Source organism: Malus domestica, chromosome 07 (assembly GCF_042453785.1).
Source record: "Malus domestica chromosome 07, GDT2T_hap1".
Taxonomy (NCBI): domain Eukaryota; kingdom Viridiplantae; phylum Streptophyta; class Magnoliopsida; order Rosales; family Rosaceae; genus Malus; species Malus domestica.
The window spans coordinates 25086624-25147571 of NC_091667.1; the positions used below are offsets into that span (position 1 = coordinate 25086624).

The window sequence follows — 60948 nt, forward strand, 5'->3', positions numbered from 1 at the left end:
TCTGTTCCAGGAATTGCTTGATCTCGCTGAAGAAGTTTTTCAGCTTGCAACCAACACGAAACTCTGGATTCCTTGCAACGAATACATTTTCATCAGCGTTCTTCGTTGCATCAGTTATGAACTAGATCTAGGGTTTCATTATCTTTGATGACGTTGCCTTTTTCTTCAGAAGTTTTGTTATATGCTTGGAGCATTTAGATAAGATATGTTAGTAAGTGTGCAGCTAAATTTCTGTTGTACTTGTACATTGTGTTATTTTCAATTTTAAAGCTCATAAGTCAAAAGCTAATTTATGATGAAAATTGTGTCATTTTACGGGCTCCGCAAGCGTCCACTACTATATTTCAAACTATTTTGACTATTATTGAACTTTTCTGGTATGGGAATTACGCTTGCCCAAGCAAATCAGGCTAACTAGTTCATACAATATTCTCAAAAAAGTTAAGCTTTCTTCTGACTACAATGCTAGTTATATTGAGGAAATGAAAAGACTTTTTCATTAACCTGAAGAATAACATTACAGAGTATATATATACAACCAACTGTTGTAAAACTAAAGTTACCAAAAGTAAAAGAGATTATTACAACAGTAACTTTTAACTAACTGTTAACATCTTTTACATTTTTATATACTCCATTATTCTCTTCACACCCCCTCAAGCTAAACGGAGAGGATTGGAGGGAAAGCTTGGATCACAGATCAAGAAATCGTTGACGAGGAAGAGATTTAGTGTGGATGTCAGCAAGCTGATCTTGGCTGCAAACAAACTGAATAGTGAGAAGCTTAGCAAGAACAAGCTCCCAAATATAATGGTAGTCAATTTCAACATGCTTTGTGCGAGCATGGAAGACCGGATTTGAAGCCAAAGAAATCGCTGAAATGTTATCACACCAAATCTGAGGTAAAACAGGTAATTGAAAACCAATATCAGCAAACAATTTGCAAATCCAAGTAATTTCAGCTGCAGTATGGGCTAAGGATTTGTATTCAGCTTCGGTGGAGGACCGAGCAACTGTATGTTGCTTCTTAGCACTCAAGCTAATGAGGGAAGGGCCAAGAAATATACAAAAACCTCCAATAGACCGCCTGTCCCAAGAGCAGCCAGCCCAATCTGCATCCGAGTAAGCTTTAAGGGTGAAAGAAGATGAGACCTTGGGAAACCACAAGCCAAGACCAAAAGATCATTTGAGATAGCGTAAAATACGTTTGACAGCTTGGAGATGAGGGACCCGTGGAGAATGCATAAACTGACAAACAAGGTTCACAGCAAAGGAAATATCAGGTCTAGTCCATGTAAGATACTAAAGAGCCCCAACAATATTCCTATATTCAGTAGGATCTTCAAGTAAAGAGCCAGTGTGATCAAGTTTGGCAGAGCCAAAAGGAGTAAGACAAGGTTTTGCACCATCCATGTGAGTTCTTATGAGCAAGTCCAAAATATATTTGGGTTGATGAATGAATACACCCGCAGGAGAGGGCTGGACTTCTAAGCCAAGAAAATAATGAAGATCACCGAGATCTTTGATAGGAAACTGAGCAGTTAACTAAGAGATAACAGTGTTGTAGGCAATAGAAGAGGGGCCAGTCACAATAATATCATCCACATAGACGAGAACAAGAACTAAAACTGGTTGTTGAAGGACAAACAAATTGTGATCCGATTGAGAAGCATGGAAGCCAATAGAGAACAAGGCAGATTGAAGTTTTTCAAACCAAGCCTGTGGAGCCTGTCTCAAACCATACAGAGACTTCTTGAAGTGACACACATGATTAGGATGAGCTGGATCAATAAAACCTGATGGTTGAGCCATGAATACATTCTCTTTCAGATTTCCATGTAAGAACGCATTACTAACATCCAATTGATGTAAAAACCAGTTAGATTGAGTTGCCAGAGTAAGTAATATCCGGATGGTGACTGGTTTGGCCACTGGACAGAAAGTCTCACGAAAATCAATGCCTTCTTGCTGGTTATACCCCTTTGCCACTAATCTGGCCTTATAACGATCCACAGAGCCATCAGGTTTACGTTTAATTCGGAAAACCCACTTACATCCCACTAAGTTTTGAGAAGTAAAAGGAGGAACAAGTTGCCAGGTTCCTGTATGTTGCAGTGCATTAAATTCATCTTGCATTGCTGCCCTCCAATAGGGATACTTAGATGCTTGAAGATAGGTTGAAGGGACATATGCACTGTCTAAGGGAGTTGGTAAGGGATGTTTAGTAGCTGTGTATGCTTTAGGTTTAAAGATGCCGGATTTAGATCTAGTTTGCATAGGGTAAACAGAGATAACATGGGAAGGTAGAAAGGTAGGTGAAGATATGGGAGAAGTAGGGGCAAGGGAAGGTGGGGCAGATATAGGTTAGGTAGATGGTGTGGCAGGTTGAGGAGCATGACATGGTGAAGAATTAGGAGGATATAGATGAGGAAAAACAAGGGAAAAATGAGAGGAAGTAGTAGGAGAAGGACTAGGGGAAGAGGATGTAAGTGTGTGGAAAGGAAAAGATGTCTCATCAAAATATACATGTCGAGATATGTAGACTCGATTGGTGATGGGATCTAAACAGCGATACCCTTTATGAATCAAACTGTATCCAAGAAACACACAAGGTTTACTTTTAGCATCCAATTTGGAAGTGATATAGGGTTTTAACCAAGGATAGCAACTGCAACCAAAGACTCTGAGCTGATTGTAATCAGGAGGCTTTCGAAAGAACTGTTCCCATGGAGATGGTTTAGAAGGAGGAGGCAACCGATTAATAAGGTAGGTGGCAATAAGAAAAGCTTCCACCCAAAATTGATGAGGCACTTTAGAAGTGATCAATAAAGTTCGAGCTGTTTCAACAACATGTCGGTGCTTCATTTCAGCACAACCTTTTTGTTGGGGAGTATGCAGACAACTAAAATGATGTTGAATACAATAAGAAGCAAGATGCTTATAAAAAGTAGAACTAAGAAACTCACCCCCTGAGTCTGTGCGTAAAGTACCAATCTTGAAGCCAGAAACATTTTCAACCAAAGCTTGAAATTGGACAAAAGTAACAAAGACATCCGATTTATGTTTAAGAGTATACAACCAAGTATACTTGGTGAAGTCATCAACAAAAAGAACATAGAACTTGTATCCACTAACAGAAAGTAATGGTGCAGGTCCCCACACATCAGCATGAACAAGTTCCAGTAGTCTAGATGTGATACTAACGGAAGCATGAAATGGCAACCGAGCACACTTGCCTAAGACACAATTGGAACAGAAGAGCTGATCAACAGAAGTAGTAATAGGCAATGAAGACTGAGAAATAACAGATCTAAATGTCTTGAGCGTTGGATGTCCCAAGCGTTGATGCCAAAGATGAGGTGATGTCCTTATTGCAATAGTAGCAAGATATCTGCTGGAATGATGAGGAAATGCAGAGAAGGGATAGAGACCATGGCGAACAGGGCCTCTAAAAAGCATCTTCCCCGTAGTAAGATCCTTGACATTGAAGTCAAAAGGATTCAGAGTCATAGAACACCAATTATCCACAGAAAACATATTGGCAGAAAGTAGATCATGTTTTAATTGAGGAACATGTAAAACATTCTTTAATTGAAACGTAGCAGAAGGAGTGTGAATTAAAAAAGAGCCAGAGTGATGGATTTGCAAATCTTGGCCATCACCAATATAAACTTTGTCAGAGCTATAATATGGTTGTGGATTCTGCAAATTCTGAATGTTATTGGTCATGTGGGAACTTGCTCCAGAATCGATGAGCCATGGAGGAGAGGAATGAACAGGAGGATTAGCATACATAGCAAGCTTCGCATGAGGAACACAACCTTGAAAATTAGGATTCATACGATGACTCCAATCAATGGCTTGGTGGCCTGGGTCTTCACAGATCTGGCAAGGAGAAGGCTTAAATTGTTGAAAAAACGAGGGCCGCCACGAGAACCACCACAATTCTGAAAATTAGAAGTGGAGCGATTAAATCGATTACGATTGTTGTTGGTGTTGTAATTACGCTGCGTACGATTATTGTTGGTGTAATTGCGCTGATCACGATTCTGAGGATGAGCAGCGTAGGCTTGAGGTTTATGGGGAATAGATGGTGTAGGGAGCAAAGGAGGAGCAGTGGGAGATGATGCTTGAAAGGCCTGAAAAGGTTCAGTAGATGAGCCTTTTGCATGCTGCTTCAGTGCAAGCGTCATTTCTTTGCTAAGCAAGAAACCATGGAGATCATCAACAGTCGTATCAGCAAGACGAAATTGGACCAAATCAACAAACGAATCATAGTCATCAGGAAGTCCATTAAGAATTATCATCAGCAGATCATGATCATCAACGGGTGCGCCAGCAGCCGCAAGAGCATCGGTGACTTCCTTGAGACGCTGAAAGTACTCAGAGATGGAAGATGCGCCTTTAGTTATCGATTGAAGAGTTGACCGCAGTTGATGAATGTGAGATCTCGAGACACCATCAAATCTTCGTTCAAGATTCTGCCATAATTCCCGAGCAGATTGAACACCGACGGTGAAAGGAAGCAAATCCTCAGAGAGTGTAGAGTTAATCCAGATGATGATATTCTGATCAGTCTCATACCATAACTCGAAGGCAAGATTAGGAATCAAATTTCCTGAAGAATCACAGAGTAATTGAGGCGGTGCAGGTTCAGATCCATCAACAAATCCAGCAAGCTCGTACCGGCGAAAGATCGGATCAAAGAGAGATTTCCAGACGAGATAATTGTGGCGTTTCAGCTTCGTCTGGACCATGCTTCCAATGTTCTGGATTGTGATGTGATTAATCAAGACCTGAGTAGAAGAAAGAAGGGGAATAGCATCCGGAGAAGAAGGAGATTGCACAGGCACCAAAGAAGAAGAAGTAGCCGCCATGGATACAGAGGATCAGAGAAGAAAATAGTTGAAGAGATCTGTTTGGTTGGGAAGAAAATAGCGGAAGGGATCTATTTGGGTACTGAGAAAATGATTAAAGGATTGAAGTCGGTAGACTTCTGGCGGAGGATACCATATTGAGGAAATGAAAAGACTTTTTCATTAACCTGAAGAATAACATTACAGAGTATATATATACAACCAACTGTGGTAAAACTAAAGTTACCAAAAGTAAAAGAGATTATTACAATAGTAACTTTTAACTAACTGTTAACATCTTTTACATTTTTATATACTCCATTATTCTCTTCAAGTTAAACCCGGCTCCAGGTCAACAATTGTAAGTTCCACTCTGTAATGGATCCCGTAGGGATTCATATAATCAGGTATGGGATCGGTGCCATCGTTGCCACCGAAGCATGTGAAAATGGTGTTAATATACCAAACACTACTGGCTGAAGTCAAGGAGAAGATCCATCTCTCACCAGATCCACCGCACAGGTGGTCGGAAGCTTGTAGGCCTTCGAATTGGAGTCGGTGTCATTGATTTTAGTTGGAGAAAGCAATTGTTTGGGCTAAAATAGAGGAGGATGGAGGAGCAAAGGGAGACGAAGGAAGAGGAGGAGATGGAGGGACGCCGGTGTCGATAAGAAGATGGGGGAAGAGATAATATAACTGCTCTAAATTTTTTTTTTTTAACACAAAATAATAAAATTTAACAGTGTTAAGTTTTTGTTAAGTTAGAGGACACATGTTAAAAAAACATAAAAGAGACATGTTATTGGAGACAACAGATTCATGACCGTTAAACCCACCTTGTTGGTAAATCTCAATTTTTTGGGGAAAACTTCCTTAACCGTGACATACAACATCTTTCGTTTCTTTCTCATCACCTGACGAAATAAGCAGATGTTCCATGTCACAGTTGCAGGTAAGTCCCTTTCGAGTTTTCCAAGTCATACAGTGTGCTGCCGACTATGATTTGATCGGCATGATGGAGATGCAACTTCATGGGGAAATAGGAATAGCACTCTTTCTCAAATTGCAAGTCCCACTCCACCATAGCTAGCCTAATCTACTCTGCGTAATGCTATAGTTAGTGTTATAAATCTTCACTAAAAGCCATGTTAATCATAACCGTCTCCTAGATGCTGTTGTAGGATCCCTTTTACATATATTCGTGATGGTGAAGCAAATTAATTAGGCTAATATTCCAACTGAAAATATACTCTAGCATGATTCAATTTCTTGTTTTAAATGGGCAGAGAGGCTCTTATAGGAGCTAGATAGCGATTCCCATGCCAATTATACGACACAAATCCTGCTTGAAGTTAAGGGAATTGTTATTAGAATTCCAAAATTCTCATTCTACATTTCTAACTTTCTATATTTGAAAGGAAAAATACAATTGTGAGGAATGTGGAATGAGATTTTTGAAGTGCCAACAGCACTTCCCTATATATAATTCTATCACTTTTTTCTTTTTTTTTTGACAATGCAATGTTCTAAATTGCTCTGATACATATGAAGGAGAATTCAAACTCAAAACAACAAAAGAACGGATACATTGCTTTATACGGTTGATTACCATACTAAGTCTACATGTACTTTTCAATTTTTCAGCATCAAGCAACGGTTTAAGTAATGCACTAACGCGTGACACTTATCTTTTCAATGTTACAAGATGAATCAAGTTTGAATAAGAAAAAAGTGATGTAACCACGTTAAGATACTAACTTTACACTCCTATATTTTCTATCATATTCCCCTAAAAGAAAATTTCTGAGGGCATCAACCAAGTTTCAAGAGAATGCAATTCAATCGAATTCGACCATGAAATAAAGAGGACCACAAAATAGACTGAAAAATATTGTTCAACCTTTTTTATATTAATATGGAAAATGTCTTGTAATAAACCTGCAATCGATGTCATCTTTATGTGACAAGGATCACACAAAAGATAAACGTACATAGAACGAATAAACTCCTATACCAGATAAACGGGTTCAGGAGATAAAAGCTCTGCCGGCTGCCACAGTTACAGAAGCAAGAAATCCAACTCTTACCACGAAATGAATAGAAAGCACATGGAGCTCAACCGCCGAAAAATGACCCTAAGGGAAATTGGGCTTTTCTGGGTACGTGCAGCCTGACCTTTGAATGACAACATTTGCTGCATAACAACCAGCTTTAACGCAGTCTTCAATCGGCTTCTCTTGAACCAGCTGTGACAAAAATCCCCCAACAAATGCATCTCCTGCCACGAGAAACATCATGATATTTTTTTAGTTACAACTTAGAACTAACAACATTTCTTCTATTCTTCACTCGTAATCCTGATTTCCCACTCAAGCATTTGACCAGTAATATAACATGGATAATTGTTTATAGCCTAGATCGATAGTTTATATGCTCAAGACTTTAGACTCCTGACTAAATGGCATTGGCAAGTATTATATCGTTGCATGCTTTATATTTCCTTTTAAATAAACAACTCAAGTCTCCCCCAGAACGGCAGGAAGAAAGAGGTAAAAGGATCCAATGACATTGACGGGTGAGATATCACATACCAGCTCCATTGGTATCAACCAGCTTCTCCTTCGGTAATAATATGACAGGAAATAGTTTCACCTTCCCATCCTCAGCAACTACAACAGGATCTGCACCTTGTGTGATAACAGTAATCCTCTTGTGCGTACCCGATGCTTTGGGCAACTGGGAAATCTTTATGGCGATCTCCTCGACATTTTCAGTCTGATTGATGAAGGCATTATAGTTAGTGACTTGTAGAGGGTTAGAAGTTCTTCAGTCAAATTTGAAAGAAGAAAGACTAAGCAATGTTACCTTCCAGCCATGAACCCTTGAAAAAGTTCTTGCTTCGGTCTCATTCCCAAAAACATAGTCCATGTACCTATACAAAAAGGCCACTCGGTACTCCACATTTATCATGAAATACAAAGAGATTTTAGTTTCATTTCTTTTCCTTTTTCTGGGAGGAGGGACTTACGGAAGTGCTTTCTCCTGTACATCCTTGAAGAACTCACAAATGAAAGGAGCGGAAAGATTCATCGTGAATACCTGTAGATACAAAAGAAGGCAGCTGAAGCTACTGAATTGGATAATAAAGAGAGAATCCAACTACATTGTCGATGCTAAGAAACACTATATGGTTGATACCTTATTGTTTGCAGCAGCATGTTCAGCAACCAGTTGAATGGACTCAGGAGACACAGTAAGGAAAAACCCAGCAATGTAGTAATATTTTGCCTTTTCAACTGTTCAAGCATAAGTTTGCGCAAGGTGAGTCGGAGAGGACATGTGAACAAAGCCAAGGAAAGGATAAAATTTGAATTAACAAGAGAGCAAGGGAAGTAATACCCAGAGCCCAATTTTCAGGTTGCTTCAAATGCTCAGTTTTGTAACAATTTGCAGCTGATAAGTTAGCAACAAGAGACCTGTACAATTATTTGTTACAAGAAATTAATCCCCGCAAAGTTTTAATAAACTATAAGACTAATTCAGAAGAAAATGAAATATACAACTTTATGCAGGGGTCCTTTTGTTCCAACAATTTATGACAGATACAAGGATCTCTATGGGAGCAATGAATGAAATCAAAATGAATTATACAGGGTATTGACAGAAGTAAAAGAAGAAATGCCTAGGAAATTTGCTTTATAAAACTATAAATCGGCAGACGACAATTTCAAATTCATCTTCTAGAGGAGATGTAAAACTGACCTCTCACCACCAACTACACAAACAGCACATGTTCCTGTTGGAGCTTTGTCATCTTCATAATATTGCACCTGAACCCAAATGTAAATGAATATTTTTTTATCCAAAAAAAAATCAGAATAGCTGAGGGAGAATAAGCAGGGTAGGTAAAGATGTAAAGAAACTCACATTAACACCAGCATGTTTACAATTTTTCTTCATCTCCTCACCGTACTTGTCTTTGCCAATGGATCCAATGTAACTAGTTGCGCCAGGAGCTTGGAGCATCCACTATTGTCAAACAACACAGAGATTGAGAAATTTTTTTCAGCATAATACAATTGAATCAGATCTTCATAAGATAAATATTAAATAATGATAAAAAGTTCTCTTAAAAACATAAACAAACCTGCGCAACTTTGATTGAATTTTGAGTAGCACCTGAAAATAACACAATGAACATATATTTATCATTAGTCACTGGTTTGCAAAGGACAGAAAAATTAGGCATCGTTATCAGTAAAGTTTCTAGACGAGATCATAAAGCATGGGATCACCAAATAACAAAGTGAACTATTTATCAAATTACCTCCAGCAATATACTCTACATTGTACTTGGAAGACATTTCATCGTACCTGTGAAAAACCATCCAAAAAAGATTGAATCAGAAAATGCAATATTTCAGGTAGTTGCAAACGCCAGAAACTAATCATGACCTTATATTTGAACTATATTCTCACAAAAATTTACAAACAAGTAACTACGACATCGGAAAACTCAAAACCCTCTTAAACTCTTAAAAGTTACACCTTTTCTAATCCAGGTGAAGTAATTACTAATTGAAAATCAAGGAAGCAAGGATAAGAACAAAAATGGATTACATGGGCAGGTGCTTGTCCTCGGCAAGAATGGCATTGTTCGGCTTGATGTCATATCTGTCAAAAAACCACTCAATTTAGTTCTCCATACGATATAATGCATAGATCGAAAAAGAGAAGGAAAAAAAAGCTACCAAAATGCAGAACACTTAAAATACAATATTAAAATCACACAATGAAACCAAACATGAACAGGAAATGAATCTTACAACACGAAAAGAAAAGTAAATAAATTTTCAAATGCCTAATCATAGGAAATGAAATTAGATAATTCAATAAATTAAGCAAGTAACCATATTTTCCTTTTCTAAATCAAAGCAGATCCAACTAAAATAGTCACATATGATTTCACCAACAAAAACTCAACCAATGCTCATCTGGGTTTCTAATATAATCCGACTAATGAACCATGGGATTGGATTAATCCCAGAAAACAAACCGGAAACCAATAAAACCTGCAGATCTATTGACTTTATCACTTTCCTCTGTTTCTTAAATAAATCACAAAGTTTAAGTCTTTCAGATCTATCGCAAAAACCCATTAAATTTAAGCAGAAAGGAAATCGAAATATAAAAACAACAGATCGTATTCATCAGTTTTCCTGGAATTTCTGAGCATCCAAACAGTGAGAGAAGATGGGAAAATGTAATGAAAGAAGCTGATATGGGGGCTTACTTTGTCAAGAATTCTTCGTCGACGACGGCAGAGATGTCGAGAAGAGGATTGCCCATCCCCAGGAGGATCTGCTCGTGCGCCATTGATGAAATTTCCTAGGAGTTCTGAGAGTTGTTTTCAGAGGGAGGGAGGGAGGGAGGGAGGGAGGTCGGCTAAGTACAAAGTGAGTGAGATTGCGGACGAAAGTATTTATAGCAGAGGAGTTCGCTTAATACCAGACGTGGGGATTATGGAGGTAAGATGTCACTTAGGTACCGTTTGTTACGTGGCACGGGACGGGACGGAATTGAGTGGGACGAGGCGTTACGTCTTACGTTTGGTGTGTCTAAAACGGATGGAACGCGTTGTTCCAAGAAACGTATTTTGAGTGAATTTTCGTTCCGTCTTACTACCCCGGAACGACTCGTTCCACATCTGTGGAACACAAAATTATAATATCTTCGTTTCCTTCTTCTTCTTCCTTGTTTCCATTCGAGGGCATCTTTGCTCCTTCTCCGTTCCATCACGTCTTGTTCCATCCCATCCCGTCCCGTCCCGTCCCGTTTCGTTCCGTCTCATCCCGTTTGCATACCAAATTATACCTTATGTCACCAACCCCCACGCCTTTTCCAATTTTCTCTTTTTTATTATTATTATTATATTATTTCATTTTAATAATTTTTTACTACTCACCAACCCACTCACAAATTGATTATTTATTTTTATTTGTAGGTTCTACATTGGGATTTCATAATTTAGTACTTCAAAAAATCATAACTACATTAGTACATTTGAGGACCAATTCTGAAATTTTAGAGGTTATATGCCAAAACATAATTTAATCGCCTCAAAATGTCAACTGGTTGTAGGTGTTTGTATTTTTTTAATTTTTGGTTTTTACATATAAGTATATAAATGTTTACAAGCAAGTACAAAATAATTGAGAGTCTTATGTAGTGGCACCACTCCCAGCAGCCACATAACTAACCCTGCTTCATTAAAAAAAAAAATATTTAAAGCACTATTTAAAAAAAACATAAAAACTCAATTAATATTGTGAGGGAGCAATAGGAAGGATGTTCATAACTTTCTTATAGGCATCCATTCTAGAAATATGATCTAATATCTGTTTACATACTTATAACAATGAAGATTGGAAGATTCAAACTTGAAACCTCTCCTCTCCTCGTAGTTATTGTTGTGATCAGATAATATGTCAACAAAAAATTACTGAAGGTCCTATTATCCCCTTTTATACATCACTGAAATAAAATATTAGAAAAAAATATATAGGCATTGAAGTAATTTTGGATAAACAAGTTTTTGTTTTTTTTTTCCTTCCCTCACCCACATGTAATCATATTTTTACTCCTGCACTTTTATCTAGTTTCAAGTAACAAAGCATTATCACATCCGTTGAGAACCGAGTATTTAAAATTTAAATTCTTGATGATATACTACTCTTTTAAATGATTGATGATTGATTTATTTTAGAATTAGATGAATACCACACACTATATGTATGTGTAAATATAAAATATTTAAAAGCAAAAAATATATGGAAGAAGGGACAAGTTGGAGAAAAATGTGAAAGAGAGGGATAGAGAGAGAAAACATGTGAGTAGGAGGTTTTTATCTATTATTTTGAGAGACATGCTTTGATGAGATATAGGAAAGGGAAGAAAGAAAGAAAAAGTTTTATGCGAAATTGTTTTAATGTTCATGATTTTTCTTTTATGATAATTTCTTTCAATTATGCATGAAGAGTATAATAGTATTTTTGTTAACTTTTGTTGTTAAGAAAAGGTGTTCTATTAATAAATAACTAGCAAAGGCCACACATTTATGTGTGAGAAATATAATATTATTTTTCACAAATATTGTTTTCAATAGAGAGGGAGAAAGAGTAGTGATATGATGTCACATCCCGGCCCGTTTTCACCACATCCCGGGCCCGTTCCACCACTGTAGTACGATATTGTTCGCTTTGGGCTTACCATTACCTCACAGTTTTGTTTTTTGGAACTCACGAGCAACTTCCCAGTGAATCATCCATCCTGCGAGTGCTCTGGCCTACTTTTTGCTTAACTTCGGAGTTCCTACGGAATCCGAAGCCAGTGATTGTGTGAAATTATTTTGACGCTCACATTTTTTCAGTTTCTAATAATTTTTTTTCCAATTATGTATTAAAGGTTATAATAGTATTTTCATTGGTTTTTGGTTGACAAGTTGAGTTTTATTAATATGTTTTTTTTTTATCAAACGATAGATTTTGTTAGATTAAATATTAGATTAGTTAATAACAAGGTTCGAATTCATGTCATCATGCGAAGGCTCATCACATTTCCACTACTATGTTAAATGACCATTTGCTATTAATATGTAGTTTAGGTATAAAGCTTTTGGTTGACATCGAAGGGTATAATAGTATTTTACTGCCTCTCACCACAAACAAAAATAAAAAATAAAAAAAAATAAAAACCCTTTACATTTCTCCTGCATGTTACAAGCAAAACATGATATGAACATATACCAAAAAGAAACAAATTGTCTGTCAAATGTCACCTACTTTTACAACATTTCATCCAATATCCTAATGGATAAGATGTTGGACTTCAATCCATGCGTCTCGAATTCGAACTCCTTCATTTTTAAATTATTATAATAATTTCGTAAAAATTCAAAAAAAAACTATTGATAATACATAGCCATCCTTGATTAGACAGTTTGCTTAACCATTGCCTTCTCCTACTTCACCTACCATGACCGAATAGTTTTGAAGATTTACCACATGATTTTAAACGCTATTGTCATTTCCAAACAAACTTCAATTTCCAACTTTATTTAATTTGACTTTATTTGAACAAGGTTCCAATTGTCACCTATTTTTCTTTTCAAAAATGTTAATCTGACTATCATAGAAAATTTTCAATAAGCGAAAATTTAGAATGGACCGGTCACAAAATATCAGTCCGGGCTTTAGACCCGTCATACCGGACAAACTCTCCAATCGGACTTGAACAGTAAAAAAGTGCGTAGGTGTAGAATTATTCCAGACTCATAAATTTCAAAGCTTTATTTCTTCAGCATGCATGGATTTTAATACTTTATAACAGAAAATTGTAGCACTGTTTCTTAAACTTTGGTCTACTTAGAGTTTTATTTTCTCAAAAGATGGATGCAATTAAACATGTTTTTGTATTGATAATTCTGCATATATGTTTGGATATGTAAATTTCTGAATACCTATATTTGTCCATAAAGAGGTCGCACTTGGTGCGATGGCAAATGTCTTCGCCCATGAGCGGTAGGTCTCGGGTTCGAGACTTGGGAGCAGCCTCTCCATAAAATGGGGGTAAGGCTAGCCGACATTCACCTCTCTCAGACCCTGCGTAAAGCGGGAGCTTTGTGCACTGGGTACGATCTTTTTTACAACCTATATTTGTCCATAATTTAAAGAAGCTAATTAGAACTTCTTGTTGCTATTGCAAACGTGTTTGATTTCCTTGTTTTACATATATATATATATATATATATATATATATATAGCAGACCGGGCATGTGCCTGGTTGCAAAGTTTTGTAACTTCAGATGATCCCAGTAACGCAACACACTTCATTGGCAACTTCGAAGCCTGTAGGAATTCGTCAATACAAAGTTAAAAACAACATAAAAATAAATTTGCTATTATGTAACCTGCTGAGTCCGTTCGAACGAACAAAAGCATCTAAATATTTATATTCGGACTCAATTCATCCCACGGAAAGAGCTCTCACAATCATCGCTTATGAGATTATCCAAAACTGCGCGCATGAACAGTTTCTTTTGATGCTACTCTTTGTATCATTGCTCTTCCCAATTCGACTCTCCGATAGACTAATTTGTATAGATAAACATATCAGTCTATCTTAACTTTTTTTGCAGATAATTTTTCTGTAGTTTCTTCCATAGTAAGTAACAATAGGTTAATTGTGCTTAATTTCAAGCCTACATTTGTATAATTTCGCATTGATCATCTTTTCGCCTACAATGTCTTCCTGTGTGAGTGTGACTCTGAGATCGTTTGGTTTGGTTGCTTATACGTGCACATCTGTTAGTACGCATGCAATGTAGGTGAGTTTTCTGATAAAATCAGTGTTTTAAAAGACTCGCCTTGGGGCGCGCCTAGGCAGCCTTGGAGGTGGGACTTCACCATTTTCGCCTCTATTTTAAGGGAGTCGGCGAAATACACACCTAGGCTTCTTGGGGTGCGCCTAGGCACCTAAGATGTGCCTGAGGCGTCAATTGGGCGTCCCCTTTTCTTTTTTAAGTTTCAAAAATCTGGAAATTTTTTAGAGTTGCAGAGCTATTTGGAGTTGCACGCCATGAACACCCGTGAAGGAGATGAAGAAGATGAAGAAGACCCCTAGGTTTTTAAGGCTGAGTTGGTATTTTTAATTTTTTTTTTCTTTTGTTAATGCTTAAACTGACCCTACTTTGCCATATTTATTACCCCATTATCTTCACTTTTTTTAAAAAAACTAATCCCACTTTAAAGACATTTATTACCCCACTATCTTTTTTCTCTTCACTTTTTATTTCTAATATTTATTTACTCATATACTAGATATATATATTAGATAAGCATTGTTTTGTTTTTGTTTTTACTATTTTCTTGAATATTCTCATGGCCGTAGAAAAGAAAACATCTTTTTATTTGGATTATTATTTTCTTAATGTTATATTATTCTTTTTTTAAAATTCGTTATATTTTTTTCCTTATTTATTTATTTATTTATTAAGAATACCTATCCCACATAAATAATATTCAAAACTCTCATATAAATAGGCACTTACTTAAGTAGATGTTTTAAATTGATTAATTAGATTGTTTGATTAAACTTGGTTATGTGAGTTAAACTTGTTTGTGACTATTATATTTTTATATGTATAAAATATGTATTAAAAAAAGTAGGTCTCGTGAGGCTTGCGGCTTAAGGCTTTCGCCTAGGCGAGGCCATCCATCAAACGCTTCACCCACGCCTTCGCCTTTTAAAACATTGATAAAATATACCGATTTGATTTTAGCAAAAAACGACTATGTATCCAAGGCATCTAAAAAGCACCTACCAAGTCACCTAATTTCATTTTTCCGTTATAGTTTGTTGGTTCTTATGAATATCAGAAGATATATAACACAACTATAATTCACATCAACAGTCAGCCTTAAAGAACAAAACTCATATGCAGAAGTACGGTTCGTAGATGGATATGCTTTCTACAACTTTTCAAAAAAAAAAAAATTGTACTACTACTTCATACAGCAGCAGCAGCAGAGGAGCTTCACACAGGAATTTCATTGGCTGCTGAAAATAACAATGATTTTGAATTTGAATTTCAAAGGAGTTATTGCTTTTGGAATTCATCCCCAAAACACTTGAGTCATCCCCACAGCGCCTGCTGCAGGCTGCAGAGTTTTGTTACTGTACCATGACACCCTTTATTCGCAACTTCAAAGCCCTGCGGGAATTCATCAATACAAAGTTGCAAACAACATTTTCATTGTATAATGAAGCTAGCTAGCTACGCAGATTAAATCAATGTTGTACCGTATTGAGCGGCGTTTAACGACATCAGGTAGTGAATTGTAGATGTCAATTTTCTTTGAATCCGGCTAGTTTGCTCAAAGAAAATTAATGTTTGGATTCTCAAATTTCAACTTAGCTGGTTTAAGAATAAAGTTGAAATCAAGCTCTTTTTACAATATCAAATGATGTCAGCAGAAGAAAGATTCGAACATGAACCCTCGAAGAATTGGTTCTTAACCACTGTAACTACAATCTATCACTACTTTTTGCAAGATTTGCAAGATTTGTGTGTGTGTGTGTGAGAGAGAATGAGTAAGAGAGAGAGAGAGAGCTTGTTGAACAAATAAAGACACCTTTTGTGACTTGTTTATGATACATTTTGTTCATCTGCAGAAGATCCAGTACAATGCAGATAACATACAGGTAATAAAATGTAAAAGTGAAAACAATTATTTAAAGAAAAACATAGAATTTTCAGTATCAAGGTCCTATAGCCTTGTAAAAGAGAACATAAACTTTTAACAAGTAAAAAAAATCCCCCAAAAGCACTCTTAAGAAATAGGAAGAGGAGCACCATTCCACTCCTTCAAGCAATCTAGCAGAGGATCAATCAACTTCCCAGCACACATAGCACTGAAAACCTTGTCACATTCTTCCCCTGGTGATCTCACTTTATCACCAGTCAACAGATCAGTCCCCAACTCCTCCCTCACAAACTTGTACAATGGGTAAGACCTGCATTCCTTGATCCTATTTGGGATTGCTGTTTTCCCGTTCTCGTACTCAGCCCGGGCATTGTCGACCTCTTTCGGCAAAAGGGTTTTCAATTCCTCCTCAAAAGCTGTAATCTTTTGGAAAATGGAAGTGCTTGTACTCATCTCCTTCTCACCATTGCTCAATGCATGCTCAACTAGTACATGCCTCAGTTTCTGCATTAGAGGATATGTAGCACTGCAGGGATCATCGATGTAGGCAAAAACATACTCACGATCGACGACCTTAAGGAGGTCCTTTTCGCAGAACCGAGATGGGTGAAGCTCGCCGTTCAAGCCCACAGTGAGGACTCTCTTGGCAACCTGACTGACAGTGGTCTTCACTGTGCTTTTCAAATTCTCTTCCAAATGCCTTAAATCAATAGCTTGGCACAATGCAACTAGGAAAGTGGATGACATGAGCTTCAATATGTCAACAGCCTCAGCAGTTTTTCGTGAAGAAATCAATCCCAAGGAGTTGACATCTTGGTTGTGCTGCTCTGCACTCTGGACATGGTTTGTGACAGGGTTACCAAGGAACTGGAGCTCCGAGCAGTAAGACGCCATGGCGATTTCAGCGCCTTTGAACCCGTAATCCAAGCTGGGGTTGCTGCTTGCCGTGAGATTTGAAGGCAACCCATTGTTGTAAAAGTCATTGACAAGCTCCGAGAACTGAGCAAACATAAGTTTTCCAATTGCAGCAATGGCTAATCTGGTGTTGTCCATGGCAACACCGATCGGGGTGCCCTGAAAGTTTCCTCCATGTAATGCCTTGTTTCTTGAGACATCAATCAAAGGGTTGTCATTCACTGAGTTGATCTCCCTCTCAATCATCTTCGTTGCTGCTCTGATCACCTCAATCTGTGGGCCTAGCCATTGGGGAGATGTTCTAAGAGCATACCGGTCCTGCCTTGGCTTCTGAAGAGGGTCCATCTCATGCACCTTTTCAGCTGCTTTTACATAATCACTTCCAGCTAAAATGTGTTCCATTATTGCTGCAGCTTCAATTTGGCCAGGGTGGTGCTTTAACTTGTGAGTCAAGTGATCTGTAAACTCAGGCTTTCCTTGCATAACTTCGGCGAAAATTGCCGACAACACTTCTGATAAAAGTGCTTGTGTGTTGGACTCAAACAGAACCATAGAAGCCAAACCAGACCCAACAGCAGTTCCATTGACCAATGCAAGCCCTTCCTTTGGCTGCAACTCAAAGAACCCACCATCAATTCCAGCTAGCTTGAAGGCATCAGAAGCGGTTAGGGTTTTGCCATTAGGCCCGATGGACTTGGAATTTGGCCTGCCTATCAAAAGCCCGGCAATGTACGAGAGCGGAACCAAGTCCCCTGAGGCAGTGATTGTGCCCCTGAGGGGAAGGCAAGGGGTGACATTGTTGTTGAGGAACTTGGTGATGGCTTCCAAGATTTCGAATCTGATTCCAGAGTAGCCTTGGAGGAGGGTGTTGATCCTCACTAGCATTGCTGCTCTTGTTGCTGTGTGAGGCAGAATATGGGTTGATTCTGTGCTGCTGCCAAAGATCCCAGCATTCAAGAATCTGTTCAACAAAAATGGCACACAAGTCAGCTTGAGTAGCAACTAATACAAATTGTTATTAAAGCATACATGGCGCATTCACATTAGGTAAAGCAGATGTGCTCCCTATGCACCCGAGTTAAATGTGCCTCTTCGTAGTTTAGACTAGATTAAAGTGAAATTTTGTCCTTAAGACAAAACACAACTATTTAAAAAAAACAAAAGAATATGACGCGAGAACTTTACACAACTATTATTAATTATTAAAAATGACAATAAACATTATTAAAATGAATTCTTACTTTTTAATACAAAATAAATGTTGTTAATCGTTCGAGCTACGTGCAGTAGGATGAGTTTTGGTTATGTTTAATAATGAGCTGAACACATCGACGTGGGCAGCACATTCTGGTGGACTTGGAGAAAACCAAAAAAACAGAGGCATGTTGTTGTCGTTGTCATTGTATGTCATATGGACCAGATTATTTGGGGACCAAAAAGGAATAAATGCACCAAAATTGTATTGGAAGTTGACTCTTGCAATCACGTGCTAGGCACGCAAATTCTACTAATGGGAATATATTTTAATTTGATTACATCATTTTTTTTTCATTTTTTTCCTTTTTATTTGGTAAGGTTATTTCAAATAATACAATCACCAAACCCATACCGACATCAATAAATACATAAGGTGAGACAATACTGGTAACCAATTTTGCTGCCATACCATATAATTATGCAATTTAATCGTAAATTCCACCTAACATAGCAAAAAGTAGACACCTCGTTTTTTATCCGAGCCATATCTTCTTACGTACCCCTCAAGGCCGGAACTTTTCATTTTGTACTTTTTATAAGTTATTTATGCATATATGTCGGGTTGCGGCTCTTTAAACAAGTGGAATTTAGTGCCACTTGTATACATGTCAATTCCGATTGAGTACAAAGGAATGATTCCTAATATGGAAGAAATTCATTTAAGAAATAACTGGATAAATTTTTCAGCATGTCGGAATTACGGCTTGATACATAAAGTGTAATAACATAATTGGTTAGAAGTATAAAACAAAAAGAATTTCAACTAATTGTATTATTATACTTTGTGTGCTGGTCATTGTTTCTAGCACACTGAAAAATCTCTTAAATAACCGAGTCGATTATCAAAGTTGAACTACTTGCCTTGAATAAGTAAAATTAACAAACTAATTAATAGCATTAGGATCTCCAAGTAAAGATGATGGATATAATTCTAATTCAATGGAGAGCATTAATTAATTAGAGAATCGTAGGTTAATTTATTACCTAATTAGCTCCCTCTGAAGAGCTCCACCTTGCTTGGTTCTCCTATGCGAGGTTGCACCAAAGCCAGTGGTCACACCATAGCTGTCTGTGCCTTTGCCCATGCTATCCATAACCCAATCACTGCTGGCCTTTACCCCAGCCCTTTTGTCCTCCGACAGCTCCACCTTGGCACCGTCATGGTTGGCAATCGCAGCCACCTGAGCCACCGTCAGGCTCTCGCCACCAAGCTTCACCACTGGCTTCCTGTAATCCTTGACCATCCGTTTGAACTCGTCCAGATGGCTCCCTTTCAGTGCTTCAGCTGCCATCCCCCAGTTCAATGGGTCATGTGTCGCAAGTACCTTCTCATGCCCTACGCAAAACGACTCCAGGGAGCTGTTTTCGTTGACATTTTGGTTATTTCCAGGTTCCATTTGCTTCCCCGATCACAAGCAATACCAAAGTAGGGATAAGAAAGAATGGGAATGAAATGGAGCCGAGAAAAACCTTGCCGGGAAAAACTAAGTGGGATAAAAGCCTCGTTGAAGAGAATGAATAAGGAAATGAGTTACGAAAGGAAAGGAATGGAAAGAGGTGGTGCTCTAAATTTCGGGTGGAAGGAAAATTTACAAGTATTTTCCTGAGTTGGTTCACCCGTAATTGCCTTGTTTATATAGAGGACATCCCACATCGAGTGTTGGGGTTGGTAGGCCGACGCGTTAGTTGAAAACTCCAGGTAGCCCTTGGATCTTCATGATCTACGACCGTTCACGTGATGACACGTGGCGTATAAGTCTGTTTCGGAACAACATGTGTAGTTTAGCTGGGGTTTAAAAACGCGGCCTTTTACTTGTCAATGATAACCGGATGGGAAGGGAAGAAAGGGGAGATGGGGTTGGTGAGAAAGCAGGCTCTCTGAAGGAAAGGCACGAAAGCAGCACGTCACCCTATTTCTCTGCCAAAACAATTGTTCGTGTGACAAGTAAAATTCCTTGTAAAAGGTGGCGTGGTATTGTCTTATGATCGATGTAAATTTTATTGTTTTTTTAAGGTGAAACGATAGCGGTTTTATAGAACGTTTAAGGAAATGTGCAAACTGTAAAGAGAGCGTCTTAAATTAAATTCAAATGTAACATGTTAATGTTGTAAAACCTTAAATGTAAATGTAAATTATTGATGATGTAAATTTGTGTTTGATTATGTAAACTGCACCATTCATGCGATGACACATGGCGTACAAGTGTGTTTTAGAGCAGCATATGTAGTTTATGATGAGGTAAATGTAAATTATCATCAAGTTTTACGGTTTAGTAGCATTAACATAATAAGATTAGGATATCTAACAGATGGATTCTTTTTTTGCAAACTTTTTACGAACTTATCTAATGGTTGAATACAATTGGTTGAAACAAGGTAATTCTGTCATCTTTTAAGGTGATTATTCAATTTATTCTATCATTTTTAACTCGATAATTATTGCTTTCCTCCTCTCATATAATTTATTGGATTCACTACTAGTATATTAATTATGATATACTCATATTTGTCCGCATTTGTAAATAAAAGATTTGAAGTTTGATTTATGACAAAATCGATACTTAATTATATTATGGATGACTTATTGTGTGTTTTAGTCTAATCTCTGACCCCCTAAAAATAAAATATCGTAGAGGGACTTATACTCACTAATTACGATAGTTAACTTTTCACTCGGACCTCGTTTGTTTGACTGAAATGTCAGAATTAGAATATTAAATTCCTTGACTATTTAGGAATATTGGAATGGTTTTGCAAATTCCGTTCAGAGTTATATTCGATTATCCCTCTCTAAAATTGATTGCATTAATAAAGTAACTCGCAATGCCATACAAGCAATGCATGTTGAAGAAAAAAGTAGAAGAAAGAAAGAAATATATGAATTAATTTAATATAATTTTCATATTTTAGATGTATAATTATTATTTTAGTTTATTTTTTTTTGTTGAAATATAAGATTTATTAAGTTAGATGAGGAGTTTTAGTTTCGAATCTTTGAAATGCCAAATTCAATATTAATTCATTCTCGCATCCTTTTGTGTAAATATATCATTGTATAAAAAATAAAATAAATCTTAAACTAAAATTAAAAAATCCAATTTTTTTTTTTTATTTTAAAGCTAGTTTTGATTTCTTCACTTTTATTTTCTTTTGCTTTTGTATTTTTTATTACAAAGGTGCTTGACGCAATCACTTTGGAAATTGACACAATTTCGTGCGCCCCTAAATCTCAAACAAATCTATATGACAATGTGCTTTTAGTTACTTGTGCACGCAAATTACTTGATTAAAAGTTTTAGGGCAACGAAAAACAAAACAAACAAAAACATGATTTGGGGTATTTTGCTTCAGCTGCCTAGGTTATTGAATAATCATTTGATATATTTTTTGGCTAGTGCTATTTACACACTCATTTTTTACTTCTTACATATCACTCTCAATTTTTGACTGTTGGATCAAATGAATTGAAAAAGATCAATGACAAAAAATTAATAAGGATGTGTGGGAGGTAAAGATGAGTGTGTGGGCAACACTATCATATCTTTTTTTCTGTTTGATTTTTGCATCACTAGTTCGTTCCTATTATTTCTTGGGTAGTGCTATTCACATGTTCATTTTTATGTTTCATATACTCTTGTTAATTTTTGTTAATTGATATTCTTCAATTCATTCGATCCGATGACCGAAAATTGAGAAAAGCGCGTAAGAGGTAAAAATAGGTGGTGTGCACCGACCTATTTCTTTTATGCACCAAATTTTAGTGGAAAGCTTACCAACCCCATTTTATGATTGGATTTTATTGGTACGTGTTTGGTAGGATATTCGCAATGATCTCTTTGTATTTTTTCTTTCCCCCAAATCCATATCTTATTAGTTATTTCCTTCCATTAATGATTCGATTGGGAAAATTTTAACTTGTTATTCCTTCCCAAATTCAAGATGGCCCTCGTATTAGCGTCACAGTATTTATAAGGTCCTCCTTATGGCAGAATTTAGGGATGCAGCTTCGCCTCTATATACGGACAGTCGGACAGGATTTGGCCAAAGGAGTTGCACAAACAACCACCAAAATAAAGTAGTCATTAACCGCATTTGAGAGTTGTATCACGGCTGATTTTGAGCGTCTGCATTTAGCATCGGTATCTTTTTAAAATGTAAAACCAATGCAGTAGGGTTTTTATATATCCTAAAAGAGGCAATCTTGTGTTGAGCGAAGAAACGTGTTACAGACAAAGAAATTAGACGATCGAAGGTACATCTAGATGAAATCCAGACAGTAACATTTAAATAAAAGAAGTTATGCTTATGATGTTAGTCATGACATGTTTATTGGTAGTAAAATGCAGTACGGTTTTAAATACCAGCATACATAACATGTTTATTGGTAGTAAAATGCAAAAGGCACAAACCTTATAATACCAATTGATGTTCAAGATGAACGAAAACATAAGCAAATTAAATACCACAATTTCAAGATATGAATTGGTATCTCTAAGATCACTATCCAAATAAAATGTTAAGTTGTTGAAAGTATGGCACGATTTAGCATAAAAATTGATATATAATGCTGTTCATCCCCCTCGTTTTCCTTTCTTTTTAGTTTTTGAATCAGAACATGCGACGCAAGTAAGAAGCCATGAAAGGTACATATCGTTCTCTTCATCCCACTTCCCTTCCTTAAGGTATGTATTCCCATCCTTAAGGTATTATAATATCTAGCCATGCTGTTAATGTGCGTACCTTATCACACACACATATTTATACATCCACGTGATTCATGTCGAGAATCCATGCAATATACCCAAAAAGATGTTTTTTTCTTTCTTTTTTTATGTATTGCATGTTATCAATGATTCATACAACAGATCTTTTGGATCCGCGCGATCGATGATAATATATCGATGCATGTTGAAAAATGAACATCGGTGTAATTTGCAATACCCAAAAATGTTTATTTTTCAGTGTTTTTATTTATTATTTATTGGATACGCATGTTCTCATTGCGGCATATAACATGATTAGGTTTCGATTTTAAACAAATTTGACAAAATAATTTAAAACAGAACTTTGAGACTGAATCCTTGACGAGAAGAAATTTTTCAATGTCCGTCCGACATTAAATGTCATAATATAAATGGTTGAGATTTTTTTTTAAAGTGTCCAACTACTTATATTATAATACATTGGACAGTATTTTTTGATACACTTAAAAATTTCTCATTGACCAGGCAAAGCTGACGCTGAGGGTGCCGAAAGCTTTTGGTTCTTTACCTACTTACAACAGTAGAGAGAAAACTAAACAAAAGTCTAGTGAAGATAATGTGCCATTAGCTTTGCAACAAGAAAAATTTAAAACAAAATTTTGGGGAATTTATGGATAAGTCATGCGCCCACTACCAACCACCGCTTCTTTTCAGAAGGGGGGTTGGTGAAAGCAAAAGGAGAAATTCATAGGGGTGTTGAATCTTTGCATGGTATTTACTCCAAATTATTATATTGATAATAATGGCTGCAATTTCTCCAATTTGAGTCTTACATTTGCATCTATATACATGTATCCAGTTTTAGGCAAACAACCTAAGTGAATGACTGTTGTTAACAAAGTCATATTTTGAATTAATTATTTTACACAAGTGATCCTCTATCATAGTGATGGAGAAGAGTGTTGCTCTTATACCAAGATGTGGGTTCAAATCACGCCAGCTCCCTAATCTAACAATCTATGGTTTGACAAAAAAAAAAATATTTTACGAATATCAAGCACTGCAATTTTATTAATCTTACCCTAAAAATTATCCAAGCTCAAATTAGACCGATGATTAGCTAATTGTGGCAATCTGATTGAAGTTAACACCAACAAAATTCATGACTTCATTCTAAAGTACTATGATTTTGTGATGATCTAATTAACCAAAACATTTCCTTAATTGTAAAATGAAACATCCAAGGTTGCCACTTGGGGATGAACTAAAACAACATCATAAAAAAATGAAAGCATTTCAACAAGTGGTAAGTAAGTGGCCCAGTGGTAAGGGCACGAACTACTGCTCTCCAATAAACAAAAAAGTGTGGAAGGTTTCGGGTTCGATACTTTGAGCTGATGAGTCTGCTTGACTGTAACCACGAGTAGGATGAAATTCTCCATAACCTCTCCGAGCTCGAAATGAATGGATAACCGTGACTCACCACTAGTTATTCCCTCTTAAAAAAAAGAGTATGGTAAGTAAGAAAATTAAAGAAACGTTCACTTAAAAAAAAAAAAAACCCAATTTATCAACTAATTTCTTATGAGAGATAGACACCTAACGAAACTGTGGACGAAGGATCTTATAGGGAGGTTGGACAAGACCACGACTTCTTATCCATTGACGGATGCCATTTTTTAATTTTTCTAATACATTTTTGTTTGGTACTGAAGCGTTGTCACCAACCCATTTAAGTTTTTAGCAATTCGTAGGCCAATGAGAATGTAAAAGACTGACCAATACCATCAAATTGGTGAGATTAGATCTTCATCTTCTTTCCAACCCCACCACACCCCACTGGAGAAATTTTTAGTTGTAAAAAGAACACAAGTGGTACACCACGTGTTTTAATAGATGTGGTGAGAAATTTTATTTTTTAAGTTAATAATTTTTTAACACACATTTCCCACAATTTGTATAGTAACACGTGATATACCATTTCTTGTACCAATCACACTGAAAAATCTCTCACCCCAGTGGCCCCCTTTTCATTTTTTAATTTGTCTATGACGACAGACGACATACAAACAAATTCTTTAATATTCAATACTTAACTAAGTGGTCTTGTTTTTCTAAGTCAACAAACGTTTAGGCCTCGACGAGAGATTAATTTAGCTAGGACTATTCATTATATTTGAAGGGATTTTGAAGAAAGTAATGGATGATAGTTTTTATTTATTTATATTTTTTAAGTTGAAGATTACTCATGAAGAAAAGTTATCCGTTTTAATCCTATTATTTTTGTGGAGACTAGTAAAGATATATTTTCTTCACGAGTAACCTTCAATTTGGACAAAATATGAAATTTCATTCATCTCTTCCTTCAAAATGCTTTCAATGTAATGAATAGTTTGATCCAAGTTAGTCCTCCTTATCAAACGAGGCCTTGTGGTGAAATATATGCCCTACAACTATAACTAAAAACCCTCACTTTTTAATTAAGAATTCAATAACACCTGTGAAAAATATATAGGATTGGCAATGATACACTTACCTTAGAATTTACATAAATCTATATATGTTAGGATCTGGGGATCCATGTTTTTTATACATGTTTTTGTGGAGTCGATTTCGTAATGTATTTTAATGATCCAACTGTTTATCTTTTATGTTTTACCTCAAAGATCAGGTTTATCAAAAGTCACCCAAATTTGTAACCATATGACTGTTGGATTAAATTTAGTGTTTCTTTATAAAACCGCATTCGTCCATTTTCTTCATTACAAATGAATATCTTAATAGTTTTGGATTTTCTAATTTTTTTTTTATAATGATGTTCTATGAATGATGTACTATAATATAGATGGTTTGGATTTTTGATATACATATTATGAAGTGGACCTTACAAAATGGATATCAAAAGCATATGCTCCTAGATCCTAACCACACACGCACGAACTGTTGGTAGGTAAATCAAGTTGGATTTACATCAATCGTAGCCCAAGGCAAGATTGATTATGAATTTGGTTATGGAAGGCAGCTCAACCATTGGAACAGTCAAGGAGCGTATAACCACCATGGAAACCAGCAGTAGAAAGGCAATTTTGACCCACCACAACCATACCAACCAAACCCATGGACCGTTGCTCACTAAAAAGGGTAAAGAGACGAGGAAGGGGGAGTTGCAAGGCAGTGAGTGAAGGTTGAAGTAAAGGGCGTAGAGGAAGAAGGAAAAAGGGTTGTCGCCGTTCCTAAGAAGTAGCAAGGGGGCCGGATGATTGGAGAAGAAAAAATTAGGGTTCAGTTTTGGATCACATGAGGAGAGATAGAGAATATGGGGGATATTTTTATTTTGAAAAAACAAGTCTTTAACCTCATTAAAAATGGTTCTTTATCGCTACTTTAAGATTTTCTATTTCATTTTTAGTCAAATTAAATCAGGTGACTTATATTCATGTGACATACTTTAGAAGATAACATTGTTATTTTCGTTTCTATAAGCTATTGACGTTGCATATGGGTGCACAACTAACAGCCTATTTACCCTCCGAAGCAAACTCCTTTGCACTATTTTTTCAAAAAAAAATTATTATACTCATTAAAAATTGTCAATTTAGCTTCACATACATTTCTCACGACTTAAATTGAGGAAAAAATTGATGAATAGCTTCAAATCTTACAGCATGGATTTTAGAATTTAGGTAGAATTGTTTTACATTCAAAATATTTTAGAATTTATGTAGAATTGTCATTACTCTATTTAAGGGAGAATGACAATTTGGTGAAACATCCAATATATATATATATATATATATATATATATATATATATATATATATATATATATATATATATAATCCTTATTTAATTATAATTTTTAAAAAAGAATGATGGGGTGATCCATAAAATATACCATTTAAAAAAAAATTAACTAAAAACTTTGAGAATTGAAAAACTCCGTGGGATAGTTGTGTGTGTGTGTGTGTGTGTGTTTTTTTTTAATCAATTTTTAAATTCAATTTGTAAGAAAAAAAATAGAGGTGTGCTAGTTTAAAATTAAGGCAATACAATCATATTCTAGCAATTGGCAAGAATATTGCTACAAGGGAGGCATGCAAAACTCAGAAGTCATAAGACGCCGTTGCCTAAAGAATAATAGTTAGACGATGATAATGGCTAACATAATGTCCATGCCAAGTAGTATTCCAAATGCATACGATCGAACCTCCCAACTCCCCAAAGATCATTGCTTATTGGCTATTTCGAGAAGTCTACATCCTCTCTTGTTGGACCACAAAGGTATATTTGTCCATATACACCGGTGACAAAAGTGCCGAAATTTTGTGAAGTCTGTATGTATAATAGACGTTCTTTTCGCCATTTTAACTTGGGGATTAATGTTCAACAAACGTTACTTTGACTTTGGGATGATTTTTCTTATAAAAAAACAAAGACTGAGATTAGTTCTATACTTGTTAAAGGTCAAATGTTCAACGATTAGTATTTTAATTTTTCTTAAAACTTTTTTCAATATACAACAATAGTTTCACTAAAGGGGTGAAAAATTTAGGCTAAGTCATACAATGTATCAACATAATAATTTGGTGTATATCGAACTCTCCATTGACAGAAGTTTGACTTAAAATTTTTCATTTACAAGTCAAGAACAAAAACACTATAGCATACTATTAGTAACTTTTTTTTTTGGGTTTTTGAAGCAAAAATTATACCGCTTTTGTTATAGGGAAGTGATTTTCACACATCTCTTTTAGCCTCTTACACCCTTGTTTAATTATAGTAGTTGATTCTGGTTAATTTATTCAATTTAACGACCATAAATAAAGAGATGTATTTAAGAAGCTTAAAAGGGTGTGTGAAAATCACATCCCTTATTATAATATAAGAGTTAATACAAACATCAAAGAGCACATTCTAGAAAAAAAAAATCCAAGAGGTTGTCCTTAATCCAAAGAGACTTCAACAAAACATAAAAGGCGAACTTGGCCAAAGTAGTTGTCATCGTACTGGTTAATTTGAGGAGTGAGACAAGCCCGAGATTAAGTACAGGAAATCATCCACGTCTCGGAATCATCAACACCCAAACTTAAAAGATTGAGACGACACTCCAAAGCCAAAGGAACTTCATTCCTAATGAAAAAGTCAAACACTTCATGAATTGGCACATGAGAAATTTTAAGGACAAAAACTTCAGTATTACGAGCAAAATGACACTCTTTGACAATGAGCAGAGGTGGCCGACTCCAAAGAAGACCTGACAAGGAACCAACTAATGTCCATACGTACCAATATGAACTTTGCGTCAACACCATCATCAAAATTACCAGAAATTGCAGAGTAGACCTAGAATGAGTCGATAGCTATCAAGATTCAAAAAAGAATATTGGCACAGTCTTTATATTTATTTTTTACCTTCAAGGAGCTATACAAGATGGAAAATCTCATGTACGATTCTATAATAGTGATGGTAACAGTGATAGTATCACCGACTAGAATTTTCTAACAATTCAAGTACAACTAATATTGCAACACAAAATTAAAATGCTCATTATGAGAGACTCACAAATAATCTCATTAAGGAGATACTCATTGACAGAAATACTAATATGAGAAGAAACTAAGAAACTAAGGGCAAGTGGCCCTTTACTACAATGGTGGAAATGAGTTGAGCCCTTGCATGATGGTGTAGGTTCGAACTTTGTCGATGACTAATCTAACAAAATCTATCGTTTGACAAAAAAAGAAGAAGAAACTAAGAGAATGAGAGGTTGCCACCAACCCCAAAACAGAGCAAGAAGCCAGCGACGACTATAGATTTTTGGATTAAATTTTTCTTTTAAGATTTAATTCTATACTTAGTTAAACGGTCAAACATGTTCAACAAAAATTAATCCAACTTTAAAGATGAGTTCCTTACACACAACACTGAGGTCATTTACTTGTTGAACGGTCGAATGATTATAATTGTTGTTCACCGGTCACGTATTGTATCAAATACTTATGTTACTTCTTGGTGGTCACATTAAACTATAGTATTATTGTAAAATTAAAAATAACACTTTACTAAAATAATATTTCGATTACATTAAATTCCAAATAAAATACCACAGTAATGGTATGAAAACGAAAACACTGGTAACAATAGTATTGAAAATCAAATACTACAACGTTAGTAATGAAATGGCATAAAACAATGTTAAGATTCGAAGTACTTCGATTATATTATTAAAACTGAACACAGAATAAATATCAATTTTGAGATGAAATTTCTGGACTCCATAGTCAAAATCTAATACACATGTTGTGCTTTTTTGTCAATGTTTCTTGTATTTTCATATATTCTCCATTAAATTCTTAGTTAATTAGAAAATATTTGTTCAAAAAACAAAAAAACCCAAAATGTCATTATCATACTTGTGTTTTCTTGACTAGCTAGGAGTGTTTTGGCTGTTTGATCCACCACAATCTTGTTTGTTTTTTTTTTCTTCTTGTACTTTTCTTTCTTTTGGCCTTTTATATACAGTAAAGTTTCGATAATTTAATAATTTCAGTTTTAAATATCTTTGGCTGGTTTTGACTTCATATAACGTGCTACATTAATAGTTCGTTAAACTTATAAGATATTACATTATAAAAAATTCATATAGATCCCACACAGCATACAAATTAATAGTTTCATGATACATATTGCTTTTGCTTGGTTAATAAAATAGAATAATGTAATACATTGAATAATGTACAATCTATTTTTTTTCAAAATAAGTAGATTCGTAAATTTTATTTGATTAAACAAATACAAAGAACTGTTAGTTCGTAAAATGAGAGACTAAATACACTGTACAATATTTATTTACCAACATGATCCTCTCCGGATTCTTTTGGTGAGGATTTTGAGAATTCGTAAATCATGTTCGTTCATTGTACATTGTGCGGTTCGTTTTTTTCAGATACTGTTTGTATTTAATTTAAAATGATTTCTAACCGCACGATGCACGATGAATGAATATGATTCACAGATTCCCAAGATCCTCACAAAGAGAATTTGGCGAGAATCTGGATTTATTTATTTATAAAGGTACGATGAATGAATATGATTAACGGATTCTTAGGATCTTCATAAAGAGAATCTGGTGAGAATCTGAATTTATTTATTTATAAAGGTTTAACTGTAATGAACTTGGATTGCACAGGTGGTGGTTTCTCCAAATCAATGGGTATGCGACAGCGTCATCATCGGAAGAGACTTGTTCACTTACAACATGTGGATTTGATACAATTCGCAATCAAAATCGCAGCAGGTCAGTAGACTCTGGCCTAGTGTGGGGCAAATTGACCTTTTTACCCTCTGAATGTTTCGCACGTGGACATCACGTATCCAAGACAACAAAATGTTAGATAGACCTATAAAGGGGTGTGATATCCACACACCTCTTTTTACTTCTCACACACTTTTCTAATTTTCGGCCGTCGGATCGGATGAAATGAAGAAGATTTAACGGATAGAAATTAACAAAGGTGTGTGAGAAGTGAAAATGGGTGTGTGGATAGCACATCCCAACTATAAAAACTTTACACGATGAAAGATGAAAGAAATTGACTAATTATAAAAGTTCAAAAGAGTAATCAATTAAAATTAAAGTTGATAGGAGAAACCGGCACCTCATCACAAGTTCAAGAATATATCGGGAACCTCTTATTATAATAGAAACTTATAGTCTTCATAATTCACAATTCACACCATCGCATTACACAAACAGAGTAACATAATTTCACGATTCAAATCAGTTTCTATCATTTGAATATCCAATAACAGAAGGCAAAAATTTAAATAACTAAAAAAAAAAAAAAAAAAAACAACCCAAGAATTGGGTCGTTGAAAATGTGATTGAATTCTCGACCTAATTGAATTGAACATGCATGCATGCAGCTGTGCTCTAACTTAGTCTCAACTCTTTATATTAGCAAATTGCAAGCTTCATACGGCAGCTAGCTAGCAAGCTATAGAAGAGGACTACACACTCTTATATAAAATTTCCGTTTGAATCTTAGGTAATGAATGTGGACAAGATTGACTACGTGGATTATGACTGTGACATTAGAACTTAAGATGAGTTTATCCAAGTTCGTTTTTATAATAGTTAAATTGAATACTGGTTCTGTCTACTTCTAGAAGCAGAGATAATAGATTAAACTTCAATTGTTTTTTAGAGACCGTTGGATGGCTATTTTGTTTTCACTTTTTACTTTTTTTTTTTTTTTTAAATGATTTGCAAATGAAAACTGAAAATCCTTTGGTAACTGCTTTTATTAAAAAAGAAAAGAAAATTGAAACACCAAATTTTGAAAACTCAAAAAAGTGTTTTACTTTTTGGTTTTTCAGTTTTCATTTTTATGAAATTTGAAGGTAGTTACCAAATGAGTTTTCATAAAAAGTGAAAACAAAAACTGAAATTATCAAACGGCCCCTAAATTTTCATGATTAAGGGTGTGATATTCACATACCCCTTTTTACTTCTCACACACTCTTCTAATTTTCGGGTGTCCAATTGGATTAATTGAAGGAAATCAAATGATATAAATTAACCAAGGGTGTGTGGATAGCACACACTCTATAGTTATTGCAAGATTGTTTAAGAAAATCATGGTGGATATAATTCAATTAGGTTTGTTGAATCGCTAATTAAAGTACAAGTATTTTTTTTTAACAAATGATATTATCTACATTAAGGGGGAGGGAGTGAACTTAGCCTCACAATAGGCTATCAATAGTGTGGTTCAAATTCGTCTTTGGCGAGAATCGAACCTAAAACCTCTCACTTACAAGTGAAGAGGAATATTATTAGATCATAGTATTAAGTAGCAATTAAAGTACCAATATTAGCTGGTGCAAAAACAACCGTAACGAGCATTAACAAGAACTATATTATAGTCATATTTAGGGCAAAAACAAATAATAACTTAGAAGCAACAGCAACCATAGTAATGAGCCCACATGGCAAATGAAAATTGCTCCCTTGGCCATAAGTTGACAATAGATTTCTTTTTAGAACTTTGATAGTACGAGAGAATTTTATGAATATGAAAAAAAAATTACATTTAGTTAGGGAACATAGACCTTACCCTTTATAAAGCAAGAAAAACAAAATACTGGAAAAGATGGCAGACATAAACCTTATTCCTCTTGAAAACGCCGGATTCACAACTTCAAATTTTTGCCGGATTCACAAGTCAACACCAAATCTAGAACTCTGGATTCAACTCCACACATGCCAAACAACCTCTTGAGTTCCGATCTTCGAAAATATTTTGGTTAGTTTTGATGAACGTACCAATGTATATATATACCTAATATATTTGATAGTATAATTTATCTTTAATATTTTTTTAATCCCATAAATTATGGGTTTTATATAAAATCTCATTAATATAAATAACGACAAATTTTATTTTTAATTTAAAAATATTATAAACTACATAGAAATACATTATTACAAAGATTTTAGTCAAATAATATTGGTATTTAGGGACCCAATCCAAAGTCTCCCTTTATTATTTCAAAGGTATATTGTTACCTATTTTAATCTATTTATTCAATCAAAATTTTTTAGTATTTTCTTTTTTTGTTGTAATCGTTTTTAATTTATATGCCATATAATATGGGATTTTAAATCCCATAATATGTCAAGTAATTAATATCAAACATATGAAAATACATATTAATAGCAATAATGAGGTGTACAAAGTCAAGGGACATTGATAAAAAATTGAATACTATTAAGGATTTAGTCAAATAATGTTAGTTACTAGGGACCGGATCCAAAGTCTCCCATTTTTTTAACCTTGCATTCTTTAAATTCGCCTCTTTCCTCGTCAATTCTTGGCTTCGCCGTTGATTGAGGAGGGTATTGGCATACATATGTTTCCTTGATAAGTAACACATTTCTATCTTCAAGTTGGACAAATTGTATTTTTCCTTCCTTTCAACATACATGCCTCAAATATAATGAGTAATCCATTTCATTAATCCAATTCTAGAAATAAAACAAAACTCAAGTACTTTCATTAATTAAGTTTCCACGTTATCATTTTTCCATGATTAAGGTCAGATATAATTATAAAGGCTGCTGCCTCCATTTGAAATAAACTTTTCGACGTTGTCTGCAGGGTGGTGGAAGCAGAACTATGACCTAATTTTTTCTTGGTCTCAGATGGCCTGATCAAAGTCTCCTGTATATGTTTTGGTGCTTTTTGTGTGACGTAAACTTTCATGTAAACACACTTTGTGTCGTGTGTGTATGGCATTGAATTTTTTTTTTTTTTTTTTTTGTCATTTATGGCATTGAAATTGATAGAGCTGGGAATGTAGGAAGGAAATCATTGGGTGTTGTGTGGCTACAGGCTACAGCAGCTTTGTGTCGTGTGGCTACAGCAGCTTTATGTGGCATGATACATGTCTAACTATTGTGTGCTTTGCAGTTTAAGACGGAAAGTAAGAGGAATTCTCTCACGACAACGCAAGGTTTCGCCCAAAATACCAATTTTTTGAACATAGAAAGTTGTTAACTGTGACAATACAACCGTTACGTTTCGTTTTGGTTTCTATCCTTTTAAAGTCTTATTTGGTGTGATATCCAAAATATTCAAATTTAAGAGATTACTTTAGCATGGGTAGAAAAATATCACTAGATTATATTATTAAATAACATCATAATGATTAATAGACCAAAATAAAGCGCAATTGAAACTCACTAGCACGACTAATTTCAAACACAATTTATCAAACACTCAATTATTTTACTTCACAGAACGATAGTATCTACAATAAGGGAGTGGGGTGTGGACTAAGTCTTACAATGTGCTTGCTATAATAATGTGGTTCAACTTCTCCTTTGGTGAGCATCAAACCTAAGACCTCATACTTACAAGTAAAAAGAATACCAATAGACCATAATACTAAGTAACAATTACTTTTTAAATATACAATAATATCAAACTGTAATTTAATATTACGGTCTAATGGTATTTCTCTTCATTTGTAAGTGACAGCTCTTAGGTTCGATTCTTGCCAAAAGCGAATTTGAACCATATTATTGTTAGAAGATTGTGAGGTTTAACCCACTTTCCCATCTCCTTCGTGTAGATAATATCATTTGATATATATATATATATATATATATAACTGGCCTTAAGTCCCATCCAATTGGCGAATAGCACAGTGGCTAATACAAGGTTGGGCAGACACTGTAGATCTTCAAGTTCGTGAGTTTTATCTAAAACAAAAAAACAAAAATAGCTGAATATGCAATGTAAAGCCCATTTATAGATGTCGAAGTGATTTTAGCGTCAGGTTGGAGGAGGCCCAAATTCTATTTCTGGTTAATATTGTTTGCGACATAAGTTTTTGAATACTTTTCCAAGTTTACCTTCAAACATGACCATACTTGAAAGACTATTCAACTAATTGTGGACAGTTGGCCGCACCAAAATGCTGACGGGGCCAGCGAGACTTTTTCAATATTTGCAAGCGAAGTTAAGAAGGTTCTAAGTTTGGGGAAGAGATCCCTTTCGGATCTTTTCCACTAAAGCCTACTAATCAATTAATCCGAACTTTTAAAATTTGATCCAACGGTTAAAATTATTATAACATTTAAAAAGGCTCCCTATTTGTAATTATTTGATTAAATTTCAAAGATCCAGATTAATTGATTGGTGGGCTTTGGTGTGAGATATCCGGAGGGGATCTCTTCCCCTAAGTTTGGATTACTTATTTCATCAAAACCAATAAATAAATCAATTTTAATCTAACAAGAAAACAATACTTGCAATGTCTCACTGTAATTTTTATATTTTATTTGTTAGAAATGAGTGGTCTCACGTCCAGAAAATGAGTGTAGCAAAAATGAGAATGCTTTGTTGGATGTGTGAGTACACGAAAACAGACAGAATTAAGAACGAGAATATTCAAGGTAAAGTAGGAGTTGCGGCAATTAAAGAGGAAATCGGTTAACGTGGTTTGGATATATGAACGGAAGATTTACAGATTTTCCGGTTAGAAAATGCGATTATGAGACAAAGCTCAAGTAAAAAGGTAGAGGAAGACTTGGAAAGAGACTCTAAATAAAACATGGATAACATAGAGCTAACGAAAGACTTAGTGCAAAACTAAGCACAATGATGTTCTAAGATTGCCGACCCACATATTGAAATAAGACTTTATTGTTGATGCATATGTTAGAAAAAAAATTCAAAGATGGATGCCCCCGAAAACAAGAAAATAGTGTCCTCTGGGATAAAAGGAAAAGAAAGAAACAATGAACAGTTTAGTAATGCTAAGAACAAGAAAATAATAGTTGATGGGCATCTTTTCTATTGGCTTCTATAGATTTGTTTTCTTGCTTTGTACCGTTTGCATAGTGCGTATAGATGACAGAACCAATGTAGAAATGAAAAACATTTTGGTTAAGGTTTATGCACGGATTTGGATCCTCTCCTAAGCTCAGAGGCTACTAATGCTATTTTTATATTTTCGAAGAGTATATTCTGAGAATTGCATAATTTGACCCATCGTAAATATTGTCCCATCAAACATACGAATTGTTAAGGTTACCAATATACTTTGCCTCCATTGTTCCCACCCCGTCTCCTCCATCGACCCAACCCCGTCGAAGATCGGTGTATCCAAGTATTGTCCTTAATTAAACTTTTTCTAGCCAATCAAAGACTAGTTTGTAATTAAGTAGAAATAATTTTCCACTAATTAAATAAGGAATTGTTATTAGCATTTCAAAAATCTCATTTTACACTACTCATAAGTGTATTTTTATTTTTAATTATAGAAAGTTTGAAGTGCAAAATGAAATTTTTAGAGTGCCAATAACAATTCTCAATAAATAATTTGTAGAAATAGAATTTCACATGACTCATATTGTGTTTTATCGGTAGCAACACACTCCTTAAAACGTATTATTAGTCAATTTAGTTACATATAATAGTCAATATGATTCTTGAATTAGCAAACAACGATTCCAACGAAACTAAGGTATATATTGTGATTTTCTACATAAATCTAAAAGACTAAATCCAATAGAATTTTTTGACCGAAAACAAAAGCCAATAGAATTTTCGACAGCCTGAAAACAACCATAATCCCTATAATATATAAATGCCACAAAAGAAAAAGAAAATGAGATCATCCATATATACACTTTGAGGTTTACGTGGCCTTCAAGCTGTAGCATTTACAAGATACAACAACGATTTCATTAGGTCATTTCATAGTCTGTGTTTAGAGTTACAGCTTACGTTTCTTCTGTTTTGGCGGTTTGAGTTGTAGAGTTTATTCGAAACGCTTCTGATCAGCATATTCTCTTCTTAGAAATCTATCGCTGACATTGTTGTTTGCTGGGAATGTGGCTTCTCTGAGTTTTTTAGGGAGGTTTTAGAAGATGGGATTTGTGAGCAGTTTATTGGGAATTCTTGGTTTTGGAATCGGAATTTCTCTTGGACTCTTGGTGGGGTTTTTCCTTTTTGTTTATTCAAAGCCCGAAGAAGTTGAGGTAAGTCTATTTTCTTATTGTTCTTTGTTTGATCATTTATTTATTTGATAAGATTTATACTTGTTGAATTATTTACCCGTCTTGCATAATTTACTTTCTTTTCAAATTGATTTTTATCTGGTTTCCGGTCAGATTTTGATTTTTCCAGATTGGCAGTTCAAACTGTATGTTCTTATGGGACTTCTATTTTCCATGGGAAAGTTCAAATGGAAAGCAAAGATGTCTAATTGTTTCTTTTTATACAAGCAATATCAGGGGAGGGCCAATCAATCTTAGGAACTCTTAGTGCCAGGATGAATGCTCGTAACCAACTAGTAGATGGCTAATTGTATTTTTCTTTATTTCACCAGCTCAGTCTTAATTTTAAAATGTTGTGAAGCTCTCATCCTGGATTTATTTTCACACTCAAAATTTTTAATTTATTTTATGTTCTGATGTGAGAATGCAATGGTATTAACTGTTCTTTTCGAAAGTTGAAAAACAAGCAGCTGAACTCATTTGGAAGACTCTACAAAGATGGTAGAATAGTTGCATAATGTGGGTGTTTAAACTCGAATTGTTATATTTGTTAAGAGGAATTAAAATCACTTGACTTTCTTACTTTTTCATCCTAATTATGACTTTGATTGTCGCATTAGCAGTCAGCCATCAACTTTCTCAGTAAATTACTTCAAAGGATCAATTAAATTAAATTCTGTGTGTACTAGTGAAATTCAAAAAGTGCCAAAGACTAAGTTTATAACCCGAAGAAAGTTAAATCATGTCAAACATGTCTGCATTACTTATATTAACTTGACATACTATGCAGGATCCAGTTTGCAGACCACTTTATGATTTAGATGAATTTGCCTTGCAAGATCTTCTTCCTGAAATTCCACTGTGGGTGAAGAACCCTAATTATCATAGAGTTAGTATCGCCTTCCAATCTCCACCGTAGATTTTCAATTATTGTTTCTCTTGCTGTTCCTAAGCTATATCTTTATCCATTTTGTGTTGGTTATAATCACAACTTTGCAGGTAGACTGGTTGAATAAATTTATTGCAGATTTATGGCCTTACCTTGAGAAGGTGATATATATTTTAATTTTTTGTCACTTTTTATTCCTTTTGATTATTGTTATTGTTGTTAGTTTGATATGTGATTTTAACATTATTTATAGGAAATTGCGGGAACAATAAGAAGCGTTGCTCAACCTATATTTGATGAGTACATTGGGAAGTTTCAGATTGAGTCAATTGACTTTGAGAGAATAGATATGGGAACTCTTCCTCCTATTCTTAACGGTGAGTTTATTCACAGCAATATCTAATTCGATTTACTGCATAATTGGCGTGCACAAATAGTTTTCAATTTCATAGATCAGTATTTCGATTCTCTTCTGAATAATTCATTCAGTCTTTGTCACATCGCTGATTACTTAAGTCTCAGTATTAGGCTACATAACTTAATTCCCCCAACAAGAAAGAAAGAAAGTACGATACGTAATACCTGAAATTCAGGAAATTTTGAGCAACGCTTGTGACCTAGAAAACATATTGATGCATAAATGTATACATTATAGTGGAAAAGTTCATTCCTAGTAGCAAACAAACATCGTTTGTTTGTCCTTGTGGTGCTATCATTTATTTTTGTTTACAACATTTCAGGTCTTGAAGTCTTCGAGACGAACGATAATGAATTAATCATGGAACCATCAATTAAATGGGCAGGAAATCCCAACATAATTCTGGTGTTAAAAGTTCTGTCTCTACGAATTACAGTTCAGGTAAGAACGTAAGGAAACATTTCTTGACAGAGGAACAAAGACTTTTTGTAATTTGTTTTCTCAATGTGGATGCATTTGTTCAGAAACTTGACTAAACTTCATTTCAGTTAATAGATATACAAGTATTTTTGGCGCCAAGAATAGCTTTCAAACCGCTCGTGCCTTCCTTTCCGTGCTTTGCTAACATTGTGGTGTCTTTGATGGAGAAGGTGAGCAGAAGGCACCAATTGATGCGTATTTTTTTTCGTGCCTTAAAAGGTTGGATATATAAGATCTGTTTTGTATGCTGAATTTCTCTCAACTATCTGCAGCCTTATGTAGATTTTGGAATGAAAATATTGGGAGCCGATATCATGTCCATACCCGGCCTCTATCGTTTTGTTCAGGTGCTACACTGGTAATACTTTCGTGTTGAAGTTGGGATTTTATCTAATTGTCTGACATTTGAATGGTTGGTTGGATTTGAATCAATTATGTGATATAATTTCCTGCAGGAGACTATTAAAAAGCAAGTTGCAAGCCTCTACCTCTGGCCTCGGACTCTTGAAATACCTATCCTTGATGTTTCAACGTAAGTTGATCTGAGATGATACAGCTTTCTGCTTTGGTCACCTTCTCTGAATTTTATGAATTTTTCATTTATACAGAGTGGCTGTAAAGAAGCCGGTCGGAATACTACACGTGAATGTTGTTCACGCGGTTAAACTCTTGAAGAAGGATATCATAGGATCATCCGATCCTTATGTCAAGCTCAGCCTGACTGGAGATGGGTTGCCAGCAAAGAAAACAACTATCAAGAAGAAAAACCTGAACCCCGAGTGGAACGAGAAGTTCAAGCTTCTTGTGAAGGATCCCAAGACCCAACTTCTTCGGTTACAAGTCTTTGACTGGGACAAGGTATCCTCTCTTACCCCCTTTACTTCTTTCAAAATACCAGATCAATGGAAGCAAAAAAACCGTGTAGTTATGTTTTAGATGGCTGTTTCTGATCATTCTAGTTTGCTCTTCCTGCAGGTTGGTGGGCATGATAGGATAGGAATGCAGTTAGTTCCTCTCAAGCAACTTACACCCCATGTGTTGCAAGAGTTTAAACTTGATTTGCTCAAGGACACGAATATTAGCAATTGTACAAACAAGAAGCAAAGAGGGCAGCTTGTGGTGGAACTAACTTTTGTGCCTTTCAAAGAAGACATAAGCAGGTTTAGTGGTGGATTTAGCGGACCTATTGATTCAGCACATAGGAGAAACGAAAGCGGAATCGACATGTCAATGTCATCAGATGAGGGAACCCTAGGTGGAGCAGGTTTACTATCGGTTATTATTCAAGGAGCCGAGAATGTGGAAGGGAAGTCCCACAACAATCCTTATGCCATCCTCCTATTTAGAGGAGAACAGAAGAAAACACATGTAAGTTTTGGTTTTAGTATGGTTAGCAGCAACGTAATAATCCCTCTGGTAACATATGATACAATTTGGCTTCTTCAGATGCTTCGGAAAACTCGTGATCCCCGATGGAGCAAGGAATTCCCTTTCATGCTAGATGAGCCACCTTTGAGTGAGAAAGTTCATATTGAGGTTGTGAGTAAGAGGACCGGCATTAGTTTCCGTAGGAAGGTGTGAACTAGTTCAACCATTTATACTTCCATTTACACAATTAGTATCAGTAAACAAGTAATCTCTGCACGTAATTGACAACATTTTAACTTATGATTTTCTTTCAACTGTTATGCGTAGGAATCTTTGGGATATGTAGAAATCAATCTACGAGACGTTGTGCACAACGGTCGGATCAACCAGAAATACCACTTAATCAATTCAAAGAATGGAGTGATACAGGTTGAGATTAGCTGGAAGATCATTTGAGGAATGGAGAATGCAAAGCTCAGAAATAGAGAGGGAAGGTGGATTTGCCTAGCTCATACTAGAGCTGAAGCTGTGAATTTATAACAGTGTTAATATACAAAAATTGTAGTAAAAAATATACAAAAATTGTATACGAATTCAAAAATAATTTAAGTTCATTTTTGGTTAATGTGATTTTAATTGTCTCAATTTTGGATCTTGTAGTTTAGCAAACGATGCAATTCAAGAACATGTTGCATTTTCATCCATTTAGTACGTGAAGGGAAAAAAACAACGTGCTTCTCAAATGCATGGGCATTTTAGTAACTTTCACAAATTGTATTGAGTGTGTTAACCATCTTCGACTTCAGTACATACTACATTACGATAAAAGAAACTTATTCATACGCTACACCATCATTTAAGAAAAAAAAATGAAGAAAAAGCTCCAGAAAAACAGAGAAAAACCAGAGACGTATACGTATTCAACTTTCATTTAGATTTCAATGTTAGGTTTTCCGGATATAACAGTACAAAGTCTTTCAAAAATTGATTTTTTTTTTCTTATAAGAAAGCCATGAAAGTTCCTTACCGAGAAACTCACTTTTTGCATCCCCAATGTCATCTATATATGAGAGGTCCGAGAAAGAGGCTCTATTTGTATTTTTTTATGATACTTAAACAGGCGGTAGCTCTGCAGAGATCTTTTTGGATGAGAAAAACAATTCATTCTACTAAAAAGGAATAACCAGAGGAACAATTGGCTATAGCTATACCTCTCCCGATTAACAAAGCATGAGGAAGGGGCAAAGTAACTCAACTAGAGCAAGGGGCTGCGCAGTTCATGCTGTTGGAATTTAGGATTATTTTATTGTTTGAATTTGAACTTAACCCGTTAGTATTAGGGTTTTGTTTTTTGGCTTATTAGGGTTAGGTTAGTTCTCTATATATATGATGCTTTGTAGCTCGTAGAAACAAGTAATTTACAATGTAGTCTTTTAGGGTTTTGTAGCCATTTCGGCACTCTCAGTTAATTTAATAATATTCTTATTATTTTGTTAGTCTTGTTCGTTCTACACTTTGATATTCAACTTGGTATCAGAGTAGGTTTGATCCTTCGGGATTTAATATGTTCTTGATAAGTATCCATGCTGTTTGTTTGATATTAGTTTTCAGTATTCGTTTTGAAAAGAAAAAAAATTTTGAATGTTTGCTTGGAACCACTCCCAGATCCCTACATACCCAAAGCCCTGAACCGTACCTGCCATCATTTCCTCATCAGATCACCACCACGCTACCATTGCAACCACCCGCTGCAAATCCGACTAAATCTGCACCTCGCCTGCTTGAACCATCGCGCTACAATCTTCTCGAACCCACTGCTGCATTCTCTATCTTTTGCATCCACCGCCGCTGCACCTCTTGTTGTCCACCGATGTGCTTGTTCTGATTCCCTTCCCAACGATCTGATCACTGACACCGTGATTAGATGAATTCATCACCATCCACCCATGTTGCCGCTGCAATCAAGAACTCTGCTGATCCGTATTCATACCATCACCCATATTCGACTGATCCAGGATTACATGCCCGCTGCTCACCGCATCTGCTTGTTGGCAAACGTGTGACATGTACCACTATGAGTTTGATAGGGGGTGTTGGAATTTAGGATTATTTTATTGTTTGAATTTGGGCTTAGCCCGTTAGTATTAGGGTTTCGTTTCTTACTTATTAGGGTTAGGTTAGTTCTCTATATATATGATGCTTTGTAGCTCGTAGAAACAAGTTATTCACAATGTAGTCTCTTAGGGTTTTGTAGCCGTTTCGGCATTCTCAGTAAGTTTAATAATATTCTTATTATTTTGTTAGTCTTGTTCCTTCTGCACTCTGATATTCAACTTATGCTTGGACAACGACTCAGGGAAGCTTTCTCTTGTTACGAAGTTCACTCGTACAAAAATTCATATCCTTCTTGTCCCGACTTGGGTGCTCTCACTAAGTCAATTCCAAGAAAAGACTAAGACTTCAACCGCAGCTAGGTCTAGAGGGAACTTAAGAGCATTATGTTCATGCATAACTTCCCTACTATTGGATCGTGTTAATATTCTTGGTTTTTTTAATTAATATTCTTGATTATGTTTAATGTGTAATGAGCATTGACAAACCAATCTCAAAGTGCAGATTTTGTTTCTTGGTTATAAAAGCGATTTAATATTGAGGGTTTCAAGCACATAATTTAACACATGGAGTTTCCTTCAATGCTAATGTTTCAGCCTGTAAACCACACCAATCGAAAGAGAATCAGCAATGTTGGTTTGTCCAAAATAATTTCTAATTAAAAATTCACAAAAGCACGGAGATATCAAAGTACATATATTTTGCATTATCCTAGGTATCTCTCCAAGCTAAAAGATTACTTCAGCTTGTACTCACCAAATTTAATATATTTTTCTTGGTCGACAAGGGGCATATGCCTACAAGAAAAAGAAACATTACATAAGAGTATCATGAGGTTACGAAATATATCTGCAACAAGCAACTGACAACAAGAAAGAGAAGCTTGCTAAAAATAGACTGGACTCAAACTGTAGTACAAGTCACAAACCCCAATAAGCCAAATAACTAACAACAATATTCTTTTCACGATAAATATGTCGAATTTCACAAAATCAACTTTAGTGCATAAGAACACGACAATTTAATACCAAACTTCCCAGAGAGTGATTATCTGCTTTAGCATCTAAACCTAATTTAATATTTTGCCAACCCATCAAGCAACATTGTAAACCGAACATGTTATTGTAATATCCGAACACTTGTGACAATATCTAAATATTAAAGTTTTATATTTTCTATCTTTGAAGACAGGTTAAGCTTTTTCTGTTTACTATTGGAAAACACCTTGTCTTGTCCAACCTTTTTTTTTGTTTGGTTTGTTTATCTTGGTGTTGTATGCATTCACTTATGATAGCAAATTTTATTTACCGAAAGATAGAAATCAAGGTTTAGTTGTGCTTAATCCATTGCATTTCGAAGCAGAGCAAATTACGGAGTGAGATCCACTCTGAATTTCAGTATTCAGAGCCCCGTGGACTGGAAGATTTAGATCACCCAATCTTAATCCTACAACTGTTATAAGCCCATCACACTGACTCACTTTACAAAAAACCCAAAAACTTAAATGGTCCGAATCTATTTCTCTGTCTTTTGAACGGTTCAAATCTCTTGATCCACGGACTCTAGACATAGAAATCCGAACTGAATCTCATTCTGCAAATTACCATATGCTCCCAAAACACTTTTAGTAAGTTATTTTGATATCCTAAATAATACATACCCGTTCTATCATTTTTATGAAATATATTTTTGTCTATTTCACTTTGAAGTATGAACAATATCATTTTAAGTTATTAGGAAAATAGACATTGTTATCACACAAGAAAGTTGGGTCTATTTTGGATCACAAGCTTCATCAAAAGGGGAGGACAAGTTGTTCGGATAGGTTGATGGAATGACCGATAACCATAGGGATGCAATTTGGGATGGTCAACCTGAATCCGCTCATGCCAATTTAATTTAAACCCGATCGAGTGGGTTAGAACAAAGTAAAAATCTGTCCAAATCCAACCTGATTATTGATTGGGTTGGGTTAGGTTGATGTTTTGCTCGTCCATGTCAACCCAAATCCGACCCGATTTCTAGCTTGAATTGCGTATGTACATATTAACCATCCCACTTCATATTATATATAAGCTAGATACAAGTTTGGGAGGGCAATACTTGAAGATTGCTGTTTGGTTTTCACTTGAACACTGAATGATTGTGTTGATTTTATGTTTCTTTTGGTTAAAACGTTGGTATTGTCTGTGTAAAATTGAATTTTAAACATTTTTGACGTTATTTGGTTCAAAATTTGAGATTTATCTTATAAAATAATGTGTTACAAGATTGAAATTGATAAAGTTGGGCAAACCCGAACCCAATCCAAGTTTGCCCAAACCCAATTTAAACTCGAACCCGAATAAACTAGCATGAACCCCAAGCCAACCCAAGCCCGAATTAAGAATGTTGAGTTAGGTTTGAGTTGACCATCTAACGCGCCCGAGTTGCACCACTTGATAACCACAATCACAAAAAAATGTGTCTGCATAATTATTAATTTATGATGGAATGTGTTCATAATTATAACAATAAAATAGTGTTCGCTTGAAAGTGTTTTTAAAATAGCTGAAAAGGTTTTTGGTGAAAATATTTTTAGAAACAATCCTTAGTAAAAATGCAATTTCTCTAAAAGTGTTTTCAATTATTTAAAAAAACAATTCCAAACGAACCCATAGCATGTCCTATTAAAAAGATAGCTCTTATTTCTTTTTAGAAGTGTAACATTTTGTTACATAAAATGCTAATTTTCCAACTCCTTTTCGAACCTTTATGCATAAGAATGGACAAAAGGAAATCTCCTTCTATTTTAAAGAAGAATGAAAATTTTTTATTTTACAAATGATTTCGTTAGTAGGTTAAGTTGTTAGCTGTTAGGGGAAAATGAAGATCGGTAGGGATCAAGCCCCCACCAATATGCATAAACATAATTGCTATTTGCTGATGCGATAAAACGCTATTTGCGAAGAATAGAATTTAATTGATATCCAAGATAATTAAATCCAAAGTAAATAAAATACTTAAATGGATAAAAATATCAATAATTATTGCAAGGTCCCTGATTTTATGTAAATGTAATATACATAGGATAACATATTAATCTAATTAAAAGTTTCATTTATTCACAAATAACTAGTTGTCTTGCACAATACTAAAGAGTAGTTTGAACTTTATGGTGATTTATTTATGGACTCCATATCTTTGGATGCAGAGCTCTGAAATAGAGAGGGAAGCTGGATTTGCCTAGCTCGTACTAAAGCTAAAGCTGTGATTTAGAACAGTGTTAATATACAAAAAATTGTATGCGAATTCAAAAAAAATTTGCTTGCTATTTTTACAAATTAATGTACAAATATTATTATTATTATTTTTTTTTTTTTGCGAACTGGAGATTTTCATAACCAAGGCAAAAATCAAGAGTAGAAAGGAAGCCCACAGAGAGGCAAGCAACAGGAAAATAAAGACATAAATAAGGTAATGAAGGAGGGTACACAGGTAAAAGATGCTGCAACAAATGCTAAAACATCGCCCCCTTCACTAGCGATTACAAGAAATTAGGGAGGACAATGTAACCCATCATTGTTCAAAACATGAACCAACGAAGATGGGGATTTGTTAACCCAAGTGGAATCGCTCATCTCCTATTTGTTTTTCGACGCCAACTGGTTCACCGCCATGTTGGCCGATCTTGGAACCCAAGACCAGCAACAAGCCTGAAAAGACTCCCTAAGCCACATGATTTTGACCAATGTAGGAAAGGCCTCCCAGCTGCCAGTTATTGAGGCATCCAACAAGCAAGAAATATTTTTCTTGGAGTCAGACTCAACAATAATCGTTTCCATATTCATCGAACTGGCAAGTTCGTAGCCGTATAAAATTGTTAGTGCCTCCGTCGCTGCAGCACTCGCGCCTTGATCTTCAACTTTCTCGCCGCCACAAACAAGCCATCATCATTTCTTGCTATAACCGCAGCATGCCCATTACCAGTGGCAGCAGCCCAACTTGTCCATCCATATTCAATTTCGTAAAAAGGGAGTAATGAGGAGACGAATGAACCAGCGTAACAGGCACTGACTGCTCTGTCTGAGTGTTCACCGTAGGTCCACGACAGGCCTCCAAAAAAACTCCACCCGTAGTAAAGATTGTCATAAGGACCTGTTGCGATGAAATAACCTTCTGGTTGAAAAGGTAGTTATACCTAGCCTTCCAGATATGCGAACTTCCTTATATTCTAGCAACGGATTTATGCATGCCAATTAAGTGTCGACCCTTAATTAACAAATACAAATAAGTTATCAATCAAATAGTTAAGCCAATTGCATTCACGATTCAAGAGCTCATAACTGGAATTTATCAAATTATATTGCACACATAATCATGGCTTTGAAATCACCCCTAGCCAAGAGGGGTTTAGCCACTCATATTTACAACAAAACGAAAGGAAATGAATTTAAACATTAGAAACAAAAGAAAGAAAACACCTAAATGCTCCAACGATCCAAGTTGGACAGCAAGCACGTCCAAGCACTTTCCTTCCCTTCCTTTGCTATGGCACAAGGTGTTGGTGAGTGTTTGAAGGTTTGTTTGTATGGAGGAATGGATGTGAAGATGAATGGATGTGTTTGGATGAAGGTTGTGTTGAAATGGGAGTGAATGATCTAACCAAGTATGAACTAAATTTATGTTACACACACTTCCTTTTATAGAGGAAGTGCATGGCAATGGAGGGGAACATGAAGTGGTGTAGCAATTGAGTGCAATGATTCAATGTAATGATGCATGAAATCTGAAATGATGGAGGGAACAAGGAATGGTGTAGCAATTGAGTGCAATGAGTGGTGTTTGAAATGATTCAAAGGTGAAAGTGAAGTGATAATGCAAAGCATGAGGATAAAATGGAGTGGTGTTGTAATTGAGTGCAATGATTCAATGTAATGATGCATGAATTTGCAATGATGGAGGGAACAAGGAATGGTGGAGCAATTGAGTGCAATGAGTGGTGTGAAATGATTCAAAGGTGAAAGTGAAGTGATGATGCAAAGCATGGGGGTAAAATGGAGTGGTGTTGCAGCTAGGGAACATGAATGATTGTGCACATGGTAGAGAAAGGAAAGGGAGGTGGAATGATGCAACAAATGAGTCAATGAAGGGAACATGGATGATGATGCACGGCATAGAAATCCAAAGGGAGTGCAATGGTGGTGCACGACAATGATGGAAAGGTGAATGGTGGAGTGACACCCCTTTGTGGCTGAGCTCTTTGTCCTTTTTACATTAATTCTTCTTTCTCTTTAACACATTCCTGGCCTCTTTAGTCTTCAATTTCGTCCATCCACCTTGCTCCATGTATGTGCTATTCATTCCAAGCCCAAAACTGCTCCAAAATGCCCCAAAATGCATCTTATTGCTTCATAAGGCCTATGCACCTACAAACATACGAAAATAGCGTAAAATACATAATTAACTAAGAAATAACAACATAAATGCATGAGAACAAGCTAACTCAGTCACATAAATATGCTCCTACCAATTACATCTCTTAATAGGTAATTAACTCCTAATAGGTAACTACAAGATACTCCTAGATATACTAGGATTTACACAATCACATTCCTAATCCGATAGGACTGCAACAAAAAGTAATATTTTGAAGTAAAGAAATTATAACTCTACATAACTCAAGTTTCAACTAGATTTAACAAAGAAAACATTTAAATTTGCAATTTGCAATAAAAAGAAAACATATATCATCATTCTTATTCAACTTAACAAATAACAAGAAGAAAAAGTACCTATTCAAGCTGTGAAATCCTTTGTTATTTCATCTAAATCAACATTTTCAGCAAGCTTTTTTTTAGGGAATTGTTATTAACACTCCTAAAATCTCATTTGGCACTCCAAACTTTCTATAATTAGAAAGAAAAATACACTTGTGAGGAGTGTATAATGAGATTTTTGGAGTGCTAATAACAATTCCCTTTTTTTAATGTAAACAACTATTGAATCTGCTAGAAACTCACTCTTTATCTTGTTGTGAAGTCTTGTTTTAATAAAATTCATTGCTGAAAAAGCTCGTTTAGTACTTGCTGTAGAAACAAGGAGAGTTAATACAAGTCATATCAATCGAATAATACCTTTAGGACCTCTTCAATAAATGTTGTACTCTCTCTAATTTATCATCATGATCTTTATATATATATATATGAATTGATAGTTCTAAACCTATTCATTAGACAAACGGTTAGACCTAACCAAGGTTCTAAAAAACGATAGGCGCTAGTCTGGAGGCGGGCTGGCGCCTAGCGCCTAGGCAGCTAGGCGGGATCTAGGCGGCCTAAGAGAATTTAGGTAAATTTTTTGTATATCTTGTAAATAAGTGCATATTGACACTTACAAAAAATTAAACTTGTATGAAATTCATGGATAAGATAATAAAAGAGTATCCAACAAGTCCAAAATTTAAAAACACATTAAGCATATATGTCATATAACCATAGTGAGGAGTATTATAAGATGACACATGTACAATAAGTTCACAATTTAAAACCACATAAAATGCAAAATAGGAGAAAAATAAGGAAATATAGTAATGTAGATAGGATTTTTTTTTTAATTTCAAAAAAAAAAAAAAAAAAAAACCTCCTAGCCGCCTAGTGCCTAGCCCGTCTAGGGCCGCCTAGCCTGTCTAGGCGGCCACCTAGAGTCCAGCCGATTTTTCCAACCCATTTCCAAGAAAATGCTTCGGGTAATCACTACTCAGCGCTTAAGCGGCCACCTAGGCCCTTTTTTAGAACATTTGACCTAACAAATTGAACAATAATAACACAATTGTATATATGATAAATTATACCTAACAAATTTTGAATTTTTAAAATTTAAACAATAAACAAATAAACAAGATCAGGAATTAAGAATGAAGTGGTAAAAAAACTTTACAATTGTTGAGAAATCAGCAGACTTTCACGCGTGCAGACTTCAGAGGCTTCTATGCCTTCGAAACAGCCGAAAAGTGTGCAAGGAAACATGTAAGATTGTAAGTAGTTGTTGAAATGAATAAAAATAAAATAATGAAAACTAATAATTACTTACTCCTAAAAAATCTAAAACAGTATGGTTTTGAATAGAATAAAATATTAAAATATTAAAAGTTGATTATTATCTATAGAATCTAGGAATCGTATGGATTTTGAATTGATTAAAATAATGTTAACAATTATATTTTATTCTTTAACAAACTTGTGTGTGTTCATAATGGGTTGGTTGTAACAATTAAAAAAAAAAAACCCAAGTGACTATTATTTTTGAGTGCATTTTTGCTCACCACCATTTAGTGTGGTGTATGCTCACCATCTTATTTATCACCGTTAGATGAGTTTGAATATTGAGATGTGTGTTTATTCACTACACTGATCTCAAAATTCAAACTCATCTAACGATGATAACTAAGATGATAAGCATACATCACACTAAACGGTGGTGAGCAAAAATGCTCTCATTATTTTTAAGCTTAAAGAATTAAAACTTGAGAACTTTAACGAAAAGCACCTGGTACTGTTCACTTTAACGAAAAACCACATTTTTACACTAAAAAGTCAATCCTGGTACTATTCACTTTACCCTTTATTTTGTCCTTATCATTAAAACTCAAAGTTTTCAAACCCTTTTCATTAGTTTTCCTTTAAAACTTCCCCTATGCTAGAGCCCACCTTAGCCTTGTTAGTAGCTCTGCCGTTGATTGGACAAGCAAATGTTAATACATTTTTAGGCTTAATTGGCTTTTTTGGTGTCTAAGAAGGTGTCTTCCGATGAAAGACCCTTATGGAAATGTGTTTGGGACAACTTAAGCTTTAAGAAGAGCTATTTTGAGCCAATTTTGAAGTTGCATTGGGTCCAAAATGTGGCTGTTTTATCCATTGCTAGATTTTCCTTGTCAATTAGGGATTATGTTTCCTAGTTTCTCTTAATTTATTTTATTTATTAGTCTTATTCTCAAAACTTTTCTAAAAAAGGATTTATAATGTAGTAGTATAAATAAAACCTTTGGCCGTCCCTAGTTTTCTTCTTCTGGATGCAATTTGTTAGAGAGGAATTCGGCCACAACTTAGAGATTTCAAACTTTTACATCCAAGGTGTTTTCAATTTTTTTTTTCAATAGAAATTCATTTGATTTTAATTATTAATATCAATATGCATAACTAATCTCGGGCTCATTTGGATGTGCTTTTGAAATGACCAAAAGCGCTTTTAGCAAAAATGTTTTTGGGTTCCAAAAACACTTAAAGTGCTTTCTGCAAGAAGCATCAATTATGTGCTTCTTCCAGGAAGCACTTTAAGTGTTTTTTTTTAGGATTTCCTTACATTTTTACTAAAGATTGGTTCTAAAAACATTTTCACCAAAAGCACTTTCAGTCATTTTAAATACATTCAAACAAGCTCCTCTTTTGCTAGGGTGAGGCCACAAACTATTTTATTTTCCTTCTATTTAATATTACAGATTTTTTTTTCAATTTTTTAATTAAATTCGTTTTTATTAAATTAGGTCATAAATCAATCATTTCAAAACTTTGTTTTTAAATAATTAATTGAGATTTGGTCTAATACGAATTGTTTTAATAATCATTGTGGAGAACGATAACATGTTTCTTTTGCAATTATTTTAAGTGTTTTTAACCATTTTTATGCATGTGGTAAAAATACTATCAACTATAATAAGACAAGCTTATTCATCAACGCTATCCTTTAAGGAAAAAATGGAAGAAGCTTTAGAAAAAGAGAAGAAAAAAATCAAAGTCGTATTCAACTTTCATTTCAAATTTCAGTGTTAGATTTTCCCGCATGCAATATAATAGTACAAAGTCTTCCAAATTTTGAACCTTGTTTCCTTCCTACATATTAATAATCTTGATTTTTTTAAAATTAATATTCTTGATTATCTTTAGTGCGCAATGAGCATTGACAAAACAACCGCAAAGTGTTGAGTTTATTTCTTGGTTGTAGAAGCGCTGTTGTGCGTTTGGAGTTTCCTGTAAAGCAGGGCAATGAGAAGGAGCACATCTACAAAGTTGGTTTGTCCAAAAGAATTTCTAATTAAAATTAAAAAAAAAAAAAGCACGGATAAATCAAAGGTGCATATATTTTAGGGGTGTGCTATCCACACACCTTTTTTTACTTCTCACACACCCTTTGTTAATTTCTGTCCGTTGATTTTCTTTAATTCATTCGATCCGACGGCCGAAAACCAAAAAGGTGTGAGAGAAGTAAAAAAGGATGTGTGGATATCACACCTCATATTTTATTGTTCATTAGCAGTATCCTAGGTATCTCTCCCAACCTAAAAGATTCCTTCAGTTTGTACTCACAGGCATATTCTATTAATTTTTCTTACTAACCAAATTTAATAATTTTTTTGTTTGTTGGCAATGGAGGCATAGGCCCCACCCCTCCCCCCACCAAAAAAAAATTACAGAGGATTATAACAAAGTTACGAAATTTGAACTATATCTACAATTAGTAATCGGCAACAAACATAAATAGCTTATTAAAAAAAAAATGAACCCAAACTACTTGACAAATCTTTCACAATAAATATGTCAAATTTACAAAACTAACTTTAATACATAAGAGCACGATAGTTTAATATTTTGCCAACCCATCAAGCAATACTGTAAGCATAACACATTAAAAATATTATTATTTTTTGTTGGATATGTAATATTCGAACACTTGAAAAGAAGCTTCAAGTATTAAAGTTTTATATTTTGTATCCTCGAAGACATGTCATTGTGTTATATTATTATTTAGCTGAAAAATCTAATGGAAAACACCTTGACTAGTCCTACCTTTTTTTTGTTTGTTGATTTTTCTTGGTGTTGTATGTATTCACTTATTATATCAATTTTTTTGTTTTCACGATAGATAGGAATCTAGGTTAGTGGTACTTAATCCCTTGTATTTCGAAGTAGAGCAAATTACAAAGTGAGATCCACATTGGATCTTTGTGTTCGGAGCATGCGGATCTAGAGATTTGGACCACTTAATTTTTTTTTGTTAAAAGATATGTAATATTCAAACACTTACAAAGGAGCTCCAAATATTAAAGTTTTAAATTTGGTATCCTCGCAGACATATCAAGCTTTTTTTGTTTTACTATTATTTAGTTGAAAAACCTAATGGAAAACACCTTGTCTAGTCCTACATTTTTTTTTGTTGGTTTTTCTTGGTGTTGTATGTATTCACTTATGATATCAATTTTTATTTTCCTGAAAGATAGAAATCACAAGTTTAGTTGTACTTAATCCATTGCATTTCAAAGTAAAGCAAATTACAGATTGAGATCCCAATTTGGATCTTTGTGTCCGGAGTTTGCGGACCGAATGATCTAGACAATTCAATTTGTTGTTGTTGAAAGATATGTAATATTCGAAAACTTAGAAAGAAGCTCCAAACATTAAAGTTCTATGTTTTGTATCCTTGCAGATAGATCAAGCCTTTCGTGTTTTATTATAATTTATTTGAAAAACTGAATAAAAATACCTTGTCTAGTCCTAATTTTTTGTGATTTTGTATGTATTCACTTATGATATCAATTTTTAATTTCCCGAAAGATAGAAAATATAGGTTAGTTGTACTTAATCCCTTGCATTTCGAAGTATAGCAAATTACAATATGCTCCAAAAACACTTGTATTTAGTTGTTTTGATATCCTAAATAATACATACCTGTTCTATCATTTTTATGAAATATATTTTTGTCTATTTCTCTTTGAAGTATGAACAATATCCTTTTAAGTTATTAAGAAACCAGACATTATTATTACAACAAAAGTTGGGTCTATTTTCCGGCCACAAGCTTCAATAAAATAGAATAAGATTTATTCTGATATTTTGTGTTAGGAGCTTGCAAAGCTAGAAATTTATATTGTTCAAGAGAGAGAAAGAGAACCCAGTCGTTCAAAATTTTGAGTTTTTGTTGTCACATCTCGGGCAGGGCCCCCACCACATTCCAGGCTCGACTCCACCGTAGCACGATATTGTCTGCTTTGGGCCCCGACCACGCCTTCACGGTTTTGTTTCTGGGAACTCACACGAGAACTTCTCAGTGGGTCACCCATCTTGAAATTGCTCTTGCGCGAACTTGCTTAACTTCGGAGTTCCTATGGAACCCGAAATTAGTGAACTCCCAAAAGGTCTCGTGTTAGGTAAATATGAGAATATACATATAAGGCTTACAGGATTCTTATCATTGGGCGATGTGAGATTTTACAATCCACCCATCTTAGGGCCCCGACGTTCTCGTCGGCACACTTCTGGTCAGGGATTGGCTCTGATACCAAATTGTCACATCCGGCCTGGGCCCCCACCATATCCCGGGCTCGACTCCACCGTAGCACGATATTATCCGCTTTGGGCCCCGACCAGGCTCTCACGGTTTTGTTTTTGTTAACTCACATGAGAACTTCCCAATAGGTCACCTATCTTGGGATTGCTTTCGCGCGAACTCGCTTAACTTCGGAGTTCTTATAGAACCTGAAGCCAATGAGCTCCCAAAAACCCTCGTACTAGCTAGAAATGAGAATATACATATAAGGCTTACATGATCCTCACCCCTGGGTGATGTGAGATCTTACAATCCACCCCTTTTAGGGGTTTGATGTCCTCGTTGGCACACTTTTGGCCATGGATTGACTCTGATACCAAATTGTCACATCCTAGTCCGGGTGCCCACCACATCTCATGCTTGACTCCACCGTAACACTATATTGTCTGCTTTGGACCCTGACCATGTCCCTCACAATTTTGTTTCTAGGAACTCACACGAGAATTTCCCAGTGGGTCACCCATCCTGGGATTGCTCTCACGTGAACTTGCTTAACTTCGGAGTTTCTATGGAACCCGAAGTCAGTGAGCTCCCAAAAGGCCTCGTGTTAGGTAGAAATGAGAATATACATATAAGACTTACATGATCCTCACTCCTAGGCGATGTGGAATCTTACATTTGTGAACTGGAGTAGTGAAATGGACAAATTAAAACTATAAAATTAAAACTGAATGATTTGAATCTCTCAGTGTGTAGACTTCAAACATAGAAATCTAAAGTGAATCTCAATATCATCAAAACGAGGACAAGTTGTTGATAGGTTGATGGAATTACAGATAAGCACAAACAAAGAAAATGTGTTTGCATTATTGTTTATTTCTGATGGGATGTGTTCATAAGTATTTATAACAATGACGAAGCATGCCTGCTAAAAAGATAGCTCTTATTTCTTTTTCAGAAGTTGTAACATTTATTACACAAAATGCTAATTTTTCAGAATGGACAAGAAGAAAATCTCCTTTTATTAATTTTTTTTTCTGTCAAAAAAGCACTTTTTATTGTTAAAGAAGAATGAAATTATTTTTTTTGATAAATTATTAATGAGTTAAATTGTTAGTTATCAGAAGACAGGAATTAGTAGGGATCAAACCCCACATGAGGATGATAGACATAATTACTTTTCATTACTATGATAAAGCGTTGCGAAGAATCAAATTTAATTAATATCCAAGAGAATTAAATTTATTATTGTAAATAAAATGCTTAAATGGATTAAAATCTCGATAATTATTGCAAGATCCCTGATTTATTGTAAATGTAATATACATAGGAACATATTACTCTAAGTAAAAGATGCATTTATTCACACATAATTAGTTGTCTTATTTTTTGCGTGGGTTTGAACATCGTTGGCTCCTAATCTAACATCTAATCTAGTCAAATCTATTGTTTGATAAAAAATAAAAATTAAAAAAAAATTAAAAAGGAATTATTGAATTTGTAGACAAATTATGAATTGGCCATTGTGGGCAAAAATGTCATTTCAACACTGAGAGAACGTAAAGCAAAGCAAAAACATGTTTAAGTCAGGACTTACACGTAGTGACCACTGAGAGGCGCTGATGATCAGCCAAATGGCCGTTTCCTTCGAGGCAAATCAAAGAAACAAAACAAATTCAGAGTTTCAAACGTTGAAGAAGCAGAAGAAACTGTTTCGGTACCTACCCTCCCAAGTTAATTCTCAACTTCAAAAACAACCGATCGCCTTTAAATCTTATTGTAAATTAAATTTGAGTTTATTGCTCTTCTTTTTGTTCTGCGTCTTCTTGGAAGTAGAGAAGAAAAATGGGAATTTTAAGCACCTTCTTTGGAATTGTCGGCTTTGGCATTGGAAGTCTGGTGGGACTCTTGGTGGGTTTCTATCTCTTCATCTATTCAGAGCCTGAGGAAGTGAAGGTAAAATCTTTCATTATTTGAAGCTTTTGATTTCTGGGTTTTTGAGATGGTGCAAGAATCTTTCAGTGGAAAAAGTCCTCGTGGTTTTTTTGTTGTTCATGGTGTTTGCTTAATGAATGGGGTATTTTGTGTTCAGAGAGATTTTGGATTAAACAATTGGTTAAACTTGCCAGTCTTGCATGTAGTTGATTGCATTCAATATCACCTGCGTCTCATATGAATTTCTGAATTTCAGAAGAAACAGGGAATCCGCAAATTCCAGTTTTTAAGTTATTTTTGAATTTTGAGCTTTATGGCTTCAATTAGTTGAGAGAAAAGTTTATGCTGATTCAAAAGCAAAGTAATTGGTTTTCCTTTTACCCTTCTGTTTCTTGACTGCAATCAATATGCCGGCTGCATTCGGTTGCCCCTGAATCTCTTGTTAGGAATCACGTGAAGTTTTCATCTTTCATGTCACTAATTAAATTAATTTCACCTCCCCTGCTTTCCCCTCTTGAGTCTATAAACATCAAACACTGCTAAACAAAAGTACCGTGAAGTGTTACGTACGTATAGTGCTCAACCTACTTAATGTTGCAGGATCCAGTTATCAGGCCGCTGCATGAATTAGATTCTAGCACTTTGCAAGGTCTTCTACCTGAAATACCAATGTGGGTTAAATTTTCCTATTTTGAACGAGTTAGTATCTCCTCTTAATCTTATTACAATGAGCTTTTGCCCTTTCTTTCTCTTGTTGCTGCTAACTCTTCACCTCTATGCTCGTTATATGCATCCTGTGCAGGTAGACTGGCTAAACAAGTTTCTCTTGGACATTTGGCCTTACCTTGACAAGGTGATAATCTAGTTAACAGTTCTTTTTTTTTTTTTTTTTTTTTACACTGCTTTTTGAGACTCGGTTTATTTATTGCGCAGGCACTTTGTTGTACAATAAGAAACACGGCAGAGCCTATCTTCGCAGAGTACATTGGGAAGTATCGCATTGAGGCAATTGAATTTGACAAGTTAAGTCTTGGAAGTCTGCCACCCATAATCTATGGTTAGTCTACTCACTTTCATATCCTAATCATGAATACTTGTTACTTTTCGAGAACAAAAGGCATTTTGGTTGCCTTATATAGCACTTATTAATCCTCTTAGTTAAATTTTAAATGCAATGAATCTTCAGAAGTTTAGGGCACCACTTTCATCGATGGCATTACATATACAAATCATGGATAAAATTCAAAAAGAATTTTCGTTTATGCATTAATCCTTCTGGATTTACTACTATATAATTTGGTTTTTTTTTTAATCTTTCAGGTCTAAAAGTTTATGAGACTAATGAGAATGAATTAATCATAGAACCGGCATTTAGATGGGCTGGCAATCCCAACATAGTTGTGGTTTTAAAGTTGTTGTCTCTAAGAATTACGGTTCAGGTAAAAGAAATCCTTCAAGAGAAGAACTGTTCATTTTTATTATGATATGCTTGATTCATTCTGTTCAGAATACTGATTGTTGTTATTATCAGTTAGTGGATTTGCAAGTATTTGCAGCACCACGGGTTACTCTGAAACCTCTTGTGCCGACGTTTCCATGTTTTGCAAGCATTGTCGTGTCTTTATTGGAGAAGGTCCAATAAGAGCAAACTTTTCTTTTCATCTTTTTCCCTTTTTATTTTAGATTGCATATTTCTTGACTGGTTTAGATAGCCTACGTTTAAACCATGATTTTCTCCCATTATCTGCAGCCACATGTTGATTTTGGAATCAAAATATTGGGTGGGGACATCATGGCCATACCAGGCCTCTATCGGTTTGTTCAGGTGCTTCACCAGTAATCCTTTTCTGGGTAGGATTGTGATTATACATTAGCTGAGTTTTGGATAGCTGTTTAGATGATTTATGTTTGCTCAGATGTTGGTTTGATTTGCTTTAACTAATCGTCTACGTGTTTGCAGGAGACCATTAAAAACCAAGTTGCAAGCCTCTACCTATGGCCTCGAACACTGGAAATACCTGTTCTTGATGCTTCAATGTGAGTATTTATGAGATGGCATGGCTGGCCTTGACACATCTAGCTCAGTCTTTCACCTTAAATTTTTTTAGTTCTACATATTATTTTACTTATATCTATTTTAATCCATGAATCAATCATCTTGAACAAGGCTTCGCAGACATGGAGCCATCACAAGATGACCGGAATGGATTTACTTCTATCAATGATCTATCAAATATACTTTTTGTTTCACAAAAATGATATTCCTTTAAATCTTTTAACAGAGTGGCCAAGAAGCCTGTAGGGATACTTCATGTGAAGGTCGTCCGAGCACTGAAACTTTTGAAGATGGACATCTTGGGAAGTTCCGATCCTTACGTCAAACTAAACCTTACTGAAGATAAGTTGCCCACAAAGCAAACCACTGTCAAGATGAATAAGTTGAATCCTGAGTGGAATGAGAAGTTCAGACTTATTGTGAAAGACCCCCAAACTCAAGCTCTCGAGTTGCAACTCTATGATTGGGACAAGGTTTTCCCCTCGCATTTTCTTTTGGCTCAAATACTACATAATAATATTCTGATATTTCATCCATTTGATTTTGTTATTTTCTGCAATAATGCGAACCCTTGTTAGCATTGACCTCTGCTGATGTAGCCGTATGTCCTTTTAGAAAAGGGATGTCTTGTTCATATGTCAGTATAGGTTCTCAAGCCCTTTCGGTCTCAAGCGTGTGTGTTTGAAAGCATATTCATGGAACAATAACTTGGAATATCATCAGAGTTCATTATACTTGTTCTTGCAAAGTTGGTCTTTATTAAGCTTCTACCAATTTCTACTGAATAAGAGTAAAATCATTATCTTTTCTCTATTAGTCATTAGTACTTAAATGGTGTCTCCATAAGTTACTCTTAAATCTGCTCTGAGTCTGAGGTAAGATTTAGACGAAAGATTTTGTTTGTTAATTTCTGAATTTGTGAACAAGGTGCAGTTTCAGTTTTGATCATTTTTTGTGTTGACAGGTTGGCAGACATGACAAATTGGGAATGCAGTTAGTTCCTCTGAAAGTGCTAACGCCCGGTGCGACAAAGGAATTTGTGCTAGATTTGGTCAAGAACACAAATATCAATGATCCTCAAAACAAGAAGCGTAGGGGGCAAGTTATAGTGGAGCTTGCTTTTGTTCCTTTCAAATCAGAAAGCAGTAAGCATAATGGAACTAGTAATGGATATGGGAAAAGCGAAAGTGGAAAGTCATTAGAGAGTGATGAGTCCCTCAGCGGAGCTGGTGTACTATCCATTTTGATCCAGGGAGCTGAGGACGTAGAAGGGGAGCATCACAGCAATCCTTATGCTTTGCTTTGCTTTAGAGGAGAAGTAAAGAAAACTAAGGTGAACTTTCACTTTGATTACTTTCAGCTCCTTTTTAACTTGAACAACATCTTGTGAACGTAGATTTCTTGTGGTTCCAAAACACGGATTTGAAAAATCTCGTAAGCATTCTCATGGTTCCAGTTACCCATTTTCTTTACTTACGGTACTTCTATTTTGTTGGCAGATGATAAGAAAATCCCGCAATCCACTTTGGAATGAAGATTTCCAATTTATGCTTGATGAGCCTCCTTTGCATGACAAGATTCGTATCGAGCTCAAGAGCAAAAGCAGAGCCCTAATCCGAGCAAAGGTATGAAAAATACCATTGTTCCCTTATATTTATAAATGCCATAATCTTCTCCACATGCTTTACAATGCTCAGATTCCTCTGTATCATCTCCTCATGCGTAGGAATCACTAGGATACGTGGAAATTAATCTTGCCGATGTGGTACACAACGGACGCATCAATGAAAAGTTCCATTTGATTGACTCCCACAATGGAAGGATACATGCAGAGCTAAGTTGGACAAAGGCCTGAAAACATGGGATTAGAAAACAATGCGTTGCAAGTAATCTCACGTCTCGACTGACATTTCCAATTTGTTCCGACCGATGATTACGTGATTAAATGGAAGGAAGAGAAGAGGAGAGGGAGAGAGAGTTTTGAATCTGTACATTGTTTTGATCTTTCAATCGTTATAGTAAATAGGGTTTAACATTTCTGTTTTCATCCCAATAATTTTGAAGTAGATTTGGGTGGTTTTGCTTTGGGTTAGAGTGGGCTGGAAGAGTACTCTTTAAAATCAAAGTCCAATTTCAATTGTGCTAGCTAGACCAGGCTAGTTGCTAAGGGGTTGAGGCTTGGGTTAAACCCTCTGCAAGCTTTAGGCCAGACCAAGTCCAAGTCACATTTTCTATTTTCTTTGGTTTAACCACTTCGTGCCTTCTAATTCGAGTTGTGGGATCCACGCGCGTGCGTGACGTAAATTAATATAAGTTTTGTTATTTGGATGGCAGGGAGTGTGGGATAAACGTGGATGACAACACCGATAGATTTTCAAAGTGAGAGACCAAACCAATCAGTTTCGAAAAAGTCAGGGATTATATGCGAGAAGAAAACCACTTCTATTGATTCTACGATACGAAAAGGACATGTTAACAAATTAAAGGCGAAGAAGAAGAAAAATTGATTATAGAGTCTGATTCTTATATATTAACAAAAAAAAAAATAATAATAATACATATTGGCAAGACGGTTACATAACCAAAATACTACATCTTCTCGAGATTTGATTCTTCTACTAAGTTACAAGATGCATTTATAAAGATTGAATTCTAGACAAACAAGATGCAATGGTAAATTCTTAAGACGTAGGTACTAAAAATACCACAACATAAAAATAAATAAATAAAAAATAAAAATAAAAAAACCAAATTACTAAGCTCTAACTTTTCTAGCAAAACTTCCCTACAATTGGGGCGATAATGAAGGTATTCTAAAGCTAAGCATCTCTTGTCAGTAAGAAAATTAAGACATATCTACTGCATGATAGGTTTAGATTACCGACGCCGAGAATTCACAATAAGTATATATAGCTCAAGTTGAGCATGTAATATGCATGTCTAGTGGCAAACTTTGTATATATTGATGCCTTTTATATATGAGCTATGCAAAATGAAAATACTGTTCTGTAATTTCATAACTGAGACGAAATAAGCCACTTTTTGGAGATGAAATGAAAATATTGATGTTCAAGGCAAAGGTAGATGGTCCCTCGCACAGCTCCTTAAGGGTGAATGACACTTTGGGTGCGGTTGTCGGGCTCTTGCGGCTTGGTATGCTACAAAGAGAGTTCACAGTTAGTTTGAAGGACTTGGATTCTCTGCCCTCCCAATTCGGTGCCCTCCCCGTGCCCTCCTGTTTGTGTGGTCACGGTTAAGCCACGTCAATATTTTATATTACTATTTTTTTTTTGTCTTATTATTTTTTATAAAAAACAATATAAAATGTTAGCATGGATTAACCGTGACCACACAAAACAGGAGGGCACAAGGAGGGCACCGAAATGGGAGGGCAGAGAATCCAAGTCCTAGTTTGAAAGGTGCCTTTGTGGGGCCTTAGATGTAGGCCTTGAGGCCTTAGATGTAGGTCTTGAGGCTCGCAATCAAAACTAACGAAGTGCTAGACGTGCCACTATTAGCTCAGTATAACAAATGTTGAAATAGATGTGTTTTGAGTGATTACTTATGCCCCAAGTTACTTAAACTTCTTTTTGTCAAAGAATTGTCACAGATGGGTTAAGTTTGCATTATTTTTTTTTTCTTATCATGTAAACAAGGACCTTTAGTTCATAATGTTGTATGTTCGAAACGAAGAGAGTTCAGAGCTCTTTAGACCATTTCCTCATATCCAGTTCGTTCTTAATGAAAGCAGGTTTATTAAGTTAACCATATCTTGATGTAAATGGGACTCTTAGGTGGAAAACAAATGGAAATAACTTTGAAT

The 60948-nt window shown here is 35.3% G+C and overlaps 5 protein-coding genes across 6 annotated transcripts in view; 3 read left to right on the forward strand and 2 right to left on the reverse strand.

Moving 5' to 3' along the window:
* LOC108173838 (auxin-induced protein 15A-like) overlaps positions 1–148 on the forward strand; it is a 396-nt gene extending 248 nt beyond the window's left edge. Inside the window, exon 1 of the mRNA XM_017333696.1 lies at positions 1–148. This exon is cut by the window's left edge and continues 248 nt beyond it. Within this exon, the coding sequence (XP_017189185.1) occupies positions 1–148 (148 nt within the window).
* A 6597-nt stretch (positions 149–6745) lies between these two features.
* Positions 6746–10393, reverse strand: LOC103440651 (adenosine kinase 2-like). Its single transcript, XM_008379346.4, has 12 exons — positions 10150–10393; positions 9477–9530; positions 9184–9230; positions 9004–9035; positions 8784–8885; positions 8619–8686; positions 8256–8332; positions 8055–8152; positions 7885–7955; positions 7722–7788; positions 7448–7631; positions 6746–7134 (listed from the first exon to the last, which is right to left on the reverse strand). Exons 1-12 carry the CDS (start codon positions 10230–10232, stop codon positions 6992–6994), a joined length of 1026 nt encoding a protein of 341 aa, XP_008377568.1. The 5' UTR covers positions 10233–10393; the 3' UTR covers positions 6746–6991.
* Positions 10394–16027: 5634 nt separating this feature from the next.
* Positions 16028–19908, reverse strand: LOC103440652 (phenylalanine ammonia-lyase 1-like). The gene is made up of 2 exons (XM_029105821.2): positions 19277–19908; positions 16028–17996 (listed from the first exon to the last, which is right to left on the reverse strand). The coding sequence occupies exons 1-2, from the start codon at positions 19687–19689 to the stop codon at positions 16247–16249; spliced, it is 2163 nt and encodes a 720-aa protein (XP_028961654.1). The 5' UTR covers positions 19690–19908; the 3' UTR covers positions 16028–16246.
* Positions 19909–36190: 16282 nt separating this feature from the next.
* LOC103440653 (synaptotagmin-3-like) lies at positions 36191–40349 on the forward strand. The gene is made up of 12 exons (XM_008379347.4): positions 36191–36551; positions 37360–37458; positions 37569–37619; positions 37712–37835; positions 38199–38317; positions 38425–38526; positions 38629–38703; positions 38812–38888; positions 38965–39214; positions 39332–39724; positions 39803–39931; positions 40052–40349. Exons 1-12 carry the CDS (start codon positions 36441–36443, stop codon positions 40178–40180), a joined length of 1659 nt encoding a protein of 552 aa, XP_008377569.3. The 5' UTR covers positions 36191–36440; the 3' UTR covers positions 40181–40349.
* Positions 40350–54758: 14409 nt separating this feature from the next.
* LOC103440654 (synaptotagmin-3-like) lies at positions 54759–59160 on the forward strand. Of its 2 annotated transcripts, XM_070824851.1 has the most exons (13): positions 54759–54851; positions 54971–55090; positions 55670–55768; positions 55872–55922; positions 56003–56126; positions 56390–56508; positions 56601–56702; positions 56820–56894; positions 57030–57106; positions 57352–57598; positions 58090–58458; positions 58625–58750; positions 58852–59160. In XM_070824851.1, exons 2-13 carry the CDS (start codon positions 54980–54982, stop codon positions 58978–58980), a joined length of 1629 nt encoding a protein of 542 aa, XP_070680952.1. In that variant the 5' UTR covers positions 54759–54851; positions 54971–54979; the 3' UTR covers positions 58981–59160. The 2 variants fall into 2 exon arrangements, with proteins under 2 accessions (XP_070680952.1, XP_070680953.1); XM_070824852.1 differs by lacking the exons at positions 54759–54851; positions 54971–55090 and having other exon boundaries at positions 55670–55740.
* The last annotated feature ends 1788 nt before the right edge of the window (positions 59161–60948 follow it).

Excerpts from the sequence above, each read along its gene's own strand:
- LOC103440651 (XM_008379346.4), bottom strand. The coding sequence starts at position 10,232 with ATGGCGCACGAGCAGATCCTCCTGGGGATGGGCAATCCTCTTCTCGAC. Across the intron at positions 8,687-8,783 it reads GTAAACATGCTGGTGTTAAT|GTGCAATATTATGAAGATGA; the intron begins GTGAGTTTCTTT and ends ATTTGGGTTCAG. Across the intron at positions 7,789-7,884 it reads GTACAGGAGAAAGCACTTCC|GTACATGGACTATGTTTTTG; the intron begins GTAAGTCCCTCC and ends CTTTTTGTATAG.
- LOC103440652 (XM_029105821.2), bottom strand. The coding sequence starts at position 19,689 with ATGGAACCTGGAAATAACCAAAATGTCAACGAAAACAGCTCCCTGGAG. Across the intron at positions 17,997-19,276 it reads CTTCAGAGGGAGCTAATTAG|ATTCTTGAATGCTGGGATCT; the intron begins GTAATAAATTAA and ends TTTGTTGAACAG.
- LOC103440653 (XM_008379347.4), top strand. The coding sequence starts at position 36,441 with ATGGGATTTGTGAGCAGTTTATTGGGAATTCTTGGTTTTGGAATCGGA. Across the intron at positions 39,215-39,331 it reads AAGTCTTTGACTGGGACAAG|GTTGGTGGGCATGATAGGAT; the intron begins GTATCCTCTCTT and ends CTCTTCCTGCAG. Across the intron at positions 39,932-40,051 it reads GCATTAGTTTCCGTAGGAAG|GAATCTTTGGGATATGTAGA; the intron begins GTGTGAACTAGT and ends TGTTATGCGTAG.
- LOC103440654 (XM_070824851.1), top strand. The coding sequence starts at position 54,980 with ATGGGAATTTTAAGCACCTTCTTTGGAATTGTCGGCTTTGGCATTGGA. Across the intron at positions 56,127-56,389 it reads TCTGCCACCCATAATCTATG|GTCTAAAAGTTTATGAGACT; the intron begins GTTAGTCTACTC and ends TTAATCTTTCAG. Across the intron at positions 56,509-56,600 it reads CTCTAAGAATTACGGTTCAG|TTAGTGGATTTGCAAGTATT; the intron begins GTAAAAGAAATC and ends TGTTATTATCAG.